The sequence below is a fragment of the Hevea brasiliensis genome, chromosome 1 (assembly GCF_030052815.1).
Source record: "Hevea brasiliensis isolate MT/VB/25A 57/8 chromosome 1, ASM3005281v1, whole genome shotgun sequence".
Classification (NCBI taxonomy): domain Eukaryota; kingdom Viridiplantae; phylum Streptophyta; class Magnoliopsida; order Malpighiales; family Euphorbiaceae; genus Hevea; species Hevea brasiliensis.
In genome coordinates, this window is record NC_079493.1 from 13,087,923 (window position 1) to 13,160,011 (window position 72,089).

Below are 72,089 nucleotides of genomic sequence, written 5' to 3' on the forward strand. Positions count from 1 at the left end.
AACTTTGGAGAAGTACTCTAGAGTCAAAGGGTTTTAAGTTAAGTAGAACGAGCAGAATACATGCATTGCAAGTTCGGTGAAGGCCAAACCGGTGATAGGGAAGGAGTTAGTTTGAATGGAGTGGCACTGTCCCAAAGTAATCACTTTAAATATCTAGGCTCGATCCTTCAAGTAGATGGGGATGTGAGGAGGATGTTAGTCATAGGATTAAAGCCGGATGGTTGAAGTGGAGACGTGCCACGGGAGTTTTATGTGATCGTAAGATTCCCAATAAATTAAAAGGAAAATTTTACCGTACAGCTATACGACCGGCTATGCTATATGGTAGTGAGTGTTGGGCACTGAAAGAGTCCTACGCATCTAAGATAAGAGTTGCAGAGATGAGAATGTTAAGGTGGATGAGTGGCCATACTAGACTAGATAAAGTCCGTAATGAAAGTATTAGAGAAAAGGTAGGAGTGGTGCCAATTGAAGATAAGTTGAGAGAAGGGAGATTGAGGTGGTTTGGTCATGTGAAGCGTAGACATACGGAGGCTCCAGTTAGACAAGTAGAGCACATTAGGCTAGAGGATAGAAAGAAAAAAAGGGGTAGACCTAAATTGACTTGGAGGAGAGTAGTACAGCATGACTTAGAAGCATTACACATTTCTGAGGATTTAACCCAAAATCGTTCAGAGTGGAAAAAGCGAATCCATATAGCCGACCCCAAATTTTTGGGATAAAAGCTTAGTTGAGTTGAGTTGAGTTGAGTTTGACAAAAAAAAAGAAAACAATAATATTTTAATTAATTTTTATATTTTATATTAATAATAGTTTTTAATAAAAATATATTAATATTTTATTATAAAAAATTAAAATTATTTTTTTCAAAAATTAAATTTATTTAAACTTAAACAGAAAATTGTGATTAATTGAGACAAGAACTTAAAACGATAGTGTATTCTATTATTATTTAATTTAAAATAAACTTAATTTGTTATAAAAAATAAGATAATTTTATAAAATTTTATAATTTATCTCGTTAAATTTTTATAAAATATTTTTTTTCTATAAAGTAATTAATTATAAAAATTTTATTAACTTAACAAATAAATAAATTTTTTCACGTAAAAGAATATATATAATATTTGTTAATAATGTTAAAAAATATTATAAATAAAATTAAATAAGATATACTTATTTAGAATTTCACATTTAAAATTTGTTATTTTAATTAAAATTTAAGATGTTACAAAAATATGATAATTTAAAATATTAAAAAAAATTTATTCTTTTCATTAAATCAAAAAAATTTATTTTTTTCGTTAAATCAAAAAATTTTTTGTAACTGACTATTTCGTGAAAAAAAAAATTATTTTACAAAAATTAAAAGAGATGAATTACAAAATTTTGCTAAATTACTTTATTCTCCATGACAAAGTAATTTTAATTTATTTTAAATCAATTAACCATAAAATACATCTAAAAAGAAGTTTATTTAGACATGAGCCTAAAAGTTCAAAAGCAAAATTAATATTGCTCCCAGCAAAAGCGCCATGAGACTGAAAAACAAGTTCAAAATCCCCTCTCTTATTAAGGGGAAGAAGACTCCACAGCAGCAGAGATCTAAGAAATATGATGTATTAGAAGGAAATATAATACCTGGATAGGGACCTGAACGCTTTTAATTGAAATCTAGTTCAAAACTGGAAGATAAGAAAACAAGTATAGTTATGGGATTAATTTCAGAATAGAGAACCAAGCACAGTATATACAGAGAAACATGAATATTAAATTTCCATGCACTGCATGAACAAGATTCTTTAACTGGGGTGTAATTTGATCTGAGTTACTAAAGTTTCTGAGAAAAATTGAAAAATATTAGAAGAAAACTATACAGGTCATATTACATTGAGATTTTTTGGCCGAAAATATCTTTTGATCCTTGAACTTTACACAAAAAATCATTTGGCACATTCACTTTTACTTGTATCTCACTTAGTATCAAAACAATATATATAAAAGTGCAACTATTAAACCCCTGAATTTTATAAAAATATAACAAGAAGTCAAAACGTGTGTAAATCACAGTTGCGCATTCATCAATCGCAGGGGTTAAACAGCTATACTTTTTCATGTGTTATATGAGATACAATGGAGTGCCAAATGACTTTTCAAGTAAATGGCATGGCCAAAAAATGTTTTCGGCCAAAATTTTTACTCTATTTAACACCAACAGAAACCAGGTGACGACGTCTTTTCCAACTACAAACTCACCCCCCTCCTACCTTTATCACCTCTCCATTACAAATTATCAGCAGCTTCTTTATTTCATTTTGTACCACAAAGGCTTCCATGCACCATTTTATTACTTTCCCCGTGTAAAAACATCCAACTGAACTCCCTGCAAAATGCTTCATGCATCATAATTTTGAAAACCGCTTCACCAATGAAATTCTTCCCTCTTCTCTGCAACAAAATTCTTTTCAGCTAAACAAGTTTCGGTTCCAGCGGAGGTTGGGATGGGGGATTCTTAGCATCTTGGATGGCCTTCTGGAGTTCTCCATACATTCTCACGGAACACTCTGCGAAGTTATTCAACTGGCCAAGAAATCCCTCCAAGCTTGATCGAAAATGCTCAAAACCTGAAATACAGTCTTCTGAAGCTTCGTCTCTCAACATATTAATTCCTGAATCACTGCCATTATCAGCCTTCCACGACCCTGGGTTTGCACTCTTCCCTTGGTTCTTTTCTTGGCGGGGCAAAAGGTGAGCAGTTTCTCCTGCCAAACCCTTCGTAGCATCCACAACCTGCTTTGCAGGCAAGGCCTCAACCTTATCCAACCAAGTACCACAGGTGACATATATTGGAGGGCCACTTCTTCTCAAAGTCAATGAAGGGGACTGTTGTTTCCTTTTCTTCTTTGTAGGTTTTTCTGGAAGCAAGACACATTTGAAAAGCCAATCATTTATAGCCTGGAGATAGGACTTCTGAGCACCAATCCACTTAGTAAAACATGATGACAGAGAATTAAGTTCATTTTCTAGAAGGATGACAATTTGCCGATGTGACTCTGACTGTATAGAGATTTTGGCGCTCCCATTGGTGTATGCTATCGAGATAATGTGGAACTGAAGCTTGTGGCATTCAAACATCACCACCCACATCCGGCTTAGCCTGCCATTGGCAGAACCAGTAAGAAGTTAAAAGTTTTCACCAGATGTATTCAAAATTTAAATGCTCCTCAAAATTAAAGAAACAAATGTGAGAGCATAGAAGTTCAAAGCATCTTAGTCATTATAAAGAAGAATGATCATCACAACTGTGGTTAAGAACATAGCATACAGTTAGTGGTAGGCCAAAGCCTGCAAACCATGCAATTGATTACAGGAAAATTAGGTGAGCAAACTCAACACTTTACAAGACTTGACTAAAAACACCAAGCTGGAGAGATCTCATCACACAAACAGTGCTTTGGATACATGCCCAAATGATACAGGAAATACAATTGGTATAATTACTAGCATTGAACAGCAGAGTCAGAAATTAGGATAATTTGCCCACTAAAACCTGAGATAATTTTGCAACTTTTTTGGCATATATGATTTTTTATGGAGGCTATATCCTAATGAGGCTTCTCATGGAAAGCAGGAAAAATCAACAGTCAAGATATCCTTTTCAATCATATGTAAATACAAAACCAAACTGTACTTTTGGTATAGTTTCAGTTCGGCTTCTTCGATGTTTTGATTCTGGTTCGGTTTGATTTTTAGTGCTTCAGTTCCAGTTACGGTTTTGGTCCTGAAACAGGTTTTATACAATTATTGTAATGGAAAGTCATGCTTGGATTATCATTTAAGCTTTAAAATTAGTTGCTAATACACAATATATTATATAATATACATTTCAATTATTTATTAATTATAAGGTCTTTAACTATAAAATACACCTAAGGATCAGAAAACATATTATTTTAAAAACTATAATATAATTTAATGTATTTATAACTAAAATTATTAGAAGATATATATATATAAAAGATTGAAATATATATATATATATATATATATATATATATATATATATATATATATATTTCAATCTTAACTTCATATAAAAATATATAATCATATTAAAAATATATAATATATCTACAAAACCATAGAAAAATATGTATAAAATTTGTTCTTTAATTCGATTTTGATTTGGTATGGCTTCAGTTTGATTCTTAGCGAAGAACCATAACCAAATCAAAACAGTAAAATTAAAATAAGTTCTTATTGATACAGTACAACTCTTCAGTTTAGAACCCCCCAACATGTTCAAGAATGCAAATCGAAAAGGCTCAACTTGAATGAAAAAATTCTTGTCAAAATCTTAGTAGCTCTCCAATTTACAAATTTAGGTGACAAAACCTCAATGGGGCCCAATATTAGCATCCCCTTACCATATCCAAAAACACGCGTGCACACTTGTATTTGGATATGTTAAAGAGTCTTCAAACGAAGTGATAGTCTATGAAATCCAGCTCCACCAAACTCACTACTCCAGGTGTTTGACTTAGATTAAGAAAATCAACTTATAGTGCTCATAAGTTAATTTGGACTTATATGCATTTAAAATTCTAAGTAGTTACGTATTTAATTAAAGTGCTTATAAGTGACTGATAAGCATTTAATGTGTTTGGTAAAAAAAAGAAAAAAAAAAAGCTTATAAGCACATTTATTATTAAAATGACTAAAAAAATATTAAATGAGATTCATGATGAAATTTTAAAAATTAAATAAGGATAAAATAGTATAATACTTGGTCAAACTAACTTATAAGAACATGACTTATAAGCACCAAAATGAAAAGCTGGGTCCCCCAAATTATAAGGTCTATAAGCTCAACTTATAAGCCCAAGAATTAATAAAAATAGGTCAGCCTATATTTAGAACTTATAAGCTAGTTTGACTAGCTTATAAACTAATACAAACACCCTCTAAGAAAAACACAGCTTTGAACATGAAAGAAATACATCATTAATAAATATACTTAATCTTTTTCCTAAATCAGAAATATTAATTCAGTTTACCAGCATTTTAAAATGAATAAAAATTTAGTTAGTGACTTGCACATAGTTTGGACTTTTGGAAGAAACCAATTCCAACGTTCTGATACCAATATTATTTTGTTTTATTTCATTTCACTAAATGGTATTTTTTGGTTGATAAACTGTTAGACAGTTGAACCAATTACACTACCTGATTACATTTTCATACTTAGGCCAGACATCCAAAAAAAATCATGTATAGCAGTATATAGCAGTTATGATATATAATATATTGTTGATTTATTCAACATATGAAATCAAACATAGAAAGTCTCTCAACACTACTGACTTGCATGAAGAGCATCCAGGATTCAAATTCGTTGTTGAACATTGTCATGTGCAAATCATGGTTGCAACTTGAATTAAAGACACATAACGAGGAAGCACATACCCGTCAATTAATTCCTCAAGTTGTGGCTGAAGCTCTTTGTCCCGCAATTCCTCAATCCTCTTTGATATGGAATCAATTCTGTGAATTGCAACTCTGATTCTCGAGTGTAGATCCTTAACAACGGCACGAGTTTTATCAATTTTGCTGCTGTGTTCTCCTTTTGATTCCAGTTGCCTAAGGATCGTGCGCTTTACATCATACTCCCTTCTGACCATCCAACTAGCCTGAAAGAGAAGATATGTAAATATATTTGGAATTGAAGGGAATAGATACATTATATGGAATTCGTTATTCGTCAAACTTTGTAATGATGGTTAGCCATTAAAGCCAACCACTTTTACTAAATGTCATGTGCTTCCAGATATGCTATGTAAAAATGCCATTTAGTGCATCTTGATTGACATACTATCTACAGATTCCAGTCGCAGATGCATAACTGAATGCATAATTAAGCTAATGTTTGCATAATAGCATCCTCCAAAGGGCTTTCTACTTGACAAATTACAACATTTAGGCCCTTAGGGGGAAAATTAATTCAGTGAAAACATACATCAATTATATTGTGATCTTTATAAATTATCCTGGCTTAACTAATGGTAAGGTGAGATAATATAGTCTTATTAAACGACTGTTAAACGTCCAGTATATAATATAAGTAACAAGGAATATGAATAACAGGGAGTAACTATTGATATTGAGTTAATTAAAATAAATACACACACACACACACACACACACACACCCCAACGAGCTTTAGTTCAATGGTATTAAAGTCATATCTAGGGCTGTGAGATCACAACTTCAAGTCCCAACCAAAGCCAAATGAACCCCAAAAAGAGAAAAAAAAAAAAAATATATATATATATATATATATATATATATTCATTCAACCCGAAGTTCACAATTCTTTTAATCAGGATGTTAGCTATTTTGATTCAAGGATTAAGTGTTATTCTCATAATATCATTCTGAGGATAGATTGTCCCCAGACATCGATCCTCACCCCAAAATTATGTTCTCTCCCCCAAATCTGGTGATTTGATACCACCTCAACCACTACCATATACTCATTATATATATATATATTCATTCAACCCGAAGTTCACAATTCTTTTAATCAGGATGTTAGCTATTTTGATTCAAGGATTAAGTGTTATTCTCATAATATCATTCTGATGATAGATTGTCCCCAGACGTCGATCCTCACCCCAAAATTATGTTCTCTCCCCCAAATCTGGTGATTTGATACCACCTCAACCACTACCATATACTGATTATGTCTTCAAATTCTTCTACACCATTACATAACCATGAAATATCAATCAATACCCACTATTATACCATGCCGAAATCAACTTGAATCACTTTCTCCAGCACAGGTCAATATGATGCAGGAGCATCCAAATTAAATTAGGATTTCAGTTTTTTATTGCTTTTCAGTTTACCTTCTTCATTCAGGATTCCTATTTAGTGAAGAATTTACTTAATTAATTAGGAATAATTTTCAGTCTAAGATTAGGATTTGTCCTAACTACCATAAGCAGGACATCGACAGTCAATTTATGCATCATCTTGTATTTTTCAATTCAGAATTTTAATTCTAAGATTTTCTGTAAATCTCTCTCTCTCTCTATCTCTCTCTCTCTCTCTCTCTCTCTCTCTCTCTCTCTTTTCTGATACAGTTTAAAACAGTTGTCACTTTTTTAATATTTTATATGGATATTTTAGTACCTTTATCACCAAATATGACTACCATTTTATTAGTTGATAACTAGCATTTTAGTCAAGGTGAGTGCCACCAGAATTATCCTTCTATATATAGTATAAATATCAACAGCAAAGCAATAATGTGGCAGATTTAATAATTATAATTCCTTGACATTTAGCAATTGTGCAAACAATTTATTGAACAATATGAATAAATGGCATCACAGCATTTCTTTACTTGAAAGTAACTCAAATAAGCCTTAGACCCAATCCTATTGGGCATTACAATATGGTTCTTTTTCTTCAATTCTACTCGGTTTAGGGCTAAATCTACAGCTTAGTCTAGTATTGGTAATTTATTTTGCACTACTTCAGCCTAGTTATCTTATGTCTACCTCTTTTTATCATCTTGTTTTATTAAAATTGATTGTTACTAATTTTCAGTTTTGAGTTCATATGTCATGTGAATAAACCGATAAATAACACATCACACAAACCCTTGAAGGAAAAACTAACCAGTGAAGCAACATGTTAATCAAACCTGCTATATAAATAGAAAAGGAACATAGAGGACAATTTGACCAGCTAAATAGCTAATAACCTAATAGGAGTGGAAGCAAGGAAAATGCAAATAGTTAATATTCCTATTGAAATAATAAAAAGATGCAAGCACAACACAACTAAAGGGTCATTTCAAATCCTTTCCACCTTCTTTTCTCCACTTCTCCTTTCAAATGAAGGGATAAGCAAAACAAGTAAAATACCTTTACTTCATCATAAAGTTTCCTCTCCCAAGCATATAGCCTATCCAACGTCGAAGCATGACTGCCTGAGATCATGCAAAAATTTTCGAAAATGTTACCAGTGAGATCCTCATTGTCATCCTTAGCATTTGATCCGAGAAAATTCCTGGATGAAGATGATCGTGACGACGTTGTCCTATGCCAAGTTAAGTAGTTCACAGAATTTTGAGCAGGCTCTGAGAAAATATTGAAAAGAATTAGCAGAACTGTCATTCCAACAAAATGAAGCATTTTTTTCCAGAAAAAATAAGGGAACAAAATTACTATTAATAGTATGCTAATTAAACAAACTCAGCTTCTCACATATTCATGTCTATAGTCATATTCTGTTTATACTGTTGCCACACTTCACCTCTGGTATGATACTTATAACGTACAGATCCCCAAGTCTTAACAATATATATAGGAAATTTCATTGAACAGTTTAATTAATAAATATGCAGAGTTGGATAGCGATTGCTTCCAACGCTCTGAACTGCAGCCCCTCCCATGTGATTAATATACCCTGCAGAACTATGTGCTTGACTCAACTGGACTTTCTCAATGAAGCCATTAAGTAATAAACAACAATACAAAAGTAAATCACACAAAACACCCCTCTAGTAAGAACAATTACACAAACAACTCTTGAAATGTATTTTATAGTGAATATTAATTAATCCATACAATATTGTAGCAGCAAAACAGCAAATTGCTATTGCTAAAATTATAAAAACATGCATCAAAGGCATAATTTTTACCAAGGAAACAAGTTAAACATGGGAATTCTTTTAGAAAAAGAAGAAGATTTTACTGAATAAGGCAAAGAAAAGTACAAAAAAGTTAAACATCTGAAGAAAGATAAGTAGGAAAAACTTCAAACAAAGAAGTGGATTTTGAATCATTCACAGATATTTCTTTTATCAACATTTGTATTCAGGTATAGTTATTTCCCATGTAAATGAGTATTTTTGAGTTCAACCTAGTGTCACCTAGTTGTGTGAGGAGACATTTAGATAGGTCCATTGTCATAAGAGGAAAAGACGTTTATAGAGGCTACCATTTTTCCCATTTTTATAAGGTTTGGGGTGGGATAATACCTATGTGTTATTGGCCCAAAGATAACAAGTAAATTATGTTCCAGTCGTTGAGGGTTGCCTATAATTATAGAACATGACAATGTTTTCTAAAAATTACAACCCCATCATATCAACAATAAAAATAGTGATAATGATTAAAATGCTCTTATTAGGTTATAAATTTAAGTACAAATGCACGCAGAGAGCCACAGTTTGTCTAGTACTATGACAACAACATAAAAGAATAGCTAACTAAAGACAAATGCAATTTAATTATAGTTTAAAACAATCACTCATATAAATTAAAGAAAACAGTTTCAGTTGTAAAAATAATAGCTAAGACTAATATAATCAGTTTGGGTAAATAATTCAAGAGAAATTTTTTAAAAATTGATGAAAAAAAAATTAAGGAGTTAGAAATTAGAAAAAAATATCTAAATTAAAAAAAAATATATATCTTTATAAATTTTTTATTTAAAAACATAAACTAACCCTTAAGATACAGTATCATAATGTTGCTTGAGGGATATCATTAATTTTTGGCATACAAAACAACATTAACTTGGCCCTAATTGTTATTATTTAACCAAATCATAGGAGGGGGTTGTAATTCAAGAAAATGTCATCCTAATTGGTAATTATGGGCAACCAGCAAGGACTTTGGAAATGTACCCCCAACAAAGAAAAGAAAAGACCATACATATAAATTATCTTAAGCTATTGATCTCTATCTAACACAGTAATTGTAACTACAGATTATGTATTCTATATCATTATAGCTTAGAAAGAATACTTAAATATAATAGTAAAATATACACAAACATGAGAAGAAATATTCTACCAATAAGAACTCCAATATACCTATTTTCATCATAATAAACAAATATTAAAAAAAAATGCTTTGTTGCTCATTAGAGCCCCAAATAACACAACAATGACACTGATAGAAAGAACAAATATCCTAGGCTCATTTCATACTGATTATGGATAAATTGACTAACAGTAGTGAGCCAGTTGGTCGTTGAAATTACATGGCAATTGGTACAGCAGGAAATATATGACATTCAGAATCCAAACAATTTACATTGTTAAAAAAACTATTTCACTATTTCAGTCCAATAAATTATGGACAGTTATATCAGATGGCATTTACTTTTAGGGATTGAAACTAAAAAGATAAGTTAGAGATGCATCACCAAGTCATCCAAACAGTCAAAAGTTCATACTGATTGCATCTTTATAACGTTCTGAAAGCAATGCCTATATAAATCTAACCCCAATATGAGGTCTTACTGTTTTAACATGTAAGAGAAATATATATATAGCACAGAAAATAAGGAGACTTACCTTCTTGAACTTGACTAGGGTCTTCCCCACAAGAGAAACAAGCCTTGAGGAATGTAGATGCCACTGATCCATCTGCAAGAGAAGACATTATGCTGAGTAAATGCAACAACTCGCTCAAATTAGAATAAGGAACCTCTATATATAATTTTCCTATGGCATTTGATGAAATAAAATTTCTTTTTTGATGATATGCCAAAAAGCCAATCTAGTCTGTTGTTTAATATTATGGTTCATAGGAAAAAGCATCAAATATTATTATTCAAAGTGTCAAACAAAGACAATTTTATAAGTAGAGACATGGGTGCAGATCCTAAGAATGATGATAGAATCAAAAAACAAACTTAGCAATTAAAAAAAAAAAAATTCCTCAAACAGTAATTTAACACATAAAGAGAAAAGGGAGGGTGAGAGAGAGACCATACTTTCTTTTGCAGGGACTATTGGACGGAAACGCAACTTATTTGCTTCAAGCATCCTTGGAACTTCTTTCCCAGCCTCAGAAGCTTTTATGAACAGAGAGTCAATATCTTTTATGCTCGTAAAGAAGTCCTTGGGGGAAACCTTATTTTCAGTTCGATCTTCTTTTACAGGTATTTTCTTTGTTTCAGATGAAATAGCCACAGCTGGGGATGGAGTTCTCAGTGGTGACAAATCTGGAGAGTTACTTTTCTCCCCATTTACTAACTCAGTTTCAGAAGTTACACTTCCAGTAGAAGGCATGGCAGATGATGCACTAGATACAACATGATCTTGTACCCTATTAAGATTTTCAAAACTTCGAACTAAAGTATCTACAGGAGGATCATCAAATTCATCTTCTGAATCCTCAGATTCTTCACTTGCATGAAACGAATGTTTCTCTTCTTCATCTTCCAGCTCAGGTATTCCCTCCTCTTCCCTAAGCCGTCTAAAATCATCAACATTCTCCAACCCTGACTTCATTTCTTTTCCTTCTTGAAAAGAAAATTGATGGTCAATTGGATTAAAAAGTCCAAAGTAATCCCATGGTGGATTTCCTGGTGGGACCGAAGAAGCTTCAAATGGTGATGTTTCAGGTTTTTCGGTGGAACGAGGTGTAGTGTTCTGTGGAGTACTGGATGAGGTTACAGTCCCTGTAACAACTACAGGAGGCTTCTCTTCAACTTTTTTGGAAGAAAACCCCCTAAATTTCATATGATTTGCCTGAAACCGACTGGAGCTTGGGGGGGATGGTGATGGAGAAAGGTTTTCAATTGCATCCACAGGGTGTGATAAAGATCGAGAAGAGATTGAGAAATGTGAAAGGGACTTCTCAGTTAAAGCAAGAGGCTCCGGCGTTGCATTTGTGGAAGTGTACAATGAAGATTCAACTGGAGCTTCAGGTTCAAAAAACTTCCTCAGAGCAGTTCCTGTATTTTTCAGCGACTGGACATATGTAACATGAGCAGCTGCTAGTGAGCACCTGCCATCAAGTGCCTGCCTTACAAATTTCTTTCTTTCACGACAAAGCTGCAAAGCCTTATCATCTTCAATTTTTGAACTTGTGACCCCCATTTTCACTAACCTGGATGTTTCAGTATCCCACTAATTGAACAATTAACGCATGGGGTTCTTCCTGAAAAATTAACCAACTTCAGCTAAAATTAAAGAAACTTCTATAAAAAAAATTAAAAAAAAAACTAATATTCATGATTATGAGCTATGATTTTTAACCGTTGGATTCAAAGAACTTGTTTTATCTTAAGATCCATAAACCTAGACTTCTTGGACTAAAGAAATCAGACAACAAATCTCCAGCCTTCTTAATATTTAATTTTAAACCAATAAATGAGAAGTTGCTAAATTCAAAACATATTAATAAAAAGAAAAAGAAAGAAAATAGGGGAATCTCTATGAATATTCATGTGCCTAAGCTCCAAAGTGAAACCACTACCTCTGTATCTCAAAATAGCCTTCAAAGCACATGATCTCCAGATGATCAGTTTCTGTTATATAATAAACTATACAGCCAAACCGCCAAATCCACCAAACACAAAACAAACAACACAACACCCACACCACACCCACCACCCACAACCACCCCCCCCCCCCCGCGCCTTTTCTTTCTTTTTCCACTTGTAAAATTAAAAATAAAATAAAATAAAATAAAAAAGAGCTCATTTGCATATTCAATAGCCCTCTATATCTACAGATAAATTTATTAATTAAAATCAGATAAACTAAAATTTAAAATTAAAAGGAAAAAAAACCATAAACAGAGAGAGATGAGATGAATAGTAGTACAATACCTTAAGATAGAAGAAAACCCAGTAGAGTGAACAACAGTTGCATAGAAACCGATAAAAAAAAATGAAGGCCTTGAACTCAGAAGAACCAATAGAAACCACTAGAAAATGAACAAAAGTACAACAGTAAGAAGAGATAAGACCCAAAAAGAGACAATAACAAAACCAAAAAAAAATCAACAAAACCACCAAAAAGGGAAAAAAAAATCCAAACCCACAAACTAAACCAATAAAAGAAGTTCACCAACTATCAAAAATAAAATTAAAATCAAAGTCATCAATCATCCTATAAACGAATTAAAAATCAGAAAAATACCCAGTCCAATAGAAACCAATTGAAGTAAAGAGGACAACAGAATAGGTGGTGGAAGATTTGGGTCACCTGGGAAATTGAAGAGAAGAATCAAAGGTGATGTGAGCAGGGAGACTTTGTGGAATTCAGGGAAGACTCATATGACTGATATGAGCAGAATCATTCCCTCTTTTTTTCTGGTTTATATAAAGAGAGTGAAAATTAGAGAGAGAGAGAGAGAGAGAGAGCAGAATTCAGGAAAGGATTCGATAGAGAAGAGAATCCGATCAAGAAGATGGGCAGAAGAGAGAGAGAAAGAGAGGGGCTTGTGGGCTGCTTCCATGCAAAAGGCAAACTGGAAACACAGACACAAACAAAACACGCTGTGGGCTGTGGACCCGGCTATTTTTATCACTCCACTCCCTCTATGTCGCGTCTCCCCCACGCGCTGACTCAACTAACAAACTGTATTTCTTTTTTTTTTTTAAATTTCTTTACCCTTTGTTTGGATCCAATTGTTTGAGTAGGAAAAATAAATAGAAAAAAGAAATTAAAAAAAATCTACTTTTCATGCTTGAATAAATTATTATGACAGAAGAAATTTAATCAGGAAAAATTTTATTTATATTTATAAAAAAAATAATTTATATACAAAAAATATTTTTTATTATTTAATTATAATATTAAATTAATAATATATATTTAAATTATGAATGTATAAATATTTTTATAATTAAAGTTTATAAAATAAAAAAGGATTTTTTCTTTTAAATATAAGTTATTTTTCTTAAAAATAATTTAATTTTTTCTTTAATTAAAAAATTATTTCTTATTAACTTATTTTTTTAGATACCCTAAGCATTAAAAAATATAAAAAATATTGTACAGAAAAATATTTTTTATTAAACAAATAAAGCCTAAACATATTAATAATTTTTATTAAAAAAATTAATTTTTCCCTATTTCTATTCAATTTTGAAAAAAAATATTTTGAGTTAAATAAAAATAGTTGAGAAAAACATTCAAAGAAATCAAATTTCATAATATTTTGAATTCTTCACCCTATATATCCTTAAACCTAAATTGTTTCAATTTTAAATAAAATGAAATATAAAATCTCATAATCTATTCCCATTCCCATGCCAAAGTATGTCTTTATATTTTTTTTATTTATAAATTTTAATTTAATGATTTTAGAGTTATATTGTTTGTAAGTTTTTGAATTACAACTCTAATCAAATTAAATAAAAAAAAATTGGTAAAAAGAATTTAAATTTATTTCACTTTTAATGACTTTGACCAGAACATTAATTAGCAGAGTACAATACTTGTCCCTCCTAAATATTTATAACATATATATATTTATCAAATAATAAAGGCTACTGCTACCTCTAAATTACATTTCTTTTTTTTTTTAATGTGTAAGTATAACTTATACCTTATTAATGATGTATTCATTCCACCTCTTCATTCATTTTTTTTTTAAATAATTACATATGCATTATTGCAAAAAATATATATATATAAATTAAACAACAATAATATTTATACAATTAATTAACTATTAGTCAAATTATATGAAAAATATATACATATTTTTAAATTTAAAACTCTTATTCTTATTACTCATTTATTTTTTTATATAAAATTTTAATTAAAATTTAAATTTGAAATCTCATATCTAAAAAAAATTAATATTATTGAATTAAAATTAATTAATTTAATTATAGTATATATTACATAAATTATTATTTTGGATTCTTGACTCTTGAAAATCATTTTTTATATTTATTATTTTATTATTGACTACATCAATATTAGTACTTAGAATGTGTAAATTAAGAGATGGTGAATAAAGAAAGCATCCTAGTCAAGTATTATAATTAATGTATTCTTAAAACTAAAGTATTATATTTAATAAGTAGTTTGGTTGATTAAGAAAATGAATATAGTTAGCTTTAAGATTGTGACAAATTTGTATAAATATTTTACCTAATGGGAATGTGATACCTATATTGGATATTGCTTTAGAAATGAAGTGGAGAAAATAAAATTTAATAAAAAGTATAATTTAACATTATATATAATGATATAAAAAAATTTTATATTAAAATAAAATATTATTTTATCTGAATTTTAAATTTTCAAGTATATTATAAAATATTTAGATTTCTCATAAAGTATTTGATTCAATTTATAAAAATTAACTTATAAGCACCTAATATTTATAAGCTAATTTGATCTTATAAGTATTTAAAATTTTAAACAGTTATGTATTTAGTTAAAATACTTATAAGTGATTGATAATTAATTAGATTATGTTTGGTATAGCATAATGTAATTCAATGTAATCAATTATATAATGCAATCAAAATTATAATATTGTCATTATATTTCTTTATTTGATTATAAAATAAAAATATAAGTAATGTAATATAATGATAATTTTTATTTTAACATTTAATTTATTTATAATATTAATAATAAGTGGTAATAGTTGCAATGATTGATAGCGAAGTGGTGGTGGTGATATTGACAATTATAGTTAGATGGTAATGATGGTAACAAGATAAGATAGTGGCTGGGTGATGATAAAGGTAAAAATAGTTAAGTAATGATAACGGTAATGACAACAATAGTGATAGCGATGATGGCAATATAATAGTAATAATCATAGTAACGGTGATAGAATAAAAATAGCGGTGATAGAAGTAATAATGGCCAAGTGGTGATAGCTTTAGTATTTGATAATAAATTAAAAAAATCAAAATAAATAATCATGATCACATCCATTTTTATATGTAATGACTATTATATTATTTTAAATATAATTAATTACGTTACGTAATTAATTATCTAATACATCAAATTTTTTTTATTATCAAACAACATAATCAAATATGTAACGTAATCACGATTACATTATAATTTTGATTACGCCATACTAAACATAACTTTAATGTGTTTGGTAAAAAATAGTTTATAAGTATATTTATTATTAAAATGACTAAAAAACATATTAAATGAGATTTATGTTGAAATTTAAAAAATTAAATAATAATAATATAATAAAATACTTGATCAAATTAGTTTATAAACACTAAAATGAAAAGTTAGATCCTCCAGTTTATTTTCTTAATTTATAAGCTCAACTTATAAATTTAAAAATTGTTATAAACAAACATGACAACCTATATTTAGAATCAATAATTTTAGGTATTACATTATCATTTTTTTTTTCATTTAATGGTAAACCATTTACATCAATTGTTTTTATTATTTACTCAATGCAAATGAAAAAAAATAAAGAACCCTAAGCATGTTAATAGTACTAGAGTTATTTTTAGGGATTCAAAATAACACTTACTATTTATTTATATTTATAATTTTTTTTATTCATAAAATACTTGTGACATATTAAATATCAAAATAAATAATATAAATTTAATATTTTAAATCAAGATATTATAAATTCAAATAGGTAAATAATCTAATAAAATATAAAAATTTTTAATTTTAAATATATTTTTTATGAAGAAAGGGGAGCAATTTAATTTTAAATCTATATCACCTACTAAAATTATAATTTTCACAACCCCTCCTCCCTTATTATTTTCAAGCTTATGAGATCTTTAATCACAATTAAAATCAATTATACCAATAGAAATGAATTTTGAAGTATAAATGTTATGAATTTTAATCTCCACTTATTTTACAAAAAATCATTTATATATGAAAAATCTTTTTTTATAAAAAATTATTTCTCATGAAAAATGTTTTTTAAGAAAATATTTTTTATAAAAATATTTTTTATTATTTGATTATAATATTAAATTAATGGTAATTGTATAATTATTTTTAAGTAAATTCTTTTGACTTTTAAGCACCTAATTTATAAATTAAACTTTGTCTTTAAAAAAAAATTAGTGACAAGAAGAAGTAAAGAATCTGAAAAGGAAAGAATGCAAGTGAAGTGATCAAAAGAAAAAGTGATGAGTTTAATATTGTAATGACATTTACTCAATTAACTTGCATGCATGTGATTAAGATCCAAACAAAACACTAATTAAATTTCTTTTTTATTTTCATCCCATTTTCTATTACTATAATATCTCATGGTCATGTGTGTGATCTGTACCAACCCAGAAAGGTGTGACACTGTCTTTCATAAGAATTTTTTAGAATTTTATTTTATTCAAATAAAAATTTAAAATTAAAATTTTATAACTTTATAAAAAAACTCAATGCTATTAAAAGGTACATAAATTATAATTTAATCCCTAAAATTTAACAAAATCTATAACTTCATTCCTATATTTTCAAAATCAAATAATTTAGTTTATAAGATTTGATAAAACTTACGACTTAATTTTCACTATTAAATTATCATTAATTTTAGTAAAAATATCAAAATGTACTTATTTTTATTTTTAATATGAAAATAATTTAGTCTATAAAGTTTATTTTTTTAATAATTTAGTCTTAAGATTTTATTTTATTAATAATTTAGTCTTTGTATTTTTAAAATGCGAGTCCTATTAAATTAATAAAGTTAACTTTAAATTATTAAAATGTGTATTAATTACTTTAAGATTTTTAAATTTTTTTATTAATTATAAAATCATCTATATATTTTACAAATTGATTATTAAATATTATAACTTTTTATAAATAAACTTTTATAATTTTATAATATTCTATTTATGTCATTATTATTTTAATAATATATATCAATTATAACATTTTCATATATTATATCATATTGTTATATATAAAAAAAAAGAAAAAAAATATGAACATGGATGCAAATTATTATTAAAATAAAACTTCAAGTACTAAATTAATTTCAGATTAAAAATAGAGTTAAAAGTATTTTGATATTTTTGCTAAATTTAACGGGGAAGTAACCGTAATTCTAATGCTAGAAATGTTTATTAAAATATCAATAGTTAAATTACTTGATTTTATGACTATATGGATTAATTTATAGATTTAATCAAATCTCAAGAATTAAATTACTAATAAAATAAAATCTTAAGAACTAAATTGTTTTCATATTAAAAATAAAATTAAGGATATTTTAATCATTTTTCTAGAATTATCAGTAGTTTAACTGAAATTCTAAAATTAGGAACTAAGTTATGGGTTTTGTCAAATTTTAAAAATTAAATTACTTGATTTTGAAAATATAAAAATTAAAATTAAATTATAATTTATCCAAATAAATAATATATTTCAAACTCCTTTTTTTTCTTTAACTGGCATAGTTTTAAAATTTTTTATCTCTAAAACAAGATCTTACTAGCTAGTGAGTGATGAGAATTTAATTAATATGACCAACAATAATTTTACTCATATTCCATATACATAGATTTACCATAATAGTGAAACACCCACTTATGAAAATCTAAATTTGTAAAAAAAAAGTTGAAAATAAATTGCACTATATTTAATATATTTTTCATATAAAATCTTAGTTATCTCTTGGGAATGTCCCTTGCATTTATATAATCCTACTATTTTCTTATATTAATATTACTGCCAGGGTTGTTATTAAAAAAAATATTTTTTAAATATATTAATTAAAAATATTAAAATTAAATTTCATATATTTTAATAATAAAAATTTTAAAATAATAAAATAATTTTTTAATTTTATTTTTTGACAACATTTAAATTAATTTTTTCTTCTAAAAATCACTTTTTAACCTTGAAATTCAATGTTAGATGAGGCCAAATATGTTAAGGTTTGAATTCTAATAATTTTAACTTAATTCTATGTTTGGATTGTGTAATTTGATAATATGAATTTAGATTTGAACTAAATATATTGTTTGAATATTTTAAACGAAGATGAATTTAAATTTAATCTAGATCCCATGTATTCGTGACAAGTTTAAAAATTAAAAATTTAAAATAATTATTTTTATTTTGTTATTTTAAATTCATCTCACTACAATTAAATGTATCAACTTTACATAAAATGATTTTTGGAGATTTTTAATTTCTAAATTTTAAATACTAAATTCTAAATAAAACATTTAAAATTCAAATTTCAAATCCAAATCCTAAAATCGAAACGCAATCTAAGAGATTTTATATAATTTAAAAAATAATAATTAGAAATTTACACATATATAAGTAATTTTTATAGAGTTATTCTAAATTTCTATGTTGATAATATGAATACAATGACTATAATATTTTCTATCAAGATAAAAGTCTATTTGTCTTTTTTTTTTAGATAAATTTATTTTATAATTGGCATAATAATAATAATTTAAATGTCACTCACATATAATATTTTTATTTGTATAAAACATTAATTAAATTCTAATTTAAAATTGAGTGATGACTATAGCATTTGGCTTTTGAAAAGTAATAGTTGAAAAGCTAAATGAGTGTATTTTTAACTTTAACTAAAACTTTTAATTTTATTAATATAATTTTTAGAATTTAATATTAATTTTAAATTTGAGAATGGATTTATTTGGATCCAAAGAGAAATGGTTTCCATATGGAGTGGCCTTCCACTCATATTTTGTAGACAAGCTATTGTATTGTATGCTTCTTTGAAAAGAACTTTCTTTCAATAAAAGTGAGTTTGATCCTTTTAAAACTTTTTTCTGCTTTTAATTTGCTTTACATTTTTCAAAATCAACGCTAAGGGATGTTTAATTTGACTTATAAGTCAGTTAAATCTATTTATAAATAAAAAAAATTATAAATAGATTATTATTTAGATTATAAGTTAAAAAATTACATAAAAAGAATTTAATTAAATTGAATTCTTTTTATTTTTTGATTTTCTTATTATTATCAATGAATTTTAATTTAATAATTTTAAAATTATCTCAGTATTGTAAAGTCTCAAGTTCGAATCACAATTCAAATTAAATGAAAAAAAAAATATTAGATAATATGGGAATATATTTTTTTTCTCATAATATAAACATGAACTTGGTATTAATTTTGATACCATATGATTGATACTTATAACCTTAAAAGCTTTAATAATATTCATAAATACATAAAATATAGTATAAATAATAAAATTATAAATTAAAACAAGAATATATTTCTTAATTTTACTCATAATTAAATAATAGAATCTGCTTCATATAAATGAAAGGAAGTATACTCTCATTCCTTCAAAAAATTTCTCTTACTCTTCATATTACCCCCAGAATTATTGATACTTTGAGTTAGGAAATTAAGCACAAATCAGTTCATAGTTCTAAATAAGCTATAAAATAAAAATGGATTAAAAAGAAATAGGCATAGATTTTTTTTTTTTTTTTACTTTGGTAATTAAAATTTTACAAGAATTTAATTTAATTAATTAATTTTTTTAGTTAATTTCATGTTTGAAATGAAATAATTTATTTATTTTTTAAATCTATAAAAAATATTTTAAAAATTAAAAATTAAACATGATTATTAAAGAGTTTAATTTAATTCTTTTTTTAATAAATAATTTATTTTAAATTTATTAAATTTAAAGAATTAGATCATTTAATTTTAAGTCTAATTTTAGGGTGTCCCCACTTAAAAACATAAGATTGACAAGATTTGTTATATATATATTCATATAAACAAAAATAAGAGAATAAGCCAAAAAAGCAAGGAGTAATGGTAAAGAGAGTTGAGTTGAGGTTGTGATTGACAGGGCAGCCAGCCAAAGCCAAGAAAGATTTTGGCCCATTTTGGCGGTTAAAGGTGGTATGTATTTGTGGGCTACTATTAAGGAATCTTTGGGATCCTTTACAGATGGGATGTTGATGATTTACACATGGGGTTGCCAAAAAGATTTTAAAACACCTTCTTACTTTCTCACTTTAGTATCTTTTATATCAATTAAAATCTTCCTGACACGTCATCAACTTTAAATTTCACATATAACTTTTTTTTATTAATTGTTAATTAAAAATAAAATTTTTAATTTAAAAAATATTTTCATTCATACTTACATAACCTTTTATTAATTCTTTTTTATCATATAGGTAATTTTCAAGGTGTTCTTTTGATTTTAATAAATTTAATTATTTAATATTTTATTTTAAAAAATATATTAATTATTTTTCATATTTTTATTTCATCTACTCTTTATTGAAAATTATCTTTTAAATAAAATTTTCTATTGATTAATATATTTAAAGAAGAAAAAAAAAGTGTCTTTATAAGAATTAAATAATTTAAAATTTAAAAAATAAAGAAATTATATAATTATATTTTTTAAATTATAAAGACAGAATAAAATTCAAACTAACAATTAAAAAGCAAACTTAACACATTATCAAATTAACAAATTTATATTTTAAATAAAAAAATAATTAATTTGATATTAAATATTTCGAGAGAATGTACCTTACCTTGACGATTTCATTCTTGATGTTCATGTGTTGAGACTTGAGATAAGTTTTCAATTGTTTTCTCTCTCTTATCTACATGCGTTTTTTTTCTTGTCTCAAATGATCGGTTCGGTTTCAAACCGAATCGAACTAATAAAACTGAAAATTAAAAATAAAAAATTTTAAAAAATTGAATCAAACCGATTATTAAGAGAAAATCGAACCAATAAATATCGATTCAATTTTAAACTGATCAAACTGAATTTTGTAAAATTTTAAATTTTCAACATTAAATCTCAATAACAAAAACATATAAAAAAACTTAAAAATCAAAATTCAAAAATCTTAGAGTTTCTTTGAGATATATATATATTAGTAATTTCTTGTTCGGTTTGATTTCTTTTTATTTTTTATGAAAATAATCAAACTGAACCAATTAACTGAAATTATTAAAATTTATAAATTGAACCGATTGAATTTTAGAACCAAATTGATTGAACTAAATTAACTCGATTCAATTTGATTTTTCGTTTAAAACCGAAATCTGCCCTTGTCATCTAACTTCATTCTTCAACTTAGAAAAAATATTATCTCCAAAATTTCTATTAGGTTTAAACCGTTTACAAGAAAAAAAGTTTTCAATTATATTTTTCTATAATTATAATTATTTTTATTTTTTTTAAATAATTTTTTAAATTAAAAAATTAAATTATTTTTTATAAATAAAAAATAAAAAATCAATTAAATTAAATTCTTATAAAATTTTTAATTTCGAAATGGGGTTAATGAAAATCATTCACCATATAAAATAAATTCCATATTCATTTAACCCAAATACCACATAAAAAAATCTTTTTCTTTTTTTTTTTTTTATAAAAAAAAGAAGCATGGTGCAGAAGAATGATTTAGAGATTTCCACATCATTTCTATACCATTAGGCTTGTGTTGTTAATTAAGGGCCACTCAAAATCAGGTTTAGCAGTTTATAAGGGCACGCTTTGGCATAAATATCATTTTCATTTTTTTAATAATTAATTATCAAATAAATCCATATTATATTATTATTTATTAAAACATATTTATTTTTTTATTTGAGATCTTAAAAAACAAAAAAACGTTGCCTACAATAAATGAAAATCACAAAAGCCAATTTTTTTTTTTAAGTATAACTTTTCAGTTTGGAACAACAGCAGTAAAAAAAAATATATAAAATTTACACAAATAAATGAAAATATTATTTATATAAAATTCCCCAAGCGTTCACGCATCATTTTGTCACTATAATCTAACAACAAGAACATTAAAAGAAAAAATAATCATAAAAAAAGTCCATAGCAACAAGAGAATTTTTAATCAACTCATTAATCTAATGTGTATGATAACAATTCCGCTGAATAACATCCTAAACCAGTTGCACAACATTGCCTGATAAAATCTATCCAAAAGAGTTAGCTTGTATCAAAGTATACAGGAATATTCAATGACTAAATAGATACTTTCACCTTGTTCTAGCCAATGACCGAGTCACTCTTCTCAGATCAGAAACAGATGATGATCCTTGAGATGAGCCAGAGCCACATCCAACAGTATCTGCATCAGCATTTCTGTTGGTTTTAAGCTTCCTCCTGTTGGATCTTGCAAGTGGTTGGCTCTCAATAGGCTCATTCAGCTCATCCTTTATCTCTACTACTTCAGATTTGGGAATTTGGCATTCCCATTGCGTGCCACAAGTTGGACAATCTATTTCACCCTGCAATGCCCTTATGTCAGTCATCTATGGAATTCAAGAAAATCTGATGGTCGATAACAGAATATAAATTCACCAAAATATTCAAAACTTATACCCTGCTTTGGGAAAATTTTTTCTTCAGGCAGTAATGATGAATTCGTAGTGTACAACCTTCATTTTGGCACACTTTTGCCTGTCAGAAATAACCAGAACAAATCACCAGATTTGATAGGAACATAAGTAGTGGTTCATCACACAGCCCTAATTATTGCAAATTGATTGGGCAGTTGTGGTTAATAAAGTTAACAAACAGTACTGCAATTATCTCAAGCCTCAAGGTAAATGGTGAGAGCAAAATTGCATTCCACTTCTAAAATTATGCACATCTGCATATATGTCCTGCTTTGAAGCTATATGAAGTATGAACATTAATGTACCCATCTGCAAAGCCCATTTAACAGCTGTATTAGCTGAATGTTGATAAGAATGACCATTTGAAAATAATTGTCGTTTCTCAGAAGCATGAGAAGCAATGCACAAAAATATTCCAATTGATGGGCTAATTCATGCCATCCAACTGGGCTCAGGGCTTAATAACTATGTGCACAATCAACTAAAAGTCACTGAATTTGCTCCAATGTGAAGATGGGTATCAAAGCAGCAAAACCTTTATTGCAGCTTCATTGCATACTTCACATGATGGAATGCCAGAATTATGAAACCAACTTCGCAAATCAATGTAGGATTTGACACCAAGTCCAATGTCACCATCAGGGGTCAGACAAAGCCACCTGTCATGCACAAGTTCATCAAGAGTTTTTTCCTTCTGGGACATAGAGAAATTCCTTAATGCGGGAGGGACTTGAGATGAACCACCTTGTGATTGTGATCCTGTCCCACTATGAACCTGAAAGCAGAGCACTGTATAGGTCAGGTACCCCAGTGCATGCATAAGATTTAAAAACAAAGAAGAAAAAATTGCTTAAAATGGAGCAAAATTCAAGTTTCTAGTCCTATGAGAAAAGTAATCCTAGCTTGAAAATCAAATAACATCAAAGTTTATTTTTGTCTTCATTATTCTCTGAGAATATTTAGCATTTGATAGAAACAAATTATTGATGAAATCAAATCACAAAAGAAACTTGTAAAATGTGACTCCGAATTACATATTCACTTGGATTTTTCCCCATCCCTCTTAGTCAAAGAACAAACCAGTTGGGGTTTAGAAAATTCTTTACTAATGTAAATGGTTGTCACAAATTGTTGGATTATATTCATTGCAACTGAAATACAATGCAAACAGCAATATAATTTATTATCAGCGAGTGCTGGATTAGATTAATAGTGAATAAAATTCAGTGCAAAAGTCCACACCTGGTTTTCCTACTGTATATTGAGAGCATCAATGGTGGATATGAAACCTTGGGCCGTGGCATCCTGCATTATTGCTTCTATTTGACATATAACAGTGATCAAATGAGACAGAAGCAACAAGGACAGTGCAAACAACACAAACTAAATTCCATAATGATTGAGAATAGAACATCAATGCACATAAAGACATGCATCAACACTAATGCTAATATTAGATTACATCAACAACACCAAAATTGGAAAAACTGACAACAGCTTGTTGTTCTCAAGAAATCAAAGAATAGTAAAAGCTGGACACAAATAGATATCTCTGCTGATGTGTGGATTGGTCATGATGTAAAAGGTACAGCCAGAGGTACTTGTGTATTCTTTTCAAAGCTAGAAAAGGAAAGTAAATGCCAAGCTGCTTCAAACATTCTATTAAATGCATAGCAACAGGATAATATACAATGATGCTACCTCAATTGTTGAAGGTACCTCTTATTAAAAGATCACTGTTTGCATTCAAAATTGCAAAGCTTACAAAGTTGTTAAGATTGTTCCGTAAAGAAATATTTGCATCCTCCCATTTATCACTAGTAAAAGGAATACAAATAACAAATTTCAATCCCCAAAAATATTAATTTTGAAGCAAGACTTACAATACCCTTATACAGAGCAATCTGTGGAACAGAGTATTTAGTTCCAAGCTTGGATTGTTCATCAGAAACATTATTAACAAGTCCATAACAAACTTGACCATCACTCTGGTTTCTGCAGCGCCGCAACTCCATTTGAACATATGAAAGTTCCTTGTTTATCTTCAGAAGGAAATCATTGAAATCAAGCTCATGAGAACCTGAGTGAAAATGTAATATCCACCACTAAATCATCATTAACAACCCTTCAAATATCTACATTAGCTAGAGTTACTTCAAATTTATTGGATTTTCAGCAGCCAAACAGGCATTTCTTTCTATAATTCAAAAAAATTAGAAAAAAGAAATTAAGGAAGAAGAGAGGCAAAATACGTGGGTTTCTTCCGGTGACGGCAGCGAAGATCTTGTGGAATTCGTTCTCCTGGAGTGGGCCGCGGCTCATCAACGCCTGAAGAAGAGTGTGGTGCTTCCAATTGAGCACCGCCATGTATCCGATTTTGAAATCCTAAATTTGATCAGAGGTAGGAATGTTGGCTTTGGTGGGCAAAATGTGCTGTGGAGCAGAGCAGCGCGGGAAAATATTGGCCATGGCTTTATAGTGCGCCACAGCTCTGTGCTCGCTCCGGATTTATGGATGCTGGGAGATAGTATTTAGCACATCGCGTAAATGTTTCAACATTTTTTTTATGACATCATTTTATAAGCATTTACTAATATAATTTTTTTATATGAGAAAAATATAAATATAAATAATTAAAATCTTATTTTCAAAGATAAATTAGACAGAGGAGATAATCTCTCGACGATTTTTTTTTTATTTTAGAAAATTAAAGATACATTTTATAATATTAATCTATGTCCGTATAAGAAATTAAACCATATATATATATCAAATAGACATAGGTCTAAAAGTCTATTAGGAAAAAAAAAAACCTAACAAAAATAATAGAACAAATAAAGAAAATTGATATGGAGGTAGCTGCCAGTGAAGAACTCATTGGTAGCCATCCAAGAAAGATTTGAAGGGGCAAAGGAAAATTGGAGAGGAGAGAAGAGGAGGTATTATGTTTAGTTCTGTAAATGAAATTTTAATAGAAACAAAAATTAAATTTCATTATCAAATAGAATAAGAGAATCACAAAAAAAAAAAAAAAAAATTATGTGGTTATGGTGTTTTTGCAAGTAGGATTATGTGATATAGTCTATGACAAACAAATACGTCATGGCTTTATTTGATTAGCAAATTGAGAATATTTTTCCCTAGCACCATTGAATGTTGTTGATATGGAATTAAATATTTAATTAAAATTTTTTTTAATTGTGACATGGTCCAAATTAAAATAAAAATTTTTGAATGAGCTCTATTAACAAACCAATTTTATTTTTGATCACTTTCCCATATTCATAACAAAATCCTTGCAACAAGGTCTCGACTATTTCTCAATAAACCACAAGGAGAAGCAATGCATCACCCATATTGCTTTTGTGCGCACCATCAAAATTCAGTTTCATAAAGCCTTTAAAAGGGACAAACTAGCTAATATACTTGCACTTGTCATTGAACTACAAGTCTTCCTCCAACTTGCACCTTGCGAGCAACCATGGAAAATTACTTAGCTGTATTAAAAATAGACTTAGTGATATTTCCATAAAAGCAGTCATCAGCAGAGAAGAAAATGACATTACATCACTTCCAGAAGATCCAACAAGCAATATCAAATGATGCTCCAAGGCAAGCCATGACATTATTATTATTATTATTATTATTATTATTTGGGACAACTTTGTATCAATCCAATTCTTAGGCTTTTTATCAAAAATGTTGCATCTTAAAAAATAAATCACAATTTAGGAGTGACTTTAGACTTATTTACCAAAGATGGGTGATCTATGCTGAGCTAAAGTAAAGAGGGAGGGAGAAGCTAGTATGACTAGTGTCCAACTATTAAAAAAAGATAGTTGGATACTACTTAGAATAACATCTAACTTTGGATGCTATCCTAAGTAACATCTAGCTATTTTAATAATTTTTTTTTATCATTCTCTCACTTGCACTCATACACATTGTAATTATTAACAAACTAATAATATGATATAAAAGAAGGAAAATCCTTAGTGTACAATATAAAAAAGTTTCCAAAAAATGTACAAATGATGTGAAATGCCACTTTACCCTTAAACCATTTTGGCTCCAAATTGGCTTGCTTTCCCTCCAAAATACAACCAATCATAGCCCTCCCCTTCTTTGGCCAATCACATCCCACCAAATTTTTAACCAATCAATAGTTTCTGCCAATCTCTCAACCAATCATAGACAACTAAAAATTCAGCAAATCATGTCTAATCACATAAAAAATTCAATCAATTACAATTGATTTCATACAATGTTGTTAGGATCGGACTAGATCGACTAGTCAGTTCGATTTAAGCTAAAATGGGACCAACGATTTAATCTGTTTGACTAGTTCAACTTAAGTTTCAAACCTTTTATTTAGCAAATTGGAGTTGACTAGTCTAAATCAGCTGGGTAGCCAGTGAACCAATTAGTTCAAAAATCAATTAACTATGATCAATTATATTAGATCAATTAATCAAGTAACTGTAATTAATTATATTATAATTTATTTGATTAATTAATCAAGTAACTATGATCAATTATATATTAATCAAGTATTATCAGGTAATTTATCAATTAATCAAGTCATAATTAATCAAATAAATCATAATCAATTAGATAATAAATCAAGTAACTGTGACAAATTAGATCATAATCAAGAGTATTTTATCAATTAATCAAGTAGATCATCATTAATTAGATAATAAATCAAAGTATCTATGATTAATTAGATCATACTCAAGTACTATCAGGTATTTTATCAATTAATCAAGTAGATCATAATTAATAATATTATAAATCAATTAAAACATAATCAAGTGCAATAGGTTATTTTATTAATTAATCAAGTACATCATAATCAATTATATCATAAATGAAGAAACTATGATCAATTAGATTATAATCAAGTACAATTGAGTATTTTATAAATTAATCAAATAGATTATAAATTAAATAACTATAATCAATCACATCACAATCAAGTATAATCGAGTATTTTTTTCAATTAATCAAGTATATCATAATCAATTAAATCATAAATCAAATAATTATGATCAATTAAATCATAATCAAGTACAACATGGTAATTTATAAATAAATGAAGTAGATCATAATTAATTAAATCATAAATCAAGTAACTATGATCAATTATATTATAATCAACTACAATTGGGTATTTTTTTTAATTAATCTACTAGATCTTAATCAATTAGATCATAATCACCTATAATCGTGTATTTTGTCAATTAATCAAGTAGATCATAATCAATTAGATTATAAATCAAGTTACTATAATCAAGTACATTATAATTAAGTATAATCGGGTATTTTATACATCAATCAAGTACAATATGATCAATTAGATCATAAATTAAGTAAATATGATCAATTAGATCATAATCAAGTACAATAGGATATTTTGTCAATTAATCAAGTAAATCATAATCAATTAGATCATAAATCAAGTAATCATGATCAATTACATCATAATCAAGTACAATCGAGTATTTTTTTAATTAATCTAGTAGATCTTAATTAATTAGATTATAAATCGACTAACTATAATTAATTAGATTATAATCAACTATAATCGGGTAATTTATCAATTAATCAAGTATGTCATAATCAATTAGATCATAAATCAAGTAGTTAAGATCAATTACATCATAATCAATTTTATTAGTTAATCAATAAGATAGGGGTGAGCATTACTCGTTTCAAACTAACCAATAAATCATAGGCCTCCTCTTCTTTGATCAATCAACTTTCACCGATCTTTCAACCAAACACATCCCACCAAATCTTCAACTAATCAATAGCTCCCAGCAATCTCTCAACCAATAATATCTCACCAAAAATTCAACCAATCATGTTTAACCTTTCCAAAAATTAAACCAATCAGAATTTGTTTTGATTTTTTTCCATCCAAATTATATTTTCATCTTTTGGAAAAAAAAAAAAAAAACACATTTCCTTTGTCCATGGTTTAGGGTGGAAAGAAAATTATTATTCATGTTCTTCCATTCTAATATAACATCATACCAATACTGTCCAAGATTTTGTGCTGTAGTGAGTGAATTTCATGATATTAATTAAGGAAAATAGAGGTTAAGAATTAGAGAAGGTGGAGAGAGCTGTATGATACATTAGGGATTAGAGATGATAATAGCTTATTCAATGAAAGCTTTTTGGCGATGAAACTTCCAATTGCGTCAATGGCACACCTTCATATGGTAATGAAGAAGGCACAATCGAAGAATCTCAGTCGGGCAGTGATGGCGAACGTTTAAATGTCTATGAGGATGAACTTGTTTCTAATATGGAAGAAGGTCCAAAAACTTGGATGCATTTTCCAACTATGGAAAATTTGTTAAATTTCTACAAGCATCATCCTAGATTGAAAGGATTTTATAAGATCAACTTCTAAAGGCAATAGTTTAGTTCCTAAATATGTGCTAATTACCTGTGACAAGGGAAATAAGCCACATCGTGCCAAATCAATCAAGCGAGTGAATCGTTCTGCAAGAATAAATGCTTTTTTGAAAGATAATGGCTTATGGGTTATTAGACAAGTTGTAACTAACCATATCCACCAATTGGATCCATTTATGTCAAGATTTATGACTCATCACAGGGGATTGTCTAACGGTGTGAAAAGATCACTGGAGGCTAATGATATAATTGGAATAAGGCCTTTTAAGAGCATTATATTACTTGAAGTATAATTTAACAGTTTAGAAAGAAAGGATGTTTGCCTAAAGACTGTAGAAATTTTATTAATAGTAGGAGAAGGTTGCAGCTAGATGATGGAGATGCTCAGTCCATCCGAATGCTCTTTTGTAGGTTTCAAGTAATATAAGGTAGTTTCTTTTATGTGATTGATGTTGATTTGGATTGCAGGCTTAGAAATATGTTATGGATTCCTTGATGTTATATGCTTTAACACAACTTACCTTATGAATTGATACTGGATGCCTTTTACAACATTCATTGGTGTTAATCACCATGGCCAATTGTAAAAGGGAAGGCGTGAGGCAAAATATCATCCACTATAATTATATAAAATACACCTGGTAATGCCTAGGAAAGATGGTGGGGTCACCATGGTCTCACTTAAGTACCACCTCCTTAGACAACATTTTCTAGACATGCACTTCATACAATCCTAATAAAATTAAACCACTGGTAAGTACCGTCTTCTCATAATACTGCCACGGTACTAAGGATTTATGTCACGAAGGCATAGATAGACAGGAGTTGCCATCCGAATAATAACCGAGACATATTCAGTATTTCTTTCGAGGGTCATGGATGACAACTTACTCCTTGCATAGTTTCTACAACCGTCACTACCATAACCCAATGTCTAAGTTCGGGATAGTGGGTACGTAAGGGGAAGGTGTTAAGCACCCCTTATGCCTGGTCTAACCTCGTTAAATCGAGTGCCAGTCCTCTACTAATGTTTTTAGATGTCTTGTTTATTATTCATCTATTAAACTTTATCCTAAAAATGTAATTCTAATCCTACACAAGCAAGTAATTCACAAAAGGGTTGTTATTTACAAATAATTTTCATGCACAAGTAATTCCTATCTGTGGGGTTGCTAATTATTTAAATGATATTTACCAGATGACTAAAATTAATTTATTATTGAGAATTTAATTTATAAATAAATTCAATTTCAAATAACCCTAAGCTTCTATTTAACCTAATTAATTAAATTTTCACCAAGATACCCTAAGTATAATTAAACTAAATTAATTATGCACATGTGTAATTTATTTTAATATCACATAAAACCCAAACAATTACAACCTAATAAAGATTTCTAACATGAAAATTTATTTCACAATTACCAAGTATTAAATTATATTTATTTTACATGCCAAGGTTAGTTTAGTTTACAAACAAGATTAATTTTAATTTATCAAGTATTTATTTAAATTAATTACATATTAAAAAACAAAGTTAATTTTAATTTACCAATTAAAAATCCTATTATTACTATATTTTTATGCCAACAATTATTTTAGGAATTTAAGGCTATTTACTTGTTGATAATTGCAGTTGTCATTGGGGCAAGCTACCCTTAAAAAATGGCATTCTCTTCTAGTATTGCAATGATATCGCTGGCTTACTCCTATTTAGCTCCATGTAAACTCCACGCAAATGCCGTCTTTGGTACTTACCTTAGGGCTACTTACCAATTTTGTTTGTAATAAAAAAATAAAGAAAATAAAGAAAATAAAAAAAAATATAAATAACAATTCACATTGAATTCTAACTCTAGTCTCCTGAAGGGGTTAAAATTCCTAATAAGTTATAACTACCTAATGGTCTAAGTCTTCTAACATAATCCAAACACTTCACAACACCCCTTGAATTAAAAGAACACAAAAAAATAGATCAAATATCAATTAGAACCTAAGAACACACAAGAACTTGCATAAACGACCAATATTCAGATTTTAGCATATTGATAGTAGTAAGGAATCCGATTTTTGAAAACTAATTAGACATACCTAAAAATCATGAAAAAATTACATAAGATAGCCAAAACATCATACAATATCATAAAATTTATAAATCAAGCAAAACCTTAGCTTAATGGTTTGCATAAATCATAACTTCTAACACGCGTTGATGCTGACACAATAATTCTAATACACTCTGATATTACTACTAAAATTACTTTTTGTATCGGCAGTTTTGTAGTTTTTTGTTAACCATTGAGATTGCATTTTCATAAGCACACACTATATTTGTAAATAGTTTAGTTTCACATTATTTTGGTAAAATATTTTTAAAAACACATTATTTAAATAATTAATCCCCCATTTACACTCAAATTTTAATTTTACCAAAAATGACAGAATTGAGTACTTAACAAAATAAATTTATTTCATGCAATAAAATAGCATAAAAAATACCATAAAAAATAATGAAGACTCCTAAGACAATAAACAAAAATATGGAAAAAAAATGAACCACAAATTCATGCATTAAAATAACCTAGAAAAAATGTCAAAGTTAGATCTGATGCAAAGAGCATAAAGATGGATAGAAAATTCATAAAATCCATTAAAAATAGCAAACATGACTAGAAAATTCTAAAAAATTACCACATGTTAGCTAACACATCAAAATAAAATATAGTAAAAAGAAACACATTTATTCATGCAAGATTTAACTGAAAAAAAGAAGCAACTACTACTGAAAATTAGACAAATCTGAGCAATAATATTTTAAAACTTATTCCTTTTACTCTATAAATAATATGAAAAATATAAAAATTCAAGCCTAAAACAGAAATCTTGAAGGCATACCAAAAAAAATAACAATTCAAAATAAGTAATCTAAGACATGAAAATGGATTTTGCAAAATCGGGTTACACAGAAATATAATCAGTCATAAATTGAAACTTTAAACATTCATAAATAATTAAAGAAAAATGCTTTGAAGGTGATTCAAAAGGCTATTCCTTGTGAAAAGAACCCAATGAATCTTCTAAAATTATTTTCAAGTCCTAAATCTAATAAGTACATGATTAAAGTGTATGAATAATAAAAATGACGAAATTGCAACTAAGAGAGATTATAGGTGCCTAATTAGAAACATACTTATATTTGGTTGATTTTCTTGGAATTGTGAGGCACCCTTAACACCTTGGAAGACTTCAAAATGTCAGGAATACAACAAAATAAAATATTTTGGTGATTCTTTTACCTAAAACTATATGAAATCTATGGTGAATAGTGTGCAAGTGTAGAGAACTATATGTAATTCTTGTGGAATGAAGAAAAATCTATTAGAACGTAGCCTCCAAGACACCAAAATTGTAGAAAATTAACCTAAAAATTTTCTAATTTTCAGCCACTTTTTTTTCTCTAAAACCCTAACTATAATGATATATTTATAATAGTAATGTGATAGGATAAACCTAATCTAATTAGAATTTTAAAATTTAAAAAGACAAAAAAATAGTTACTAAGATAAATAAATAAAAAAAAATCCTTCCTAATCTACGGCAAACCAATGGATTTTATCTTCTTTTTTTTATTTTTTCTTTTTTTTTTATTTTATCTATACAATAATAGTGAAAGTGTTAGGGAGATATGGGAGTGGCATGGTTAACTAAATTATTTAATAAGATTCTAAACTCAAAGAAAATGCCTGATGAATGGATGAGGAGTATTTTAGTACCTATTTTTAAAAATAAGGGAGACATACAATTGCTCACAAACTATAATTATTAAAATGATGAGCACTATATGAAAGTGTGTGAGAGAATTGGAGCATCCTTATCTTTCTCATTAGAAGCTGAAATATGGAGATATGAAGAAAGATCTACACATGGTTTTATTGATTTGGAGAAGGCTTTACATTAATTTTAGATGAAATGATATTGTTACGATAGATGAGAGGCAAAAAGAGTCATATAAAAAGCTAGCTTTGAGAAAGTACTAGATAAAAAAAGGGCTAAGTTAAGTAGAATAAAGGAGGATGTTAATCGATGAGAATGTTAAGGTGGATGAGTGGCCATACTAGACTAGATAAAGTCCGTAATGAGAGTATTAGAGAAAGGTAAGGATAAGTCGAGAGAAGGCATTAGGTTAGAGGATAGAAAGAAAAAAAGGGGTAGATTTTGGGATAAAGACTTAGTTGAGTTGAGTTGAGTTTTATCTATACAATAATAATAATAATAATAATAATAATAATAATAATAATAATAATAATAATAATAATAATAATAGAAATTGACTTTTACAGCATGCAATTTTTTTTTCTTTCTTTTTTTATTTTTTTTTATTTTTATTTTTTTTAATAAAGCTCAAAATATTTAAGTCTATATTCATTTAATAGGTGAAATTAAAAGTTTACCGGCTTTATTATTTAATCTCGCTCAATTAATATTTTTTAGGTCCATTTAAAAACTTGAAAAATATTAAATTAAGCCCAATTAAATAATATAAGCTTGTGACCCTTAAAAATATTTTATTTTCCAAAAAAGAAATTAATTTACTAAAATGCAAAATTATTTTATTTCATTAGTATTCTTGCCATTCCATAGCCTCCTTGGTGCTTTAGGATTTCTCACTATTCAGTGGTATTTTCATCACATGGCTCCTCATTGCCTCTACAAAGCATGCATTCTAAGGGTAAAAAAATAGGTGTTTACATATAGATAAAATCCTTGCACTATATTATCGGGATTATTATTAACTTATAGATATTATTATGTGTGCTATATTTCAAACTCTTACAATGGGTTGCTTATTTATAAGTAGTGTTAATATTATATAAGATAATTATATTTGCTTATATTTGCAGTGCCAAATTTTGTGATGATAATACCATGTGGCTTACGTAAATTTTGTAAATAATGCAACTTGATTTGTTTTGCACTTAATTTATGCTTGAAATTGTCAAGTGATGTCCAATACCACTAGGGTTGGAATACCTTGCTTTGGCTTCTTGTGTTATTCCTTTATTGTCCAAGCCCTCTATCACTTGTGCTACTACAATATCCATGAGGGGTTGGTGGTTAAATTTACATGATGCACAAAATTTGCAATGAATTGCACCCCTCCTTTTTGCCTCGATTTGTACTTATTTTTTTACTTGAAACTGTAAAAAATGACCAATAAAACCAAGGCTAGTAGGTTGTATAATTTTTTTTTCATATGCTGCATTAGGCATGAAATACAAAATGGAAGTGTTACTTTGTTCAAAACTCTTTGAATGATTTTCATCTGATTTCCATCCACGTACAGGCTTAAATTCATGGCAAATAAATTGAATGAAATAGAAGAGAATATTTACTCTTTCAATAATAATCAATAAGTATAAGGCTTAATAAAATTATAATATAAAACTATGGATTCTTTCTCCATAACAAATTACCAATAATCCTACTTTTTTGTTTCCTTCAAATTTAGATCAAAACCAATCAAATCCACATAATATTATACATAAATCATGAAAACAATATGCCTATCAAACCAAACCAAACCATTAGATTTAGATATTAGTAGCCTGACTAAAACTCCAGCAAGGAAACAAATCTGAGCATTCTTATTTGTCCTTTTGAATTCTTGTATGTCGATTTCTTCAACGTCAAGCACCCGAGATGTGCTTTCACCTATCTTCTTATCATTACAATATTAATCGTAAGCATCAAGAGCTTTGTCGTAACTATTGAAGGACTTGTAAGCACTTCTACTCACACCTAAAATAATCAATGCACAATCTTGCCATGAAGAAATTATTCAACTAGTTCTACATTTGAAGACAATATAATACTTTCCTTTTTTCTTCCCTCTTGTAAAAATCGGATCACCTCCCATTGTTGTAGAGTTTTAAGGGTAAATGAGATGGAAAATATAAACTTAATTCGAAAATAACAAAAAAAAAAGAAAAAGAAAATGGATACATGAAGAAAATTAAACCAAAAATTGCTTGAGATGGATTGTGGAGTCTCCTAGTTGAGAAGGGTTATGGAGTTAAAAGGTTGAGATAGGTCATTGTTGGTTAGATTAATGGTGGGTTTTGATAGGTTAAAAGGATTGTGGGCTCTGATAGGTTAAATGGATAATGTGATGGTGTTTGATTGGTTGAATAATTGCTGGAAAATGATAAGTTAGAAAGTTGGTGGTATTTAATTGGATGGCAAATAATAAAAGAGAGATAAGTTGTAAAATTTAAAATTCAAATTTAAAAATTTTATCAAGGGCCAAAAAGACATTGCACATCCAAAAAAGTGCTTAAAATTTACCAAATTACCTCATTTGTACATTTTTTATAAAGATTTTTGGACAACTAGTAAGTCCTAAAAAGAATTGATAATTAAAGAGTAAAAAAAAATTAAAATATAACTATTATTTATAAGTAAAAGTTTATTAATATTGTCATAGTAAATTAATAAAATTATTATAGTGAATGAATAATATTAAATATTTTATAAATAATTGGAAATTGTTATTACTTACCATGTCAATTTAATAAAATATTAAGTAATGACATTAACAAAAAACAAATAATTGCTAAAATAATTTAATTAAAAATAAATAAAATGATTTCTAAAAATTAAATTAATATTTATAAAATATGAAATTAAATAAATAAAATAATAAAATTTATGTATAAATATTTTAAATATAATTTCAATATTTATTAGTATAATATTTTAATCAAAATAATTAAATTTTTTTATCTTTATACTAAAATAAATAATTAAATTTCAAAATATATCAAGATAATTAAAATTTTGCCAGTATGCTAAAAAAATTAATTAAATCTCAATCAAAATGTTCATTAAAATTTTCAGCTAATTGTTTCACTACTGTAATTATTTATTTATTTTATTTATATTTTATTATCTAATTTTCAACTTTTCTCTTTAATGTAATTCATTGATTAATAATTAATAGAGACCAATGATTATAAACTAATGATCAAAATTTTATATTATTAAATATTAAAATTATATTTAAAATATTGATATATAACTTTTATTATTTGATTTATTTTCATTATTTAATTTCATATTTCACAAATATTAATTTAATTTTTACAAATCATTTAATTTATTTTTAATTAAATTATTTCAAAAATTATTTATTATTATCTTTTTGGTGTTTATTTATATCAGATGCAAATGCAAATAAAAGTTAATAATTTTTAATTATTTATAAAATATTTAATATTATCAATTCACTATAATAATTTTATTAATTTGCTATGATAATATTAACAAAATTTTACTTATAAATATTATTTCCATTTCTAATTTTTTTAATACTTTGTGATTATTAATTTTTTTTATATCACATTATTAGTTCGTCATAATTGCACCATGTGAGAGTGAGTGCAAGTGGGAGTAATTGTCCGTATGGGTGCGGTTGTAGGTGAGAGAGTGACAAAAAAAATTATTAAAATAGCTGAACAGTGTAGCAATAGAGTCTAGCCACTTTTCTTTTTTACTTTCACGATTTGTTTTTCTTCAATAGTTAGACGCTAGTTATACTGACTTCTCCTTCCTCTTTCCTCTAATTTAGCACTGATCTTTCCTAAATAAGTCTAATAGTAACCCTGAATTATGGGCTTTTTTTAATGAAAAATTGTTATTTAATTTTTATATTTTAATAAAACTAATCATTTGATCTGTGTATTTAAAAAAATATATTATTTAATTATTTTATTATACTTTTCAAGTTTTCGATTAGTCAATGCTAGTCAAATTATTATTTAATTTTTTTATTTTAAAAAAATTAATTAGTAAATTTTATATTTTGAAAAATATTATTACTTAGTCTCTCTATTTTAGTGAAACTAACTAGTTGATCCCTGTATTTTAAAAAATACAATATTTTGAAAAAAAAAATTCTTGGATAAAAATATAAATTTTGCTATGTGGAGAGTAAATATGAATTTACATTTTTTTTAAATTGTTCAGGTACTTTCATTCGATTTCTTGGATATTATTTTTGTGTTCTCTATTAGAAAATAATTTTTCTTAATTACTTAAAGATTTAAGAAACTGATTAACTTTTTTGTACAGACAGTTTATATCATTTTTATCAAAACGGGAAAATAAAGAAAGAATGAAGGGGAGAATAGTGTAGGTACATAGGAGAAGAAACATGGGAAGAGAGAAATAAGGAATAATAAGAGAGAAATATATGGGAGATGATTCATATAATTTTGGTATTAAAAATAACTATAGGACTAGATAGTTAATAGGATAAAATTACATGGACTAACAATATATTTTTCAAAATATAAGAACTAGCTAATTAGTTTCATTAAAATAGATGAATTAAATAGTAGTTTGATTGGAGTGACTTAAGGAAAAATTAATGGAGGGACTAAACAATTTAACAGAAGTAAAATATAAGAACTAAACTAAACTAAACTCAACTAAATTAAACCTTTATCCCAAAAATTTGGAGTCGGCTATATGGATTATCTTTCTCCACTCTAAACGATTTTGGGTTAAATCCTCAGAAATGTGTAATGCTTCTAAGTCATGTTGTACTACTCTACTCCAAGTCAGTTTAGGTCTATTTCTTCTTTTCTTTCTATCCTCTAACCTAATGTGCTCTACATGCCTAACTGGTTGTACGGTAAAATTTTTCTTTTAACTTAGTGGGAATCTTGCGATCACATAAAACTCCCGTGACACGTCTCCATTTCAGCCATCCGGCTTTAATCCTATGACTAACATCCTCTTCACATCCCCCATCTATTTAAAGTAATTACTTTAGAACAGTACCACTTCATCCAAACTAACTACTTTCCTATCACCAGTTTAGCCTTCACTGAACTTGTAATGTATGTATTCTGTCTTCGTTCTACTTAACTTAAAGTTCTTTGACTCTAGATTACTTCTCCAAATCTCTAGCTTTTTATTGACTCATTCTCGCATCTCATCTATTAGAACTATATCATCTGTGAACATCATGCACCAATAGATACTCTATTGTACATGTTTAGTCAATTCATTTAAAACAAGAATTAAATAATATATTTTTTAAAATATAAAGATTAAGAAATTAATTTGTTAAAATATAAGGATTAAATAATAATTCTCTATTTTTTTGTAAAATGCAACCTTTTAGGGAAAAAAATAAAAATAAAAACCCTGATCACTATGCTGAGAAAGTTAACAATATGGGCCTCTATGCAATTGCACACGCCAAGTCTCTGCGTTAGAAGCTCCTTAGAGGCCTTTCTGTGCAGAGAGCTTGCTATGATGTCTTGAGATTTATAATGGAGAGTGGGGCAAAGGATTGTGAGGGGAAAGCTCCGAGCTCAGCATGCCAAGTCAATGAAATTCAAAGATGGCTACATGATATACTCTAGTCAATGAGCATATTATATGAATTTTTACTTGACAAAATCGATGTACAAACTACGATTTCATTATAACTATTAATTATGGTGAGACATATACAAAATCTATTATAATTAATGATTATAATGAAATTATTATATATACATCTATTTCATTTTATAAATATAATTTTTTGTAAGATAGGGTGTGATTGGTATCAACGTCAATATATGCTTAAATGGGATCCTGAAGGCAAGGTGGGTACAATAACACCATTGCCTGATCTGGTCACTATTTATAGCCCCAATGAAGAAGAAAAATATGTTGCACCACCAGTGTTGATAGCCAATGTTGAGATTCCAGTTGTATAACTGTGATTGTGATCGTGGAGAAGAAGCCGTCGCGGGAGCCGAAGAAACCCAAGACCGTGCAGAAGCAAGTTGCTTGGCGGACATACGTGTACGAGGGTAGGAGAGAAGAACAATGGTAATTTTATTTTAAGTAGAAATCACTGCTAAATAATAAAAAAATATTATTAATTAAATACTTAATTTCACATCAGTAAAATTAAAGAATATTAAATGAAAAAGCCTCACATTGTTAATAGCGTAAAACTATATGTACTTAATTGTTAAAAAATAAACTGAAGGACTTAGTTGGAAAAAATGTTAAATCACATGTATTTTTTTTTATAATTTCCCTTTAACATTTTTAATCATGAAATTAAGTTATTACTATTTTTATGTGATAAAATTTAGAAATTATCTAAAAACAAATACATATCATTTAAGGAAAAAAATATTGAGATTCAGAAAAAAAAAAATTGAAATGAAAATCTAAAATTTAAGTTAAATTTTTTTGCTCTTTAAATTGTGAGGTTACAAACCATATTAATCTTAGTTAGAATGTATTTACTAATTTATCGTCTCCAATTGTGTCCAATCACTAACAATTACCTAATTTATCGTTTATTATATAGTTGTTTTGTCTTATGTTACTCAAAAGTAAAATTCAAGCTCTTAGGGTTTGTTTGGTTTAACTGTTGAATATAATTGATAACTGTTAGCTGATAGCTAATAGTTGATGATAACTAATTTATATAAAGTGTTTGATAAAATTATGTTTAGCTATATAAAGTGTTTGATAAAATTATGTTTAACTGTTAATGTTAATATATGAAATGATTAATAAAAGTATATATCATATATTTTATTTTATTATTGAAATAAATATAAAACTATAAATTTATTATATTATATTATTTATTTTATTATTAAAATAAGAGAATAATTAAATTCTTTAAAAAAATAAATAACTTTAAAAATATGAATAAAATAATAAAATAATTATTATGGTTGATGAAAAACTTATAATTAATTTTAAGTTTTTAGACGTAAATAAATATTTTATATTTTATATTATTAATAAAAAATATTTTAATAAAATTTAAATACATTAATGTTAAAATTATAAATAAAAAATAAAAATATTAATAATATTAATTTTCGAGTTAAATAAAAAAAATATTGTCAAAATAAAAAATAAAATAAAATCCGTTATCAACTGATGAAAGACAACTCTAAAATAAAGTTGATATAAACTACATATAAATTACAGTTGATAAATATTATATCATCTCACAGCTTTATTTTTTTAAATTTATCAAAAACTCTGGTTAACCTTTACCCGTTTAATGTGCATAAGCTGTTAGCTATACCCTGAACCAATCACCCTGACTTGATTTAATTAGCCATAGAGCTGATAAAAATGGCATTATGGGAACGCAAAACTTGGAGAGTCACAGATTACGGCTTCAGGGTGGTGGTGCGTTCATAGTAAATACCTTGGCTGAGATTCACGAATCAAGGGCGATCTCTGAAGGGGCATAATAATAGCCAAGGAATCAGCAGGTATTTGATAATGAATTTCTATTTTAGCCTTTCATATATTCTTCAATTTTTTTCTTTTTTTAATTTCTTAGGCTTGAAAGATATGTGTCCTAATGTGAATTGGTAGAATGCCTAGATTCACACTCCTCCGAGTTTCTTTCTAAGTACCAGCCTGATAAGCATGCAATAGCAATTCTTCAACAGATGCTTTATGTTCTTAGAATGTAAAAGGTAGTAGTTTGTTGACTTCCTAGTGCCCTTTGTCTTGCCTTTGAAACTTGGGATAATCTGGCCGGAGGGCAGATGGTAGGGTACTCTTTGCTAAGTTAAGACATCTGAACCTTCATGTTCTCTTAAATACTCTAGAAGCTATAAATAAATATTTTCCTTGTGAAGCTTTCACCAAGGAAGTAAAAACTTCCCCTGCCAAAACTTATTTATGCTGTCCAGCCTGCTTGTTCAACTTGGTTTCCCTTTACCATTATATTCATATTCGAGGATGTTTTTTGCACATCGTGTCTTGGGAGTTATGGTAACAGTCTAATGGTACCAACCAAGGTTCAATCCCTAGATTTGCCAGATTGTCATGTATGTCTCTCAGATAAAAATTAACAAAGATACTAGGCTATGGGAATTTGAAACACATTGGTCAATTTATAATGGTCATTGGAGAATGGATTTTCCTTTTATCCATTTTTCATTTTATGAATTCCTTTTACAGTATGGAAAATGAAAGTCGGTGATTTATCCCACTGATGAAACCTGGTGTGGTTTCGTATTGTGCAGATATGCTTTATAAATGGTACAATTTAGTTGGACTCTCAAGTGTTTGATGCATTGTTAAGAAAACCAAGAAATGATCAGCCATGTGGGTAAGGCAAAGATCATAACCATGTGGGATGCATCCTGCAGTTTGAAGTTGCCTAATGCAAATAATATGATGGGTGCAATTCCTTATAAGTTGCCTGCAACTGCAGAAGTAATTGCACATCATGCACTTTTGCAGTAGCAAAGTGGGAGAAGGGAAGTCAGTTCATTCAGTAATTTTTTCATTTTAGTGTAAAGTTCTTTTTCATTTTTTCTAAGTATTGTGAAGACTATAAGAAAAGTTGGCACCAATATATCTGTAGCTCGGTATAGAGTGTTGAATGTGTATAGAGTACTACTTTATCACCTGGGTTCGTCTTTTATCCTTTTTCTTTATTACAACATGATTTTCAATGATAATGACAGTGTATTTTCCAATGAATTAAAAAAAAAAATGATAATTGACAGTGTGATTCTGCGACATCTATCATAGTTTTAGCTTCAAAATGGATGCTGACTACCATGATCTAAGCATGTCCATCCATTCCCTAATTTGAGATATTGGTAGATCTGATTATCAAGAAGGGATGGCAATGGATATTTGCAATTTTTTTGAGTGCAAAACTATTAATAATTTCTGGAAGGAACTGCAAAACGATTACATTACAAAGCCTCAAGGCCTAAGGGCATCACAACTTCTCGATATACCTGCTATTGTCCTGTAAGGAATCATAATGTTGCAAGGAACAACAAAGAAGAAAACTCAAATGATTTACTGGTTTTACAGAGCTCAAATCATCCTGGCCTGATCCTCGTTTCAGCTCCTCTTACAAGGAAGAATTACAGAACCTTGTGTCGAGCAATGAAGATAGCGCTTGGGGCTAAGAACAAGTTAGGGCTTATCGATGGAAAAAATGAAATTCTAGAAGAAGGAACTGATGAATTTGAGAAATGGGACCTGGTTACTGAATTCAATTACAAAAAATCTGGTTGGAGGTTTCTTGTATACCTCTAATGCTAGAGATTTGTGGAATGAAATTTGGGAGCCTTTTGGAGAAAGTAACGGTCCTATCATTTATCAAATCAAGTGAAAGATGGCTTCAATTTCTCAAGGAAACTCATCTGTGAAAGAGTATTATTCTCAATTGAAGTAGTTATGGGATGAATTGACTATTGTTGAGGCAATACCACTATGTACCTGTGGCTCTATAAAGTTAGCAGCTGAGATCTTGAATACTGATCGACTTATGTAATTCCTAACGGGGTTGAGTGATGCGTATGATCAAGTTCGAAGTCAGATCTTACACCTAGATCCCTTATCAAATGTTAATAAAGCATACTCTATGGCACTAGGTGTTGAGACACAGAAGGAAGTCTAGATGAGCTTGATCTGTAGCCCTAGCCACTAAGGGCCCGTTTGGTATTGCTGTTGAAACTGCCGTTGTGAACATTACTTTTTTAAATATACTAGTTAGAGAGTGTTAAAAAATAATTAAAAATTAAATTTTATTAGTTTTAGTCATAAAAATACTAAAATAATAAAATAGCTTTTTCCAAACTGTTTTTTTCAACAGCATCTAAAATGGTACTTTTATTCAGAAAAACAGTTTCAGGCTCTGAAACTCAATGCCAAACAGGGCTTAAATCTAAATGGCCTTGCAAAGAGCATAAGAAATATGATCTTTGCAAAGGTCATTGTGATCATTGTAACTTAGATGGGCACACTAGGGAAAATTGTTTCAAGATTGTTGGTTATCCAGATTGGTTCAAAAACAAGAACAAGCTATAAAATTCTTCATCACAATCTAGATTTGCTGGTCAATCTCAAAATTCTAGTTTGGCAGTTAATAATGTTGTTGCTGAAACTCCATTAGACGTAGGTATGGATAGTGAAACATCGAAGTATAAGGAGCTCAATACCAAATTGGGATCATTACAGCTAGAATTACAAAGGTTGTTAAAGGGCAAGGCTCCCATTGCAGCTACTACAGTTAGTCAACCATATGCCAATTTCAGTGCCATAAGTTTTGTTGGTAAACTCTATTTTGATTTGTTTTGTTATGCTGCCACAGTAGGTTTAGATTCCTAGATAATAGAAACTGGTGCCACTGACCACATGACCCCTATCAATAATTTTTTTTCATGAACTTAAAATAAATAATTCACCTATATCAGTTTGTTTACCGGATGGAAGTGTTACCCAAGTGACTGAAACTGATAGCATATATCTTAGTAGCCATTTTTCTTTAGTTGATGTCTTGTTTGTTCTGCAGTTCAAGCTTAACCTTCTTTCTGTCAGTTAGTTGCTTCAACAAACTACCATGAGAGTAATGTTTTACCCTTTTTGCTGTTTTTTCTAGGACCCAAAGACTGAAGCAATAGTAGCAATTGGTAAAGAAGATAAAGGGCTTTACAAACATGATAGTTCTAGTTTTTCCCCTTCTACTATAAACTTGTTTCTTGCAAAGGTTCAAGATTTTTCTGTTTTTCACTTCACACCTACATTCCTTGTAAATACCAGTCTCTCTAAGATTGATATCAATAAAGAGAGTTCCCATTTTTTCAACTCTTCTTCCACTATTGATTTTTGTATTTTACATGCTAGATTACATCATATTTCCTTGTTAAAGATGAAACATATTGATGATTTCTACCAATTTATTGATTGTAACTTTAAATGTGAATTGTGTCCTTTAGCCAAACAAACTCAACTTCCTTTTCCTTGATTCTTATGCTCAAAAACCTTTTGACTTGTTACATATGGATCTTTGGGGTCCCTATGTTGTGTCTTCTGTTATCAGTGCTAAATTTTTTTTGACCATTGTAGATGATCATACAAGGACAACTTGGACATATAAGATTAACCATAAGGATCAGTGTTATACTTTCATTTCTACCTTTCTTGTTTACGTAGAAAATCAATTTGAGACCATAATAAAAACCATTAGGACTGATAATGGAACATAATTTTTGAATTATGGAGTTGCAACTCTTTTTCGAACCAAAGGAAGTATTCATCAAACTACATGTCCCTATACCCCTCAGCAAAATGGGATTGTAGAGAGCAAACATTGGCATATATTAAAGGTAGCTAGAGTTCTTAGATTACAAGCTTCTCTTCCCAAAGAATATTGGTCTGAATGTGTGCTCGCTACTACTTACATTATAAATAGATTACCAGTCTAGAAATTAAAGTGAAAAACAACCTCCTTCCTATACCCATCTTAGAGTCTTTGGTTGCTTGTGTTTTACTACTGCCTCTTTTATACATAAAGACAAATTTGCAGATAGGGCTATCAAATGTGTTTTTATGGGATATCCAAGCACTCAAAAAGGATATAAACTTTTGAATTTAGCAACTAATAAGATTTTTGTCAACAGAAATGTCATTTTCTTTGAGCAACAGTTTCCCTTCTCTTCTTCTAATTCCAATGGGCTTTCTATTTCTCCTAATTCTGTTCCTATTATTCTTGTTCCTATTGAACATTCTCCAATTTTACATTCTAATTTTGGTTATTCTCCTCCTAATCCTTTATCTATTTCAAATTCACTAGCTGCATCTATTTCTGATTCACCAAGTCCTCAAATTTTTTACCATTATGTTCCAGATTTACCTTCTTTTGTTCCCGCACTAAGAAGAAGCACTATAACTCATCATAAGCCCTCTTGGTTGCAGGACTTTGCTACTTTTGCATCAATCAATTCCAACATTTAAAGTAATCCTTACATTTTTTCGCCTAGTCATTTTCATTACTTAAATATAGTTTCTAGTGTCCATAAACCTCAAACTTATTTACAAGCTGCCAATGACTCCAATTGGATAAAGGTTATGAATCAAAAGTTTTTGGCATTAGAGAAAAATGGTACTTGGATTCTAACTGATTTACCAAAGGGCAAGAAAGCTATAGGTTAAACCCACAGGGGAAGTGGATAGATATAAGGCTTGTTTGGTTGCTAAAGGCTATAACCAAATTGAAGGCCTAGACTATAAGGATAGGTTCTCACCTGTTGCTAAAATTATTACAGTCAAAGTTTTTATTGCCCTTGCAACTTCTAGATAATGGCCAATCTTTCAGCTGCTGGTTATTAATAACGCTTTTCTTCATGGCTATCTTTATGAGGAAGTCTATATGAAACCGCCAGTAGGTTACACTAAGGCACTACGAGGTCAGGTTTGTCTTCTTAAGAGGTCTCTCTATGGTTTAAAGCAGGCCTCTCGTCAATGGAATATAGAATTTTCTTCGTTTCTTCAATCTCTTGGTTTTATTCAATTAGCCAATGATAATTGTGAAAGTAAAATGCACCTTAGGCCCTAATAGGGTGCAAGGCTAGCAATTTTCAAATTTTATAACCTTAAGTTTCATACAAGAGCTAAACATTTTATACTGTTGCAAAACACTTAGTTTTGGTCAGAAAACATGATTTCTCAATTGCTAACATGCCTAATTGCCATTAGGAAATAAAATCTCCAAAATCTAATAAGCTAGGGATTTAGGGAAAACTCACCCAAATATGCGCAAAATCAAAATTCCACCTCCAATCCGAGTAGTGAAGCCATCAAATGTTGGCTCTCTAGCTTATCCACACAAGCTCCTTAATCAAAGCACCTTGATCAACCGAAATCTCCTCCTTGTGCTTCCTTATAGTTCTGCCAAACTTGGAAGAAAGGAAGAGAAAGGTTTTTTCTAGGTTTTTGTCTTCGGAAGTAGTGAGAAACACTTTTTCAGCTATTAATTTAGGAGTATTAACACTTAATATTCTTGAATCAAGCAAGAAAGAAGGAAGAAGAATTTTTCCTACGGTGAGAGGAATGGATCGGCCAAGAAGGAAGAAGAAGAAGATTAAATTTGTCTTCTTCCATTTTCCTTTTATTCATTTTAATTTACTTAATTAAATTTAAATTGACAAGTGTCCAACAACCATTCAACCTTTAAATGTATTTTCATCATGTGATTGGTCCATTTGTTATGCCTTAATCTTAATTAAGAAATTAAATTTAAATTAATTAGTATTCTAAATACCAATTAATTAATTAGCCATTTTTCTCCCATTTTTTACCAAGTCAATATAGTCAAAATTGTCAAAATTTGACAAATCAAACTTTTCAAATTTTGGCTAAGTGCATAATCTTCCATATATTCTATAAGCTTGATTTATCAGGTTAATAAAAGTTTATATTTAAACACTTTAAATATTAACTTGAATACTTTCATTGGTAAATTTAGTTTTAAGTCATGTTAGGAAATTTGTAATCTAATTACAAACTAAATTTATCAATTCAATTAATTAATTAAACTATTTAATTAATTAATTAAACTAATCTTGCTTTGATCATGGTGCTCTTATGTGTGTGACTTACTAGGTTCATTACTAATTGACAATGAGAATAATATTAACTCCTTAATATTGTTGGAACCATTCCAAACATAAAATGAAATTCTCTTTTCATTTAAGTTTTCATAAATCATGGTTGACATCTAGCATAATGTACCATGATTACTCAACTAGTTATGAATTATTCAACAATTCATGAACCTTGATCATACATACCATGCACTAAAATCTCTCCATTATAAAATTCTGATTTCAGCTAGAGTCATGTTTCATGTCAAACTCTTTTGCTTAGAATCATATGTCCTCTTTTAATTCTAATTCTTGATTAATAAGACTTTCCTATCAGAAACTCTTTTCTGATAAGTCTGTCTGTCCTGGCCAGAAACTTGAATTCATCAAAAATAATTAAATGGACATAGGATTTTATCCCTATTTACGTAGGGTAACGGATCTCATCTTGACTAACATCTATCTCCATATATAACTAGTCAGAGCTAACATATGCCTATATACATAGCATAAGTATGAAAGCAGTATCAAACTCAAATCACCTACATACAAGATAAATGTATTATCTCAGATCAAGGAATTATATGTACTATTATGATCTAGATGACTTTGTATTGACAAGAGTAAACTCCATATACAAGTCATCTTATGTCACTGGTTTAACCCACTTATCTTATAAGTGCCCACCATGTTTGTCATATGGTATGAGACTCACCATTCTATCCCATTAGTATCTCATACTAATTCATAGAAACAAACATAGGTGACAATTATTCCGAATAAGTCATGTCCAATGAAGTATGCTTGATTGTAAACCGAATTTATAATACTTGTACTAGAATGTTCTGTCACTCATATTCTTAATAACTTAAAAATAGAACATTTAACAAAATACTAAATGACTTTTTAGTTAAATTCTAACCATTCAAATTTAAGAGAAAATAATATTTGTCATTAAATGGGAATGAATGTTTACAAGATACAATACAATGATATGCTCTAGGACATACTATTAACGCATTGTTTGTTTACTAGATGCATTGGAGATGAGTTTTTGATGTTGTTGGTGTATGTTGATGATGCTATTTTACCGGGTACTAGTGTTTTGAGTATGACTCAAGTCAAGTAAGTTCTTCGTGATAAATTCAAAATTAAGGATCTCGGATTCCTTAGATATTTTCTTGGTTTGGAAGTTGCTAGATTAGCTACAGAAACTTTTATTAGTCAAAGAAAGTTTATTTTGGATGTTATTAAGGAAGCAGGTTTGCTAAATGCTAAGTCCACTTCTTTCCCTCTTCCTAAAGGCTTAAATTTGATACAAGATGATGGGGATATTTTACCTGATTCTGACAGGTTTCGAAGGCTGATTGGAAGACTATTATACATCAATATAACAAGACCATATATTAGTTATTCTGTTCAGCATCTTAGCCAATTCATGGCTACACCTCATAAGCCTCATATGGATGCTGCTATTCATTTATTGTGCTACTTGAAAACATGCCTTAATCAAAGCTTGTATTTTCCTGTTAATTCTGGATTTCAGCTTTTTGCTTTTTGTGATGCTCATTTGGCATCTTGCTTTTTCTCTCACAAATCTCTCATGGGTTTTTGCATTTGCTTAGGAGGTGCTCTTATTAGTTAGAAAAATAAGAAACAAAATAATGTTTCTAAGTCTTATGCAAAAGCTGAATACAGGTGTATGGCTGCTGCAGTCCGTGAACTTTTGTGGGTTTCTGTTACATACTATAGAAGAAAGTATAATAGTAATAGGAAGGGGAATATTGGCAGGAAAGGAGCTAGAGTGTATAACTGATTCTGTAACAGAATTGGTAACTGCTATGTTTGACTTTAGAGAAAGTAGTTACTGAGTTGAGATATAAATTCTCAACAAGCTAATCTGTAGATCCATTCAAGAATTACCACAGAAATAATAATTCTCAATTTTCTCTCAACTATCTCTCTATTCTCTCTCTCTCTTCTCTCTCTCTCTCTCTCTCTCTTCCCTAATTTTCTCTACTTCTCTTATAATTCTCTGTTAGGGTTCCTTAACCCTAACATTTGGTATCAGAGCTATCAGATCCAAGAATCAGTGGGTAATTGGTTCCTGGAAGTTAGAAATATGACTAGATCAGTTGTAGTGAGTCCAGAGATGGTGAAGATTGCTTCTGCAAGAAGTTTCTCGGAATCTGCAAGAAGTGGCTTCAAGAACTGCTGGAGATCTGAAGGAATTTAAAGAAGACATGATGAAGAAAACTGAGGGTCAGAATGTTATCTTGGAGGAATTGCGAGCCTACATGAGTGCTGGAAGGAGTAATGAAGTTAGTAATTCTGGGGAAGGTGGAAGTAGATCTGAAAATGTTGGATTTCAGTCAGTTTTGGGAAATGGGATGGGTTTATTACCTAACCCTACAAGGATCCAGAATTTACAGAATATAGGTAACCCTAATAACCTTGGAAAATTTTCTTTTATGGAAGGTATACCACAGATTTTACCCAAGATAGAGTTGGTTACTTTTGATGGGAAAGAACCTAGGGCTTGGCTGAGAAGGTGTGAAAAATATTTTGAGATCTATAAGGTTCCTATTGATCAAAAGGTACCAATAGCGAGCTTGTTTTTGGTGGATAGGGCTGATGCATGGTTCCATAATTGGAATAGGGGTGGAGTACATTCTTGGGAAGAATTTGAGAAAGGAATTTGCAGCAGATTTGGGGATGAAGGGCTAGAGGATTTAGTAGAGGGTTTTATGAAATTGAGGCAGGAGGGATCTTTAAAGGAATATCAAGATGAATTTGAGGAATTAAGAATAAGAATTGAGAGATTAATGCCTGAATTAGGTGAATCTTATTTTCTGTCTGCTTTTATGGGAGGTTTAAAGGATGAAATTAGGTTGGTTGTTAGAATGATGAAGCCTGTTTCCTTATCTCAGGCTATAGAAGTAGCTAGGCTTCAAGAACAAGTGTTGGAAGTCAGTAAAAAGCCTAAGAATACAAGCAATTTTTCCAAACCTTTTAGAAGCCAATCTACTGCCCCTTTAACTCCATATCAGACTAATTACCCAAACCAGTATGCCAAGCCATATCAGACCTATCAAAACCCTCCAAGACCACCAAATTTTGACAAATCCAACCCTACAACAATTAAAACTCAGTCCAGTACCAACTCACCCAATCCACTGCCTGTTTCTACTTTATCTTCAGTATATAAACTAACAAATTCTTTTTTCAAATCCTGTTAAGAATCAGCCTAAACCATGTTACAGAATCTGGGGACAAGTATTTTCCAGGGCATCAATGTAAGCAGAAATCATTAAATGCAATTTGTTCCGTGGAGAAGGATGATGAGGGAGATGAAGAGGAGTGGTTTGAAGCAGGAGTGGAGATGGAGGAAAGGGAAAATATGGAAGACAACATTCTGTCAGTTCATGCACTGGAAGGTAGCCATGGCATTGATACAATAAGGATGTTGGGGCTTCATAAAAACAGGCAATTGGTGATATTAATTGACAGTGGTAGTACCACCAGTTTCCTTGACAAAAGAATAGCTAAAGAATTGAAATTGGAGTTGGTTTCAACACCACACACTGCTATTACAGTGGCAGATGGGAGGAAGTTAGGGTGTGATTTACAATGTCAGCAATTTAAATGGAAAATGGACAATAATGAGTTTAATTTTGATTTGAAAATTCTGGAATTAGGGAGTTTTGATATGATATTAGGAGTGGATTGGTTAAAGAAGCATAATCCAGTACTATTTGACTTTGAGGCATCAACAATTGCTATTACTGTGGAACGAAGATCAGTAGTTTTGCATGGCATTGGAGAGGGTAAGCTGCAGTCTGGGCTTTGGTATTCTGCCAATATATTGAGGAAAGAAGGTAAGGATTTTCAGACTCCTTTGTTTTGTGTTATGCATTCTGACCACTCCTTGCTATCAGCTGCTTCCAATTTTGGGTGTGATGAGAGACTGCAACAATTACTCCAAAAATATAGCAGCATTTTTGAAGAGCCTCAAGGGTTACCACCTTTTAGAATTCACAATCATGCTATTCCTCTAAAGCATGATGCTCAGCCTGTTAATATTAGGCCTTACAGATGCCCCCATTACTAGAAGACAGAGATTGAAACATTGATAAAAGATATGCTCTCCTCTTCCATCATTCAACCTAGCACTAGCCCCTATTCTTCTCTTGTTCTTTTAGTGAAGAAGAAAGATGGGACATGGAGATTTTGTGTTGACTATAAGAGACTTAATGACTTGACAGTTAAGGATAAGTTTCCAATCCCTATTATTGATGATTTGCTAGATGAACTGCATGGGGCTGTGATTTTTTCTAAGATAGATTTGAGGGCTGGTTACCATCAAATAAGGATGAAGGTGGATGATATTCCTAAGACTGCTTTTAGGACACACCATGGGCATTTTGAATTTAAAGTGATGCCTTTTGGGCTCACTAATGCCCCTGCTACATTTCAGGCCTTAATGAATCACATTTTCCAACCTTTCTTAAGGAAATTTGTACTGGTATTTTTTGATGATATCTTGGTTTATAGTAGGGATATGGAGAGTCATTTGGAGCATTTGGGACAAGTGTTTGAGGTGCTGCAGGCCCAACATCTTTTTGCTAAACAATCTAAATGTTTCTTTGGGCAAACTGAAATTGAATATCTTGGGCATATCATCTCAAGACAGGGGGTTGCTACTGATCCAAAAAAGATTGCTGCTATGGTAAACTGGCCTGTTCCTAATTCAGTCAAGGATCTCAGGAGTTTTTTGGGACTTACAGGCTATTATAGGAAATTTATAAAAAATTATGGGGTTATTTGTCACTCTAACCTGATCTATTAAAGAAGGATTCATTTCAACTGGAATGCTATTGCTCAAAAGGCTTTTGAGAAGCTTAGGAATTAATGTCTGACTCAGCTTTAGCTCTGCCAGATTTTTCTAAGCCATTTGTAATTGAGACAGATGCTAGTAATTGGGGAATGGGAGCAGTGTTGCAATAGCAAGGGCATCCTATTGCCTTCATTTCTAAGGCTTTTGGGCCTAAGAGTGAGGCTTTATCTGTGTATGAGAAGGAATTGCTAGCTATCACTTTTGCAGTGAGTAAATGGAGGCATTACCTAGAACAGGGTCAGTTCTTTATTAAAACTGATCATGAAAGTATAAAATACTTACTTGAGCAGAGGTTACGTACTAATTTGCAGCAGAAGGGCATTTCTAAATTGTTGGGGTTGAACTATAAGATACTGTATAGAAAGGGATTTGAAAATAAAGTGGCAGATGCATTGTCAAGGAGGCCTGCAGACTTTCATTCTTGTGTTATTCAATCTGTGGTAGTTCCTGCTTGGATGCAGCAATTGGTGGAAAGTTATGAAGGGGATGATAAAGTTAGAGAGTTAATTCAGAAGCTCTCTTTGGACCATAATGCTATTGCAGGTTATCAGTTGAAGAATGGTGTCCTATATTACAACCATAGGCTGTATGTAGGGAATTCTACAACTTTGAAGCATACCTTATTGCAAACTTATCACAATTCTGCTGTGGGAGGCCATTCAGGGGTTAATGTCACTTATTTGAGATTGAAGAGGTATTTCTTTTGGCCTGGTATGTTGAAAGAAGTGATGGAATGGGTAAAGTCTTGTGATGTATGTGCAAAATGTAAGGGTGAAACATGCCTTTATCCAGGGAAGTTACAGCCTCTTCCAATTCCTTCCCAAGCTTGGCAAGAAATTTCTATGGATTTTATTGAGGGTCTCTTAAAGTCAAGAGGTAAAGACACTATTCTGGTAGTAGTTTGTAGATTAACAAAGGTGGCACACTTTATCTCTCTGTCCCATCCTTATACAGCAGCATCAGTAGCTCATGTTTTTCTGGATACTGTCTTTAAACTTCATGGGGTTCCTCAAGTAATTACTTCAGACAGAGATAAAGTCTTCACCAGTCTATTATGGCAGGAATTATTCAAGTGTTTGGGGGTTAAATTGGCTATGAGTTCAGCCTATCACCCTCAATCAGATGGTCAAACTGAAAGGGTGAATCAGTGTATTGAAGCCTATTTAAGATGTATGGTTCACTTGAAACCTGCAACATGGGTGGACTGGTTATCCCTAGCAGAGTGGTGGCATAATTCTTCATTCCATAGTGCCATCAGAATGTCACCTTTTGAGGCTCTATATGGGTATGCCCCTCAATTCTTGCCTATGTTTCCTTTTGATGGTGTGAAGGTAGGAGCTGTAGATACCTTCATCCATGACAGACAGCAGCTTAGTTCTCTTCTCCAGGCCAATTTGCAATGTGCTCGAGAATAGGATGAAGCGACAAGTGACAAGGGCCGATCTGAAGGGAATTTTTACATTGGAGATTGGGTATATCCGAGATTGCAACCTTATAGGCAAACCTCGGTGCAGGCGTAATTTGAAATTATCTGCTAAGTTTTATGGGCCATTTCAAGTAATTGCTAGAATGGGCAAGGTGGCTTACAAGTTACAATTGCCATCTTCTTCTACAATTCATCCGTTTTCATGTTTCAATGTTGAAAAGAAGGATTGGTGAAGGGATCACTTCAATTTCTGAATTGCCTATTCTGCAAGAAGATCAGTTTGTAGTTTTTCCTGAGAAGGTATTACGGACCAGAGTGGTTTCCAGGGGAGATCAGAAGGTGGAACAAGGACTTATCAAGTGGTTTCAATTGCACAAGAGGATGCCACCGGGAGGATAGAAGTTTTATCAACGCTCAATTTCGAATGACCACTTTCTTAGGGACAAGAAAGTCTTTGAAGGAAGTGTTATAGTTACATGCTATATAATAAAGTATAAACGTAATATGAAGGGGAATATAGGCGGGAAAGGAGCTAGAGTGTATAACCGATTACATGTAATTGGTAACTGCTATGTTTTACTTTAGTGAAATTAGTTGCTGAGTTGAGATATAAATTCTCAACAAGCTAATCTGTAGATCCATTCAAGAATTACCACAGAAATAATAATTCTCAATTTTCTCTCAACTATCTCTCTATTCTCTCTCTCTCTCTTCTCTCTCTCTCTCTTCCCTAATTTTCTCTACTTCTCTTATAATTCTCTGTTAGGGTTCCTTAATCCTAACAGTTTCTTATCTTCTCAAAGACTTACAAGTTTCTGTTCAGTTGCCCATTCCTCTCATGTGTGATAACCAAGCTGCAATTCATATTCCTAGCAATTCTGTTTTTCATGAGAGAACCAAGTATTTAGATATTGACTCCATTCTGGTTCAAGAGCAATTGCAGAAGGTTTTTGTTCAGCCTACTCATTTTTCCTTTGCCCATCAAATTGCTGATATATTCACTAAGCTCTTAGTTGTTGCTTCTCATCATTATCTGAAGTCCAAGTTGGGTTTGATAGACCTTCCTCAAACTCCAACTTGATGATGTTGGCAGATTAATTTTATTTAGTCCATTTTTCTTATTTTTAGTTATCTAATTTCAAATGAATGAGTTGGCAAAAAAGTCTAACAATGGTGGGCTTATCCAGCTAGTGTATATATGTGAGACGGTTATTGTTTTCTAATCAATGAACGAGAATTATCTTTCTCTTCAACAAACACTGATTAACAAAATTTTCACAAGCAAAAGCTTCCTACCATTGACAAAAGCTCTCACATCTACTGCTTTCTTTTTACAATTTCTGCCAGTGGTTGCTACTCAAGCTCTGGTTTTTTTTCCTTTTGTCCAATTCATAACTGTTAAGATAACAAAATCTATTTGTGGGGGCTCGCTAAGGGCAATGCTAAATGTTATTTATTCTACAAATATTAGGGAAATATTGAGAAAGTAATTATTTAGTCTTTAAGAGCTAAAGCTTCCTTTTTATTCAGCTTGTTTTGTTCGACCATTATAAGAATTACGAAAATTGAGAAGCTGATGCCCAAAGACAATCCTGCTTCTCCAAAAATCTAGCCAGTGGGGTGCTGGAATGATTTGTGCACCTGACCAGCATCTATGGGATGCACTTTCGAATTACATGTAGGGGTGAGCATTATTCGGTTTAAACCGAATAAACTGAACTGAAACGTCTTAATTCTGTTCGGTTTTTAATATAATTGAGTTCGGTTTAATTTTATATTATAAAAATTTCGGTTATTTTAGTTCGGTTCGGTTTTGAAGAGAAAAAAATCGGTTAAAAAGAACCGAACCGAACTGAATATGTTTATTGATTTTTGAATTGATTTATTTTTATGGAGAATTTATGAATTATATGTAATTTTATATATAAAAATTATTTAATTTCATTGATTAATGGTTATTAAGTTTAAACCAAGATCAAAATCAGATTAAATAACTTGAAAATCAAGTCTAAATTAAAAAATAATGAAAAATTAAAACCGATCGATTTACAGAACTGAAATAGAGCGATTCGTTCAATTCGATTTTTCATCTATTTCGGTTCAATTCGGTTTCTAAAATATATAATCCTATTTTCATGATTTAATTTGGTTCAATTTGAATCAAATGCTCACCCTTAATTACGTGTAAAAGTCACGTTGCAATGGAATATAGTTTCCATTGAATATTGCCCTTTTAGAGAATTCTTTATTCATGTTTTCAGCCCAGGCAAATTGCCAGATCATTTGTTCAATTTGTTCATCATGCTACACAGTGATAATCAGCGTTAAACTGCTACTGCTCTTACCAAATAACCCACACATTTATAAGCCTCAAATTTTGATAAGGTTACCTTATTAAGGAACGACATCTCCTGAAATTATTCAATATATATTGAACACATACATTTTCTCGCATTCAAGAGTTTATTATTTACTCGCTTAGTTCAATTTTATCTATTATTTATTATTTTAATAAAATCAATAAATATTAATTTTTTTATTTTACTCTTATATTTATTAAAAATAATAATTATTTATATAATTTTCTAAAATCAATTTTAACACATTTTCCCTCTTAATTAGATAAGATAAAGGGTAATTTAATCAAATTAATAAATTTTTTATAATTTAAATAATTTAATTATTTTCTTAATCAACATCTAAAAAAACTTAAATTACAACTAAAAACAGACGGAAAGTACATTTTAGAATAACCCACACATTTATTAATATAAGATGTATTGTTTTTACATTAATATTCTACTTTTAAAAATCATTTTAACCCACTAAATGGCATATTATTTATTTATTCGAAGTTTCACTCTCTCATTCTTTTTATTAAAAAAAAAAAATTCCAAGCTCTGCCAGTCTACAGGAATGCTAGTCCGAAGTATGGCAAAAACTGGATTTAACATATTAATGTTTATTTGATCCTTGGATTTTAATTGATATTACAACTTGGTTTTTTTTATTTTAAAAATTGAACGATTTAATCACTTACTTATTTTTTTGTCAAAATAAGAAATTATTCCGTTCAATAATGCCATTAGTTTAACTGAAAAGGCAAATATATTATTTATTCAATTAAGAAAAATTTACTAGTTGATCCTTGAAGTTCGATTGATATTATAATTTCATCTCTTATATTTTAGAAATTGAACGATTTAGTCCTTCACTTATATTTTTCTTCAATTAAAATTAACCATTATCAAATAAATTAATTCCTTCCGTTTTATAAAAAGAATCCAAGAAAAAATTTTAATAAGAAAAAAAATCTAATAATTTCAGTAATTTTCAAATACAGAGACTAAATCGTTCAATTTCTAAAATATAAAAACCAAATTGTAATATCGATCAAAACTCAGGGATCAAAGAGTAAATTCCCCCTTAATTGAATAAAAGGTAAATTTGTCTTTTCACTTAAATTAACGGCAATATTAGATAGAAAGACCTTTGATTTTTAATGGAAGCATAAGTAAGGTACTAAATCATTCAATTTTCAAAATACATGGGCCAAATAGTAATATCGGTCAAAACTTAGGGACCAAACAGTAAATTACCCTAAAATATATCCTCATCCCCTTCAAAGGGGTTGGATAAAAACACCATGGACTGGTATCTGAAATAAATTAACTCAAGACACAAAATTAAATTAAAACCTATTTATGCACATAGAAAGTATTAACATTCACTAACATAGGGACCATCTGGATAAGAATGAAGATCAACAAACAATACTAATACTCATTTAGGAGCAATCAACATTCAACAGTCACTTACAGCCAATGCCTTGTTGAGCCAGAAGAGGTATTGGTATTCTACAGACTCTAAGATACACCAAAATACATGCTACAAGATAATAAGAGCACTTAAAGAACGATGATTTTTCTGTGCAATTGTTCTCCTGAGAAACCTCCATCTCCATTGTGATCGTGATCATGATCATGAAAAATTAGTGTCAAGATTCCTACCAAACATAAAACTGAACCCACAAGAAGTTTGTCATACCGTTCCACCCAATGAAACTTGAGCTGGCTGGCACCATAGAATGTCAGAGCCACCAGTGAGGTCATCACAGTAATAGTGCTGCAAATCAAATAAAACTTGTCAAATAAATATAATGGTAAAAGTATACCAGACACTAGAATGCATGCCCAGGATTGACCTCTTTGTAAGATTACAGAGAAATTTGTTGAAAAAGGAATTAATAGATCTATGCAGCATATCTTGTATCTTAACGTGGCGATTTTAAACAGTGAACTGACAATTTTAGTAACTATAGAAGCAATCAAGTATAGAACTGTCAAAATGGATAGTCCTACAAGTTGTCTAGTAAACTGGCCCGCTATGAATGTAAGGAGCTTCTTCTTACCAGCGAGAAAAGAAAATCGCCAACTGATTAATCTAAAATAACTGTTTTTTAGGAGAGAGATGATGGTGAGAAGCCACTTTGATGTCATAATAAATGTACTGGGCTGATTTTTAGGTTTTCCTTACGATCAGCAAAAGGAAAAGTGGCAAATTGAAACAACCCTGAACTAATGTTAAAATATCCAAAGTTGCTTTTCCAAGAAAGAGATGAAACCCTGAGAAGCCACTTGGATATGATTTTAAATAGGCTGGGCACATTATAGATTTTAAATACAACCAAGGAAAACAAAACAAAAGTGAAAAGGGTGTCTTAGTGCGTGTAGCTTCTTGCAGTCCTGGCTCTAGAGAGGGTCAGATGTATGCCGTCTTCCATTTTATTACAAGGAGGTCGCTTCCATAATTTTTTTAAATGCAAAAAGGAACATCTTATTTTGCACTAAGGCTCACCCTCATAAAGTTAACAAAGTGGACAAATAATAATAATAATAATAATAATAAGAGAAAACTAATGGTCTGCATACATTACAACATTTATGCACAATTCTAACAGTGGTTAATCAAACATTTTCAATCAGCAAAACTGCCAGATAGCATGCACGCACACATAATAGATCAATATACTGACTGATAGACAAAGTTTATGTTATCATGTTTTTGTTGGCCTACAAAAAATGATCCACGTAGGAGGCATACACAAGTAGGTGCAGAGTGGTCTGCTTCCAAATGCAAAGTTTGAAAAAACAAGAACAAATGAATATGTTAAATGGCTTTATTGATACCTAAATAGCAGCACTATGATAGCAAGCACCATCATGGAGGATGAATTCCCAACAGCAAGAAAAACTGGAAGTGTAGTTGCACAAGGGGATAACGCAGGTACAAGGACAAGTCCTGCTACAGCCATTTTCTCCATGGGTTGGTTGTGAGAATGACTGTGTGCACCCTTTCCAGACAGAAACAGTAACACATAACTAACACCGAGAATTACAAGCAAAAGTGAAGCAAGTTTGTGCACAGTTTCTTCTCCAGCAATTGTGTTTGCCATGGTTATTGCTGTTATACCAAGAAGTGAAGTGGATATTACATGCAAAACTGCACCAAATGCCGCTGCATAAAGGAAAGAAAAGAAAAAGGCTGAAAGATATATTCATTACCCTTTAAGTACAAATATTTGAGAGATAGAATGCAAATTAAAATTCAGCTTCCTGTTCTAGTTCACCTGGTGAACTAATCCATCAACAAGAATGACCTAAAGTTGTACTATTAGGTCAGATTAGTATCAATCCAATCAGAACTGAATGAACTCAAACCAAAGAGCATCTGCCTATAGGCACATCTGGAAGCATCAATTTGAATTTGGATATTAGGGATGAAGATATTCAATCAACTTAGCAAAATTAAACATGCCACATTAACTGCATTCTCATAAAAGAGCAGATTTATGTTGCATGCACCTGCTACATATTTATTGGAAACATACTCATTGAGACATGTTGATCAAATCCCCTATCATGTCAGATTGTGTAAGAAAACTAGAATATACATGTCACAGAATTGGAGTAGGGATGTACTCTTTCAAGACTAAGAAATGTGGAAATGCTATGTACTGACACATTAAATCAAGTTTCTTTATCGTCACAATCCATTCCAGAGCCATCCAAATCTAAACCATAAGCTAATAGCACTCTACTTACCACAAATTATCCCTAAAATGAACGCTGAAATACCCATAAAATTCAAATAAAACCTAGCAAATCAATTGAACCCATTACAATGAGCATTGTACAAAAGAATAAATTTCTCACTGTTACTTGCAAAGTACTATGATCTCTGAACACAAACATACTAAAGCAAAGAAACTTCAAATTCCTCTTAACTATTAAATTCTACAAAACCCAGAACCGATGGTCTTTTGAAGCCAGATCAGAAGTGGCACGTACACAATTACAAACACAGAGACAGAAAGAGAAGGTGGGAACATACTGACAAGGAGGGTTCTGGAGAGATTCCATTTCTGGGCGCGGCCAACAATGGAGAATGGAAGCCAATGCGTTGGAATTAAGGAATGAAGAAGTGAAACGGTAGCGATTCCTCCAATAGTGGACAGATCTTCGGCGCTGATACTCTTGTTCATTATGCTCTTAACACTCAATAAATCTATCTATATAATCTATAATATACCAAAAGGAAAACAGAAAAATTCAGATAGATTGTGCAGAGTTCATCGATAGCAAAAGCAAAAATGGGGTTAAGAGTTCTACATCAAAAACGAAGTTACAGCATCCGCAGTGGTGGGTGGAGAAATTGCCCAATTTGAATTGCTTAGAGTCTGGACATCAGAAATGTTGGCTCCAAAAATAAGTGTTGGGTTTGTGATTGAAGCTCCTTACCAGATGCCAAAAATAAGGAGTTCTCAATGCGCTGGTTGGTGCGCTTTTCCCTGTTTAAAATAAGAGGAAAATTACAAAAAAAAAAAAAATGCTATGACTTTTTGGTCTTCTTCAATTTTAGGGCTTGAGATTGACTTTGTAAAATTGACACTAACACTATGTTTGGGAAGGGAAGAAAATACGAGAGGAAAATAATTTTATCTTTAATTGTTTTGATTTAGATTGAGTAGAAAATAGAGAAAGGAGAAAAATTTATAGAAAAAATAAAAATATTAAGTTCTTTTTTATTTTCTTATCAAAATGAAAGAAAAATAAAAAAAAAATAATTAAAATTATAAATATAACTCTATATTTTATAATTTTTCTTTTTAAATTTATGAGCAAAATTATAATTTTATTATTTATAAAATAATTTTTTCTCTAATATTTTTTCCTCTCAAAAAAAAAAATTTTTATTATCATTTCTTATTTTTTTCTCTTTTATTTTCCTTTACCTCTACAAAGTTCCAAACACAGTGAAACGCGTGACATGCTAATATTGACAAGCTCATTTAGAGGTGTGGCAAGTCATAGGGCTTCTAGCAGTTGGTGGTGATTAAAAGAAGGCAAGTAAAGTTTATGGGTCAATTTTGAGTTATCCTCAAATTGAACACCAATTCACGAGCTACTGAAACCGATGAACAAGCTCGTTTAAATGTGGAGAGACAATGTGCGGCAAGTCCAGATAGTAGCGGCAATTCTTCGTGGTTTGATTTTTAGTCAAGATCTCTCTTTCCTCTTGTTTTCCTGTTAATCTATCATCATTACTGCTGATCTTGTCTTGTTAATAATCGCTAGCTGTTGCATGGAGGATAGAGAAGTCACAGGTGTTAGTGAGATGAGGATTGCCACAGGGAAGGAATAAGAAAAGAGCAAAGGGAAGCTAGTCAGTGAGGGGTGGTTTGCTTGTTCCTCCTTTTTTTTCTTTTTTTTTTATAATAAGGGGGAGCCTAAGCCCAAAAAATAACACTAAGAGGAACTAAATCTGGAGTATGCCACTCCACATTAAAGCGCTGGTTCCTCCTTTTTTTAATTTTATTCATCAGTAGGACTCAATATGATAATTAAAAAAATATTTTTAATTATTCATTTAATATTATGTCATCAAAATTTAATAATATTAATGAAAAAAATCTTATTTTATTAATGGTGTGAAAGTAAAAGTATCTATTTATCACAAACTTAAATTTAAAATCCCTAATTAAAAATACGTGCATAACAATTTTCCATAATAATATCCTTTTCTAAATTTCATATAATAAACCAATAATAAACTTTCCTAAATTATAAATTTTATATTACAGTTTACGGTTTTGTAAAAAAAGATTTTAAAAAAAACTTAATTTTGCTCATAGTGATGTATTTAAATAAACAAAAAATTATAAAAAAAATTTTGACATAATGTTTCAAGAAACATTATACAAGAAAAAATATTTCTTATGTGATTTAATTTAATTTATTTTGACAATATACATAATCATATGCAGATTATTAAATTATAGTGCGTTCATAATATATAAATAATTTCAAAAAAAATTATTTTTATTCAATAAATATATAAATTATAGTTAAATTCTTCATTTTATATTTATTAAGATTACTAATAAATAATTATTTATTTAATAAAAGAATATATGAAATAATTATGTAAAGATAATTTTATTTGATAATGATTATTATATACAAATAATTTTATTTTATTAAAAATATTTTTACATTTAAATAATTATAGATTATAAAGTTTTAATTAAATATTTAAATAATATTTTTGATTTAGATAATGACATTTTATAATAAATTATGGTAATTAAATATGTATAATTATTTAAATATAAAATAAATAGTTAAATAAATATAAAATTTAGTTGGATAACAATTTTTGTTAACAAAACAAAATTTGAGGAACATCATTGTTTCGAATTGTTTAAAATTAACAATAATTTGGACAGGTAAACATTTTATTAAAAAATAACGTTTTTATCTATTTTACTCAATTTGCCATTAATAAATTAGGAAATGACAAAAATATCTCCGGTACTCATATTCTCTTCTTTTCTCTCTTTTAGCTAGGACTGAACAGAAATTGAATTAAAAATTGAATAATTGAACTTTGCCAAAAAAAAATAAATAAATAATTAAACCAATCTAATTTTATTTTTTGTTTTGATTTTTCAATCCAGTTAGTTCGATTTCAATTATTATCTTCTTAAGCTGAAAGTTTCTTCTCCTCTCTATTCACAAACCTATCCATTGCTACTAGCTCTCTTTTGTCTCAATCCTCATTGTTTAGATTAATTCCACTCTTGTTGTCATTGTTGAGAAGTGAGAACAACAAGCAAAACAGTGCTTTTGCACTTTGGGCTATTTGAAATTTCTCTCTCCAAAAACCAAAATCCAATAGTCCCTCTCTCTTTCCAAGATTCATTCTCTCTATACGAACTAAAGTCCAACAGTCCCTCGCCTTCTCTCCTAATCTTGCCGCCTCCATTTGTACACCCCTTATAGCCTCTCCTCATCTTGCAATCTCACCATCACCATTTGAATTCATCCAATAATAAGTGCCTTTGTAAGATATTCTATTTGTTCTTTTGTTGTAGATGAATCTTTACTTTAAGATTGTGAAAAAAAAAAATGTTTGAATTTAAAAAAGTCTAAGACAACTAAACCTCTAAAAAGTATTGACATTGGCATGAGAAGGAAGGCATTTGTGAAAAGAATAAGGATTTGTTTGATGGCAATCTTCTTACAAATGGTCAAAAGATAGTTTTGGGTATTTGGATATTGCAATTTTTCTAAGTATTGTTTTGTTTGAAGGCATTTCAGCTCTTTCTATTTGGTTCAATAGATCAAATCTTTTGTGTAAAACAACATCCTTCTATGCAATTAGTTAGTAATTTATTTGTTTGAATTATTGATTTATTATATGCTTTTTTTTTAAGAATATGTGAGATTGATTATTGTTCTTATATTTGTTTTAGAAGGAACTGTTTTGCAAATTTGTTGGTTTTTTTTTAATGGGATTAATGAATCTAAATAGGGTCTTTTTCTTCTTTCAAAATCAACAAACCAAATAGAAGGATTTAGTTTTGTCCTTACCCTCAATTTGTTTTAGTCTATGCATTTTTAAATTTCAATTGTTTAATTTTTCAATGTGTTTGATTCTAAACCAAATTACTCATTTGCACACCTATACTCTCTCGCTCAAAATATCTCTCTGTCTCTCACCCAAAATCACTCCTCTCTCTCTCTCTCTCCTCTCCGCAACCCCCCTCCCCCCTAACAACCCCCTACTTAGACCCATAATTTCAACCAAATCATTGCAACTTCCTCATATTCAAATTTGATAAATCACTAATCACAAAATTATAGTAATTCATAGCAATTTCAATTGAATTGGAGTTACACCCAAAATTTTAATCTTATATCACCTAAAATTACAATAACCAATTTCAATTGAATCAACAAATCACAAAAGCATGAATGATAAATCATAAATCAAATCCATAAAATTACATATTAAAACAAAAAAAGAGAGTTCTAAATTATTGATTTGCAAAACCCATTACAAATTAAAAAAAAAATGCAATAGCATATCAATCAAATCACTAAATTAAGCAATCAAATTTCTTCATACTTTTAGCACCAAATTTCTCAATTGATGCCAAAGAGGATTGGCATTAGGTAATTATCAAAGCAGAAGCTACTCTGGTATTGTGAGCCCTTTGGTTTATCTTCTGTCTTGTCACTCCTTTCTATTTGAAACCTCTCTATCGTTGTCTACAAAACTTAGTCAATTTTAATTTATGATTTAGGTGTTACAATAGATTTTGATTTGAAATTTGAAAACTTCTAGTTTGATTGTGACAAAGAGAGAATTGGAAGTTGCATTTTTGTTTTCCTTACTTCACAACTGGTCCTACTTTAGTTAGTTCATGAAATCTATTTTGAAGTGATAAAACCACAACCTCTCATTTCTTTAAAGCCAATAAGAATGCATGGTGAAAACCATTGCTCCTTGATTCTTCTTGAACATTGATCAAAAGAATCGAGCATTGAATCTTTCTCTTCAAAATGTTGCCGCTAGTTGAGACATTGGGATGAGGGTCGATGAGTGTACAACAGTCAACAGTTAGAGGGTTGTAGATTTTGTGAGACATAAGGGAGGGGAAGGGAAGCATACAACTAGAAGGGAAGGGTTTGTGATGGGGTTGAAGGTTTAGTGGATTTGTTGTTGGGAGGGTCGAGGAGGGCAAACCTTTTTTTTCTTCTTCATTTTTATGGTTCTGACATTCTGAATTATTATTATTATTATTATTATTATTATTATTATTATTATTATTATTATTATACTTTGACTAAAGGTAAATTCATTAACTTTTAACAATATTATTGATGGAATCAAAATTGAGGGATCAAATTGTTTTGAATTGAAAACATGAGGATTTAGTTGTGACTTTTGCCAAATCTCAGAGATCAAACTATAAGTTATCCTTTTTTCAAATATTTATAATTAGGCTAACTTAAAAAAAAGTACCTAGATTAAAATTTATTTTCTATCAAAATGGTATTGTGTGCTTTATTCCACTAATCCAATATTTCTTTTATAAATTATGTTAGCTGACATTAAAAGGTAATTATTTTTTCTATGATAATTATTTTGAGATTAATACAATTTGACAATTAATTTTTCTTTTTCTTAAGGATTTTTTCCTTGTTTGCCTTTATTGTAGTTACATGAGAGGTGGAGGCACAATATTGTAATAGTTTAATCATTTTTTTTTTTTTGGTTGGAAGAAAGGAATGCATTGATAGAAAGGATTCACACAAGGCCCAGGCTTCAAACAACCAACCCAACATATAAGCCCAAGGAATGTAGAATTATAGTGCAAAATAATAGGCTCAAAAAGTTAACCCTAAATAAAATATACAACTCAGTGCCCACAAATTCAAAACCTTTGAGCTCATAATGATGCTAGAAAAAGGCAGCAAATACAGTGTCGCTAGCCTCTAATCATCGACTAGAAGAAGCCATTAGGGCTTTTGAAAAGTAAGCAGCATACAGAGCTCTCGCCCATAAAACCAAAGTTCCAAAAGTAGCTCAAGGCCTCAAGTAAACAAACTCAACCAAAACTCAGTGATTTGCAAAGCTAGTCGACCAATAGAGCTTAAATGGTGACTTCACCTTCTAGGGTCAAGCGACCATTAGATCATGCGGGCTATAGAACCCTAAGGTGCATCCTAATCATAGCAATGTACGCACCCTTTCGTGGGGATAAATCAAGCAGTGAAACAATCCAAGCCAACTTGAGTCAATTCTTTGGACAACGAACCACACAAATGCAGGTTTATCAAAGGATTCTCTCTCCAAATAATACTCCATCTGTAAACAAAATAAAACAAAAAACACATTATTTAAAGCCCAACCTAAGGGTAGGGGAGGGAGTAATCCAAACCCCAAGTTGGAGAATGATAACATAAACAAAAACTTGGACCCAAGACAGGAAAGAAATAAAGAGAAAACTATCTTTTATAAAAGACTAGCGAGGGAAGAAAATTCATTTTTTAACTATGATGGAGTCCCTGAATAGATAATTCTCTTACACATAATGTCTTATGTGTACAGCCTTTGGGAATGATGGATAGGCCCAAGATGGAAACAGACAAACAGTTTCAAACCCCATATAGTTATAGCTAACTCTGACAAATTCATTTAGGCTTGAGCATTGAGCATTGGATTATGTTTTGAAACTTTATTCACAAACATATACACCTTACTAGTTTATTTCTTGGATAGCTTTAAGAAATTCACTTGGATAAAAGTCTGATAACTAAGTATTTAACTAAGGGATTCTCTTGGCGACACTTAAAAGTTAAAACCCAAGAAAAAAATAATTGAACAATATGCTTGAAAAAGTCCAATATTCTTAATAATGCATTTAGAATTGACAAAGGCTAATATTTGAGTTTCTTTAAGGGAGATTTACAATTTAGTCCTTATAATATGCCATTATTTATAAGTCTGTCCTTGTATTTTCAAAAACTCATGAAAACGTCCCTATACTTTGCCTTTATTAACTAAATGCCCCTTCCATCTATTTTCCATTCTCTTTTCTATCTAAAAGGGGAAAGAAGATTTTTAAAACCCTATTTTGCCCTTAATAACGTGAGATAACAATTATGCCCTTATAGACAAATAAATTAAAAAAACCATTTCCCTCAATTTTGGAATCCTTAGCCCTCTCCCATTGTTGCTCTCACCCACATGGTCTTTGTCCCACGAGGCCAAAAGCTTCATTTTTTATTCAAAAATTTTCTATCACCCAACTATCACATTGCACCTGAGGATAATCTTGCACAACAAGAAGAGATTTTGACTTCAGTACAGACATTTCCTAGGTGTGTTGTGTGGTCCCTGTGTGTTGGATTGCTATTGACAAAAGTGGGGTAAAGGTAACATATTTTGCAGATATATATTGATATTTATGTGTTGATGTTACTGTGTATTTAATTTTTTTTATACATGAATGCTTGTGGGTGCTGCTTACTGTTATGTGTAGTACAGTGGTAGGCTTGTAATAAATATGCAATTTTTAGTAGTTACAATAAACTAATTGCATGGTGATGTATTTATATAATTTAAAGGTTTTTGGAATAGGGTTTTAATTGTATTTTTTTATTCACATATGTATAGTTGTGAAGGGATGGCTATCAAAGGCCATTACACCCTGGTTCTAACCTACAATGGGCAAACTGATGAAATATTAAATGTGCCAGCAGATAGGTACTCCTATATAGAATTGTTGAGTGATGTGTATAGGATGTTTGACATTACTGCATGTTTTATGAAATTTGTTGCTAAGAATGGTTTGTCAATGGAGGATGATGATGATTTATTGTTGGTTTTTGAGTTATACAAGGATAGCCGTAGGTTGCCTTAGTTATTAGTGTTAAGAGTGGACCTCTTTGCACTGAGTTGCCTAGTGAAGATAAAGGCAGTAATGTTGCTAATGCTGGCAATTAGTTGCCTAGTGGAAATGTTGCTAATGCTGGTACTGAGTTGCCTAGTGTGAATGTTAGTACTGTTGGTAATGTTATTAATGGCCTTGGCACTCAGGGTTCTACACCTAATAATGTAGAAAGGGATATGTCTATGAACACTATGGGAAGGGGTATGGCTGTTAACTCAAGGGCAAGGGGGAGGAGTTGCCACTTAGAGGAAGGGGAAGCAATGTGTCCATGAGAGGAAATGGAAGCAGTGTGTCTATTAGAGGAAGGGGTAACAGTGTGTCCATGAGAGGAAGTGGCAGCAGTGTTTCAATGAGAGGAAGGGGTAAAAAAACCAATGTATTGCCTGGTGGTGAATCTAAAAGTGAGATATCATTAATTGAGATTGAGGATAATGGTGATTATTCTGAAGAAGTGATGTTTAATAATGCAATTAGTTCAGAAGAATCTGATGAGGACTTTGTACTTAATGATAGTGAAGATGATGGATTGTCTAATTATGCCAGTGATAATGAGGTAAATGTTGATGATAGTGAAAATGAGACTTATGATCATATGCATAGGAAGAAAAGAATACACTGATCCTTATTAAGGCATGTATGCTGACCCATTCAAGCATATAGATGGGGAAGAAATTATATTCAGAGAGGGTCAGGTATTTAAGGACATTAATGAAGTTAGAGATGTACTGAGGGACTATGCTATTAAGGGTGGTTATGATATAACAAGAATTAAGAATGACTGAGTCAGATTGACAGCCAAGCAATGAAAATTGTCCATGGAGATTTCATACATTTGTATTACCTAACAAGATGACCTTCATGGTTAAATCTCTGATTAATGAGCACAAATACATGAGACCTTTAGAAAACCAAAACTATAACTATAACACCAAGTGGATTGTTGAAAAGCTGAAAGGCAAGTTGATAGTAGATCCTGACATGAGTTATGACCTTATGCAGCATGAGCTTTTAGAGAAATGGGGTATACAAGTACCTGGGTCGCAAATGTACAAGGCTAGGTGCAAGGCCAAAGGTTAGAATGTAGGCTTGCATGATGAAAGTTTCAAGAAGTTGCAGAAGTATATATATTACTTACAGTTGTATAACCCTAGAACTGTAGTGAAGATTCAAGTTGCTACTAGAATCAATGAGGATGACCCCTTGGTGTTTCAAAGGATATGGATTTTGTTTGACGCAATATAAACTGGATTTCAGAATGGGTGTAGGCCATTCATTGGTCTAGATGGGTGTCATTTGAAGGGGCCATATGGCGGTATTTTCTTGTCTGCTATTATCTTAGATGCTAATAAAGGGGCGTTGCCACTTGCTTTTGCTATGGTTGGGATTTTTTTTCTTGAGAATTTATACTCTTGCATTGGGGGAGGCACTGATGAGAAGCCTCTGACTTTTATGTCAGATGGACTAAAGGTAAATAATCATTTAATTATTTAAATTTTATTCTTTTATCATTTTATTTATATTATATAATGAAATAAATTAATTTTGTTTTATGCAGGGATTGCTTGATGCAGTTAAGGAAAATTTCCCCAATGCATGTCATAGATTTTACTGCAGGCATCTATTTATGAATTTCAAGGAGTTCCCTACTTTGACGTTGAGAGATGACTTTTGGAATTCATAATAAAAATTAATTTTTTAACAAAAATAATAGAAAATATAATAACATAATAAAAATATTTATTAAAGATATAAAATAATTTAAGGTTGATTAAACTATATGATAGTTGATTATAAGATCATAAATTAATGGTTAATTTTCTTTAAATTAATAGATATTAGTAATTTATTATTATTATTATTATTATTATTATTATGGAGGGTGACATATATATATATATATATATATATATATATATATATATATATATATATATATATATATATATATATATAATTTTTAAAAATCAAATTCTAAAAAAAATAATAATTTAAATCATAAATGTTAAAGTAATATTATAAATAATAATGATAATTAAAAGAGAAATAAAAATTAAATAATAATTAGTATAAAATATAGTTATTTATGAAAGTTGACACGTAGTAAATTTTTTAAGAAAAGTGCTACGTGGCCTTCTCTTGGAAATATCTTCCTGATATATATATATTGATTCTAAAAAAATAATAATTTAAATTATAAATATTAAAGTAGTATTGTAAATAATAATGATAATTAAAAAAGAAAAAAAAGAACTAAATTATAATTAGTATAAAAGATAGTTATTTATGGAAATTGACACGTGATAAGCTCTTCAAGAAAAGTGTCACCTGACATTCTTTTGGGAATATATATATATATATATATATGTATATATATATATATATATATAGAGAGAGAGAGAGAGAGAGAGAGAGAGAGTGATTTCCTTATTTTTGCTTGTAATCACAAAAAATTAGGCCATTGATTTCATTGATTTAGGATATATGTTGACCAATACCTGTATAAATATCTGTTGTAATATGTTTTGTGAAATATACAAAAATTAATTTTCTGTCAAACTTGACATAGCAAGTCTTTAATGTTAAAGATTAACCTAGAAGTTGAACTAATATTATGATTATCTTTAGTAACTAATTCCACCACATGAAGATTATCAAGTTTCACTAGCACTTGTTTGACTTCCTTCTCCTATGCCAGTTGCAAACCCAACAGCAAACCCCAAGGATCATTTGTGCATGAGATTATGCCCCAAGCAAGCTTCACAATGAAAGCATCATTGAATTTAGATAAAGCTCTCATGCTCAATCCACCACAATCTTACGAGTGGCACACATCACTTTGTTTAACTAGCAGATCCCATTTTTCTTCTTATTCCACCCCAAACGAAACTCTATAATACTTCTTAATAGCAATGTGAATAGAAACAGGTAAGAATGTATTTTGCAAAGGTAAAAACCAACAAGTTGTTGAGGCAGTGGGTGTAGAATAGGCTTTGAGGCGTGATGAATCACTATCTTTAAGGTATTAATTGCCCCCACTAGATTGCTGCAAGGTTATGGCAATATACCTCCAGGATACAACAAAGCACAAATCTGAGACAAGAACTCTGAAGATTTCCCTTAAGAACTCTTTTATATGAACTGAATTTAGAGAGATTAGAAGAAAAGAAGAAGAAGTAGAAGTAGTATATATCTGAATTGAAAAAACTCATCCATATTTATAATGAAAGAAAAGTCATGGCACCTTTACTAGATAGACACATCTGTCTATCTCCAATAGATACAACTGTTTATGTAATAGACATGTCTGTTTATTAAAAGATACCTATACAAATAGTTGTGACTATTTGTATAGAATAGACATGTCTGTTTATTAACAGATACCTATACAAACATTGTATTTGTTTGTATAGAATTGATATGTCTGTCTATTAACAGACACATCTATTTGTTAAGTGCCATAATAGAATAATATATATTGAATTATATATATATAATTCTATACATATTTCACTCTTGCCATTCCTTCACTTTCTTATATTTTAACAATATAGAAATTCTTTCTCTCTATACTATCTAACATACAAGCTATTTATAACAATCCCCCACTTAGCTTGTATTGTTAGATCCCATTGTTTCATGCATAATGAAAAGTATCTTTCGATTTAAACTTTTCCTTAGTGTAAGTATTTCAAAGTTCTAAAGAAATCATGGTGGCCTTAGCTTAAACCTAGATTCCTATTAAATAGAACCGGAAATACTACACACATGAATCAATTAGTTCAACTTAAAAAGTTCACCAAAATTTTAGCATGAATATGGCCTTGTGCTACCTCCTATTTTCATGAACATTTACAAAAGTTATTCTCACTTTTGTTGAAGCGGCACCACTTCCTATGTTCATATAGGTGAAGTTTCCTTTGTAATAATTTTAAACTTCATTAAGAGTATAAACACTCATCCTCATTCCATTAACTTAGTACATTAAGTACTTTAATTACACTATTTACTAATGACTTGTTGTTACCCTTTAAACTTTATTTAGTAATAATACTATAAAGTAGGGTTCCCATCATTAGTAAATTTAATGGAATATTCTAAATCCTAATCAGCACATGTGCTTATGATCATAACTCTCGAGAGCCCTTTTATTAAAGGATTTGCTAGATTATTATAGGATTTAACATAACCATGGTAATAATACCATTAGAGACTAATTGTCTTACATTTTCATGTCTTAAGCTTATATATATATACTTTCAATTGTATATTTTACTATAAGCTTTAACCATCATGATTTGACTATCACTATATAAAGAAATAGATAGCATAGGTTGTGGCCACAACTTAATATCCGATAACAAGTTTCTCAGCCATTCTACTTCTTTACCTACATTAGCCAAAGTTATAAATTCGGATTCTACCGTAGAATAAGTTATACAAGTTTGTTTCTTTGATGCCCAAGAAACAAAACCTCCACCTAAAGTGGACACCCAACCAAAAGTTGACTTATTATCCTTGGTAATACATATCCAATTGGTATTTAATTCATAGTCTAGGTTTGTACCTTATTTGCAGAAATAAATTGCTCCATAACTTGTTTAAAATGAGAGTATCCAACAATAAAGAACCAAGCTAAACTTGCACACACACACAAATGCATACTCATTTGTTCTTTTGTCACTTCTTACAAATGACTTGTAAGGCTCTTATTTTTACTACTCAAAATGTACCAACCTTTTGGCCAATTAGTTCATCTCTTCATGCCTGTAACTATTTAGAAGAATTGCATCTTTTCATTTAGTTACATCTTTTGGCCAAGGGACATAACTCTTTGCATAGATACAATTCTTTATATGGTTTTTATACAATTGAAAACTTATCACAGAATAATCTATAGTTTATAATTCCTTTTTTAAATATCCAAAAACCCTTGAAAT

The 72,089-nt window shown here is 29.8% G+C and overlaps 3 protein-coding genes across 4 annotated transcripts; all 3 read right to left on the reverse strand.

The window, feature by feature from the left end:
• Positions 1–1,751: 1,751 nt before the first annotated feature.
• On the reverse strand, positions 1,752–13,288 carry LOC110652497 (protein ROLLING AND ERECT LEAF 2). 2 transcript variants are annotated; one of them, XM_058144130.1, is made up of 7 exons: positions 13,028–13,288; positions 12,649–12,746; positions 10,804–11,975; positions 10,382–10,453; positions 7,938–8,152; positions 5,467–5,690; positions 1,752–3,157 (listed from the first exon to the last, which is right to left on the reverse strand). In XM_058144130.1, exons 3-7 carry the CDS (start codon positions 11,912–11,914, stop codon positions 2,470–2,472), a joined length of 2,310 nt encoding a protein of 769 aa, XP_058000113.1. In that variant the 5' UTR covers positions 11,915–11,975; positions 12,649–12,746; positions 13,028–13,288; the 3' UTR covers positions 1,752–2,469. The 2 variants fall into 2 exon arrangements, with proteins under 2 accessions (XP_058000113.1, XP_058000117.1); XM_058144134.1 differs by having other exon boundaries at positions 12,962–13,288.
• A 9,332-nt stretch (positions 13,289–22,620) lies between these two features.
• On the reverse strand, positions 22,621–25,709 carry LOC110645156 (uncharacterized). The gene is made up of 5 exons (XM_058144137.1): positions 25,402–25,709; positions 25,033–25,229; positions 23,685–23,924; positions 23,133–23,210; positions 22,621–23,038 (listed from the first exon to the last, which is right to left on the reverse strand). Exons 1-5 carry the CDS (start codon positions 25,514–25,516, stop codon positions 22,787–22,789), a joined length of 882 nt encoding a protein of 293 aa, XP_058000120.1. The 5' UTR covers positions 25,517–25,709; the 3' UTR covers positions 22,621–22,786.
• A 31,393-nt stretch (positions 25,710–57,102) lies between these two features.
• On the reverse strand, positions 57,103–60,246 carry LOC110645160 (uncharacterized). The gene is made up of 4 exons (XM_021798211.2): positions 60,017–60,246; positions 59,739–59,925; positions 58,535–58,862; positions 57,103–57,470 (listed from the first exon to the last, which is right to left on the reverse strand). The coding sequence occupies exons 2-4, from the start codon at positions 59,887–59,889 to the stop codon at positions 57,254–57,256; spliced, it is 696 nt and encodes a 231-aa protein (XP_021653903.2). The 5' UTR covers positions 59,890–59,925; positions 60,017–60,246; the 3' UTR covers positions 57,103–57,253.
• Between the last annotated feature and the right edge of the window lie 11,843 nt (positions 60,247–72,089).

What these genes read in the sequence shown, in the direction of transcription:
- LOC110645160 (XM_021798211.2), bottom strand. Translation starts at nt 59,889, where the DNA reads ATGAACAAGAGTATCAGCGCCGAAGATCTGTCCACTATTGGAGGAATC. An exon ending in CTCCAGAACCCTCCTTGTCA is followed by an intron (nt 58,863 to 59,738) that starts GTATGTTCCCAC and finishes TCCTTTATGCAG; the next exon opens with CGGCATTTGGTGCAGTTTTG. An exon ending in ATCATAGTGCTGCTATTTAG is followed by an intron (nt 57,471 to 58,534) that starts GTATCAATAAAG and finishes TTTGATTTGCAG; the next exon opens with CACTATTACTGTGATGACCT.
- LOC110645156 (XM_058144137.1), bottom strand. Translation starts at nt 25,516, where the DNA reads ATGGCGGTGCTCAATTGGAAGCACCACACTCTTCTTCAGGCGTTGATG. An exon ending in CGTCACCGGAAGAAACCCAC is followed by an intron (nt 25,230 to 25,401) that starts GTATTTTGCCTC and finishes ATTTTCACTCAG; the next exon opens with GTTCTCATGAGCTTGATTTC. An exon ending in TTGCTCTGTATAAGGGTATT is followed by an intron (nt 23,925 to 25,032) that starts GTAAGTCTTGCT and finishes CTCTGCTTTCAG; the next exon opens with GTTCATAGTGGGACAGGATC.
- LOC110652497 (XM_058144130.1), bottom strand. Translation starts at nt 11,914, where the DNA reads ATGGGGGTCACAAGTTCAAAAATTGAAGATGATAAGGCTTTGCAGCTT. An exon ending in AACTTTATGATGAAGTAAAG is followed by an intron (nt 5,691 to 7,937) that starts GTATTTTACTTG and finishes CTTCTCTTTCAG; the next exon opens with GCTAGTTGGATGGTCAGAAG. An exon ending in CTTGAGGAATTAATTGACGG is followed by an intron (nt 3,158 to 5,466) that starts GTATGTGCTTCC and finishes TGCCAATGGCAG; the next exon opens with GCTAAGCCGGATGTGGGTGG.